The sequence below is a fragment of the Hydra vulgaris genome, chromosome 10, assembly GCF_038396675.1.
Source record: "Hydra vulgaris chromosome 10, alternate assembly HydraT2T_AEP".
NCBI lineage: Eukaryota > Metazoa > Cnidaria > Hydrozoa > Anthoathecata > Hydridae > Hydra > Hydra vulgaris.
Window position 1 is genome coordinate 23937756 of NC_088929.1, and position 60948 is coordinate 23998703.

A 60948-nucleotide genomic window follows, 5' to 3' on the forward strand; every position below is an offset into this window, starting at 1 on the left:
AACTTAGTGAAAAATAATCAAAATCTCTTGAAATTTTAAAATTGCGATTTTTGTTAGTAATACTATGTTCTGAGCGAGCCAGAAAAAAATAATTATTTTTCAATCGCGAAATGTTCACTGTCAAACTCTAAATTTCATAAAAAAGAAAAATATTTTTATGTAAGTCATATTGCTCTTTTTATAAAATTTTAAAAAGTGCTTTGCTCAGAACACTCTAAATGGAACTAGGTAACACCATAAAAAATTTCAGCTCATCGGCTTTGTCCAATCAAAAGTTATCCTTGTTGAGAGACCACAAACATCGTAAAAAATTGAAGTCAAGAAAAACCTAATCAAAAAATCAAATAAAAGAAAATAAAACATTAAAACTCAAAAAAAAGGTAACTGCCGTTACGTTATTTTCATACGAATTATACATTGAACATAACGGTAATTACCCGTTATAAAACACAAAAACTGGCGTTATGTTATCCGTTATGTTTGAAAACCTGAGATAACGGGTAATTACCCGTTATGTTATCCATTATGTTTAAGGAAATTTCAGTATTCTTAAAATATGCTTTTTTTTTTCTATAATGATCAATAAAATGATCATGCAATTCACTAAAAACAAGTCTCTCTCTTTTTATATATATATATATATATATATATATATATATATATATATATATATATATATATATATAAATATATATATATATATTGTTAGTTGTAACACAACTCGTTACAATTTTTTTATAAAACAGTTTGCTATGGAAAAGGACATTAACTGCGTTCTATACTTATGAGGAAAAAAGTTTTTTTCATTCTAAGAAACTCCAAAATGCTGGTTCCTACGGAAATATTTACTCTGCTTGATATTGAACATTTAACAGAGTAAATATTTCTTTATATATCCATACATTTTGAATGTTGTGTAAGATTTTTTTTTCTTTATAAAAATAAAATGTAATTAATGTCCAATGGCAGGTCAAATGCTTTGCAAATACTTTTATTAGTATTAGTTTGTAATCATTATAAATTATTCTATATATATCATGTAGCTTAGGATCATGGATATATTTCAAACAAACTTTACATTATTTCGAAAAGAGTTCAACAGTGCATTGCACTTTTTTGATATGAAAATAAATTGTTGAAATCCACATATCTCTTGAAAAAAACCAAGCAACTGCCCAAAATAAGATGGATATGATAAGTCCAATAAATAATACACAATAACTAAAATCACCACCATCTCACTGGTGCTGACTAATGGCTGAGTGTCCATCTCAAGACCGTGTTGACTCCTTATGCCATACTCCTTGTGATTAAAAATCACTTGGGGACCATAAGAACTTGGCAATCTTATGTATTCTCCAATAGACTCACACTAAAAAATATATATAATAGTATAATAGTAAAATAATATTGCAAAAAAATATTGTGAAAATTTTTTAAGTACACATTCCAGTTTTTCACATACATTCCAGTTTAAAATCATTTTTGTGAAAGAATTAAACTGTTACAAAAAAAAAGAGACAGAAGAAAAGTTATTTTATGGAAACATAGACATGCATGTTGTTTAATTCAAAATAAATTGAAATTTAAAACAACATTGCTTGTATCTTGACTGTAGCATCTTTGAAATCAGCATAAAAACTAATTGCTTTCTCCATCATTAGTGTAGGAGCAAAACCAATTCTCTTTGGTATCACACTGAATGTCTCATTATTAAATAGTTGTCTATTTAAAATGGACAAGGTTGGCTGTGAAGGTTTTTTTTTTTTTAATTCATTCTAAAATGAAAAGTACTAGTCGATTTAAAGTAGTCGATTTTAAACATACAAGAGCTATAAAAACTACTCTAATAAAAACCGGAATAAATTAAGAGAAAAACTATTTACAAGAATATCTAAATAATATAAATATTGCTTAAATATATAAATTATATTTTTCTTACTTCAACATCTTTTAATAGCTGCTCTTGATTAGCTACCAATTCAGTCACAACAGGTTTAAGTTTCCTATTGTTATTTGAAACAGAAACCTGTGGAAGCCTTTTCACCTTTAAGCTGTGACACTTGGTATACTGTTTGGCAACTTTTTAAAAATGAGATCCTAACATAACCAAAATATAATCTTAAAGTTTATAAAAAAAAAGTAATACCAAATTCATGAGGCTGTTTGCTAAACAAACATTCATGCATAAATTGTCAAAAAAAACTTTTAAAAAACATTAACTTTTAAAATTTACTTATTAATAATACATAATGCATAAATGATTATTTATTTAAACAAAAAAGTACATGAACTTAAAAAGAATAAAATCTTTAAATGCAAAATTAATACTATCACTTTTAGTATAAACAAATTGGACTAACAAACACATTATTAAACGTAATATTTCACTTACCCATCGTTGACCATAACAAGGATATAAGCCAAGACAAGTCGACTTTAACTTTGAAAAAAATATTTTTTGCAGAAGAATTCTATTTTCAATGATAGCATGAGTTGGGATATGGGAGAAGCAGAATGATAGCAGACAAGCCATTAATTCTCTGGCCACAATCTTATCTTCTACTACAGAGTTGCTGCTAACAAATTGTTTAATGTGTGGAGGAAAGTAATTAATGAGTTGTTGTCTAACATCACCAATAAAAGGAACTTTATCAATCTAAATCAATATGCAAGTAGATATTAATACCATAATATTAGGAGAAAGTTGTTATTAAATTTGACACGGTAAAATCTTCAAATAAAAAAATGCAAACTTATTTTTATAATAAAAAATTTAGAACAAGTTATAAACTATAACATTTAATGATCAGTGCTTCATAAGTCAAAAAATGTTTTTCATCAATATCAGGATGTAAGCCTAACAATGGCACCGCCTATATAAAACTCAATTAACCGCCTGTATAAAACTCAATTAACTTTAAAAAAAAAAAAGAAGTATGAATTCCAAATATTGAAAAAAAGCTATTTTATATATATATATATATATATATATATATATATATATATATATATATATATATATATATATATATATATATATATATATATATATATAATTTAGCAAAATAACATTTACAAACTCAGTCTAAAATAATTTGTGACAATATTATTCTTTCAGTAAACTTTATGTAAATTCTTTCAAAAAACTTATATGTACTTTATAAATGACTCCTAACTGTATTAAGCTATTTAATTACAAGTAATATATGGAAGTGCTGGGGGTACAATATAGATGTTACCAGTCTCTTTAAAGTAAAATGCAGGCCAAGGAAAAGGAATATTTTCTGTTGAAATAGGTGCTAAAGGAATATTAATATCTTCAATACCACTAAAAAATCCTCTTATCTCATCATATGCAGCAGACTGGAGCTGTGTTGTAATAAAAAACTTTTTGTCACCTCTGACTTGTATCTCCTTAATTATATAAACAAGAAATTGTGAACCACTATTGAACCACAAACATGACCCAAGACAATATTTAATACCATTAACCTGAATACGAGATATTACATTTTTCCTAAAAGTTACTTGATCTAATTCACAGAGAACTCCATTATTCAACTCACCAATAGAACTGCAAAAGATGATACAGTGTTTAAAATCATTCCCTTTAGGGCGGTATATGGCATATTTTTAAAATTAAAATGTCTGATATTTTTAATTACTTGGTGTTTTCTCTCAAATCCCATGCACATGTGGTATCGTAGAAGACCAAATTGTCTGGATTGATGTGGATAATGTATGAGAAAATGAAGCTTAGGTATAAATTTTTCTGGAATTCCATAAAAAGTGTATGATAAGCAGCTATTTTTTCCTCTGAGCAAAATAAATAAGCATCAGTTGTAATAGGAGAAAGACATAATTGAAGTATATGAAGAAGTTTAATTAGGCATGAAAAATGAAGATCAACCACAGTGGTTCTCAAAAAAATTGGCAAAACACGGCAAAGAGATAGCACCTGAGCACTTCCAAATTTGCCCTTAATAACTAAATCGACTATTACAGGTGGTTTTTCACTGTCCAGTGGATACTGAAAGCACTTTACAAAGCCATTTAAGCTATCTAGTGTAAATAAACCTTGAAAAATAGCGTTACTTAAGTAAAGTTCTATCTGTAAAGGTATTACACCTTCTAACAAATCATGCATGAGATCAAAAAGCACTTGTTTTGTGACATCAAAATTTCTAATTTCTGATAAAATGCTTGCAGAATGAACACCATACAATTTTGACGATTTTTGACAATGTTTGGGAGGTAGAAGTGGATTACCAAGTTCTTGGACTCTTATCTTATATTCTTCTATATCACGAACAATACACTGAGAATGTCTATTGTGAATAAGCATATATGAACGAGTAGAATTAAAAACTCGACAACACCTAATAACCTTCCTGTTAAAGTCTTCCTTAAAACCAGCAATTGCATTACATGCTAACGAATCACCAATGAAGTTCTTCAATTTAACTGTGAATCGCTTACCTTTAGTATCAGTTAGAGTTGAGGAATCAAATAAAGATAGCTCATTTAGAGATTGAACTAAATCAAGCAGAAGTGATTTCATGAAGATTTTATTTTTAACTGATTTAGAACCAGTTATTGATAAGGGAAACATTAAAAAAGTTTTACTGAGGCTATAATCAGCTACATTTAACAACTGAAAATACAAAACGCACAACTTATGGTTTCCTCTCGATTTACCTATTGGATTGGTAATACCTAAATCATCTGAAAACAATAAAATCAATATTTCAGAAGAATTTTCTAAACACTTATCATATTCAGCGGATATCAAAATAAACTTAAGTATTTCTTTAAATGAAATATAGCATCCCTGTAAGCCATTTTCAGAAATAGATTCAACTTTTGGTACATTGAAAGCATTTTTAAAGTACTGCTTTCTTAAATATTCTGCAGATAATTGCTGGCAAATTATAGATAGCTCTTCTTTTGGTGTGTTATCAGTTAAAATATCTTTTAAATTTGAAAAAATAATATTGACTACATTTTCAGAAAATCTATATTTTCCTCTCAGGTGTAGAGCTAATGCACCAAGCTTTCTATTCTCTGTTGGAATCTCAATGTCAATTTCTTCAATAGTGTCATCAATTTCTTCAACATCTTCAACCATAGTAATTGAAATGAGACAGTTTTTATAATGAAGTTGAAAACCTCTAACACTTTTAAATTTAATAAAACAATTATCGCATACTACTGAACCTGCCTGACCATGTAATTTAAGATGAGATATCATTATATAAGGTCTATATGTTTTAAAATCACAAATACAACAATTTAACCTTACTTTTTGGATTGCATTTGTTAGTGGATTAAATGCGAAAGCCACTTGAGCAGTATAAGATAGTTGACTGGAAATGCCTGTCAATGAAGACTGTGAAAATGCACGTTTTTGAGCTAAAGCTTCTTGAATATACACTGGTTCAGATACATCTGCTGCGCTCTCTAAATTTGATTGGTCACTAGATTGTTGGTGTGAAGTAGGTGTCTCATCATAAGTCAATAGTGGAGGATTGGATGAATGCTTCGAACAATATTCTGCTGGTGAGCATGATGACATTTGGCAGAAAGAGCTTGAATAAAGTTTAGACACTGGCAAAGACAAGACCTCAACTTCCAGATTTTGCTTATTTAAAATGGCAACAAAAGTATCTTCATCGACATTACATCCATTCCATGTGATTCCACAAATGTTCCCACTTGTACTAGCAAACTTCTTTGAAACTAAAATAAAAACATAACTTTAAATAAAAACACAACTTTGAAACTAAAATAAAAACAAAACATATTTTTTCTTCAGATTTGTCTATTTCATAAGCTCTAAGCATATTTCAAATTTATTTAAAAAGAGTTTAAAAAATAAAAAAGGTAATGTGCGGTAACTTTGACACCAGAATTTGACAACCCCACTTAAAAACAGCAACTTAAAATAAAACATAATAAAATAAAATATATATATTTATGTGTATAAATAAAGATATATTATATTAAAATGTTTCCCAGTCTGCTTTTAAAGTTACTCTATGTAAACATGATTAAGAATTAAAATGAAAATATTAAATAGCATGCATATACATTTGAAAAAATTTTACTTAGGCAGAATATTACGTAAAAATTTTATATTATTCTTAACAGCAATCTGTAAACATTATTAAATGTGTATTTCTGAAATTTTTAAAAATAAATATGCATACCATTATTTAAAAAAAAAATAATACTGCTATTATTAGCAATAACAATTTTTCGTTCGCCAAGGTACTTAACAAGAACAGCTTTGACCATTTTATCTTCTTCTTTGTTATTTCTTTTCTAGTTACAATATAAATTATGAAAGTAATGATATTTAACCATGTTTTGTATAAATATCATTTTGTGGTAATAATAAGGCACATTAACTAAATAAATTAAAAAATAAAATTAAAATAACAATAAGGCACATTAACTTATATAATAATATTATATAAGTTATATAATATATGATTTATATATAATATATTATTAATATATTATATATAAATCATATATATGATTTTATTTAGGGATTTATATATATGTATATATATATATATATATATATATATATATATATATATATATATATATATATATATATATATATATATATTCTCTTCCTGATGATCCAGCTGGATCATCCAATGGTGAAACTTAAAGCTGAAGAAAAAAGTTAGATAAGTGTCTTTTACTAATTTATATATATATATATATATATATATATATATATATATATATATATATATATATATATATATATATATATATATATATATATATATATATATATATATATATATATATATATATATATATATATCAATGCATTATGTTATATATTTCAACGATTTATAAATCATTGAATTTTGCTACAAATAATCAACCTTATCTCATTTCTTATAAAAAATCTTCGTGCAACAATTTAACAATTTTCAAAGATTCTTTTAACTCGCGCTTTTTTTACAAATACTTTTATGATGTCATATTATAAGGTGATGACATATTTCCAACCAACATAACGGTAAACATAACGGTTAATCAAACACATTACATTTATATACAAATATACAAATAACCTTGGCCAACATAACGCTTTAGACAGATTAATTACTAATATAACGGAAAACATAACGCCAAACTTTTCATTTACCGTTATGTAACCGTTATGTTAGCGTTATATTTTTTGCTGTGTGTCTATAAAATAATTTCATCCAAGAGTGACAATCAGAGGGTCACTTTTAGAAAATGAAACATTCAATTTTTTTCCAGAAGCTGATTTGTTTTGACTCAATTCATTGTTTACTATTGTTCATGTATTGGCATTTAAAGTTTTTGTAGCAAAGCCTTTCCTTTTCCGTGATCGTAATTTATTATATCTTTTTTTAGAACCCATCTCAAGTAATGATAGCTTTATTAATTAAAAATATTCTGGTTTTTTTAACTGAAGGAAAATAAGAATTAATAACACATCATTTATTTAGAAGCTCTGAATTTGGAACGGTTTTAGGGGCTTCAGGGTTTAGCTTATAGACTGAATAAAGAAAAAACGTTTAAAAAAACAAAAAGAAGCCTTAGGTGAAAACTAGATGTCTAGATCAGGTTTCAATCCTGAGATACATCAAGAATAGTCGTTGCTAAGGTGGTTGCTATGGCCATAGAACTTAAACTTTTTTTATATTATTGTTGTTATGTTGCTTGTTCATTGGAAAATAGAATTATTTGATATAATATTTTTACAAGAACACGGTAAAAAGTATTGCAATATCAAAGATTGTCAGTCCAATATTGGAAGCATGAAAAACTATTTGTTTTTTATCCATGCTTGATCTGGATGTGACACCATATCCGCAATATTTGGAAAAGGAAAAGTAAGTTTTTTTAATTTAGTGAAAAAATGCAAAAAACTTCAGGCTATTGCGAAGTCTATAAGTGATTATCAAGCAAATCAATCTAAAGTTGGTAAAAATTCAATAGATATATTTAAAGAGTTGTATGGTGGAAGCAACAATGAAACCTTAAAAAAGATTAGGTTAGCATATATTTATATTTACTTTATGACAGGGACTCAATTATGTTTTTTAAATTTGAGAAACTTTTATGAAATTGCGTTAATATTTATTAAACTTTCTATAGAAATTTATTAAACATAAATTTCGAATATACTTTTATATAGATACACAAAATACCTCGATATGGCATGTAATGGACTTTTAGTGCCTAAAAAGATTCCACAAACAAAAAGAGCAGCGTATTTCCATGGAATTCTTGTGCATTTGCAAATAATAACCTGGAAGCTACTTGATGGTAACAAGAATTTAAAACCAGAAAATGGGGCTTGACGAATAAAATTGGGATTCTTCATCTAGTCACAACTGATGAAGAAGTTGCGCCGCAAAATCTATTGTTAGTCATACGTTGTAAATGTAAAAGTTCTTCAAAGAATCAATGTGGAACAAATTTATGCACGTGTAGGAAACATGGAATTAAATGCATGGATATCTGTGGTGGTTGACGCGGAGAGGGTTGCAATAATGAAAACGTGAAAATGATTATTTAAAACAAACCTGCATATAGTATTTAATTCCTTTTGCTAAACATGATTTTAGAATTCTTATTATATCTATGACGCTTTTACTTTCTAGGGTAACAACTCGGTTGAAGTTATCAATGACAATTTTGATAGCAAGTTATTCGATGATTTAATTTAATTTAAAATTTCTCAAGCATTTTCTTTGTTTGATTCAATTTATACTGTTCTGCATAGTGCTGTACTGCATATATATTTTTTTCATAGGCTCACTATAGCATATAATACAAGCAATATAGCGAATATTTAAATGAACATTTGATGTTTTTTTCTGTTTTTTATGTATATGTTTATATAATTATAAAAAGTGTACTTTTAAAACGTAAATAACTTTTTAAATAATTGTTTTCAATTTATAGTTCTATTATAAGTATTGATCAGCATAAAAATTTCTACCAACCATATACAGTTAATAAGATTTTAGAGGTGTCAAATATTGACCTTTTTTTACCCCAAAAATTGCCCAAAAAATTGCCCCAAAAAAGATGTTCCCGTAACACAATCAACGGGGCTTTTTTTTATGCTCATCCAAAGGTTGTCTACTTTCTCTCTGCCAAAATTCAGCTTTATACTATTTTTATGTGGGTTTCCAACCCTATTTTTTGCTAATTCCCTCCAAATAATTAATTCCAAGAGCGACGAATAATTAAATAAACTTTTTGGTATAACTTGAAAGGAATAAATTTTCAAAACACGGTTTTTATACAATTATTAATCAGCATTAAGTTATCTTTCCAACGGTGTATTAAAAGTGCATTTTTAAAAAATTCGAATTTCCGCCTATGTGCCCTGTTGTTGGCCCAAATTGGTATCTTCCCGTGACCTAAACGACGGGGCTTTTTTTTTGATGACTCTAGACAAGTTTACTAAATCTTTGTTTTATTGTATTTTTTCCGGATTATTCCTTTTTTCCAGCCCTACTATTTGAATATACCTGACCGTTAGTGATGTACGAAGCGCGATGAATATTGTTTCAAATTATGAAAGCGTAGCCTGTAAGTGTTGCTGGTGCTGAAAGTAGTTTCTCAACCCAGCGAAGAATTAAATTTGACGAGCACAGGAATGAGACGGAAAACAGATTAGTCGGATTGTTCCTACTACACAAAGTAGTAGAACTTAAAGAAATTCCATTAAATGTTGAAAACGTATTTTGCTAAGATGGATAGATTTTGTGACTTTAGTTGATAAAATAATCTACAAATCTAAGTTTTAAGTATGACAAATTTAACTTTTTAAGCTTTCTTTATTAGTCTAACAACTAAACTCTCTAGTCTTTATCGGATAAGTACATTTCCTTATTTTAAAATAACTTCAAAATATATTTTACGACATATTTCTGGAATTTGTATAAAAGACTTCTTACACCAAATATAAATACCAACAAAAAATTTTTTTGTTATAATAATTAAACGGTGCGATCACTCCCATTGTCCTTAGATTATTTAAAAGTTAGAGTATTCTTTAGGAACCTGTTGTGGTCAATAGTAACAGTCAGGTTTTTAACAATACTTGTATATTCAATATAATATAATATTGAATATACAACTTGAAACTTATATACTTTAAGACGTAAAGTTAAAGACTAAAATACTTTTTAAGCTTTCTTTAAAGCTTGGTTGGATTTTAGATGGATCTTCCAAAACTACCGATAAATAGTAACAGCTAATTTTAAAAAATAGTAGCAAATCTTTATGCTTTGGTGTACAATTAAACATTCAATTTAAAAAGGTCTGGTGAAAATATTATTAAAGTCTGCTAACCCATCAATGCTTAACATTTATTAGATATAATTTATTCTATAAATACTGTATCTAATCTACTATATTATGTTTAGCATTAATGGGTGGCAGGTCATAGTTTTTTTACCACACCATTTTTAACTAAATGTTAAATCTCTATAATGTAGAGATTGTTAACAGTTGTTTACATTTAAAATCATCAGAAGTAAATATATTTAAAAATTTTATATAAAAAATGCATGTTTTTGTTTAAAGTTATATTGAGTTTCTATTATAAAAAGACAATTATTTTTAATGATTTGTTGTTGATTTAAATGTATATTTTACTTAGATTAATTACAAAAATGAGTGCAGTTAATATGAATTCACTAGCTGAACTAGAAGTGGAAATGATGTCTGATATGTATAACAGGTTATAAAGTTTTTTTTAAATAAAAACATTTGTCTGTGTTTGTGATGAGTGATTTGATGATTATAGGATAATTGCATATAAACGAAGGACAGTCATTTTTCTTACTACATTAGATTTTGTTTTTAATTTTAACCAGTAGTATTTATCAATGAAAAAATGGAAAATGTAAGCTTCCAGCTGTTTCAAAAGTTATGGTGTTTTGAATTTCTGCGAAAATGCCTAATTTTCTGCTGAGCTCTGGCACTATGGATTTTGTAGTGGTACCTTTACAAAAAATAATTTATGTTTTGGTGGAAGAAATTTGCTGAAAATTGATATCTGGTCATTTATTTAATTAAAGATAGGGATTTTAATTTTAAAGTAATCAAGACTTTTTTAGTTAATCAAGATTTTAAAATAGTCAAGACTGTTCTGTTACCATTGGTTGCACTTTCATAAAATATTTTTGCCTAAATCATAATCTTAAATTTTAAAAAAAAAGTTAACTTACTTCACCAAATCACACAAAAAGTAAAATAAAAATTTTATGTTTTACCTTCTATCTCTATAGTATTCTATTTCATGTCCAAAAAAAAATTAGACTTTCATGATTTATTTAAAAGTTATTAACATGTTGTTCTACAACAACATTGCAAAAAATGAGTATACAAACTACACAAATTTTTAAAAGTAATTTTTGGAATAAAATCATGTTAAATAGATATCAATATAAATATTAAAAAAATAAATTTTTCCATTTTAATGTTTAAAACTCTAGTTGTGGAAATTATAAAAACAATTGCGAGAGGTAACCAAGCACAAATGGACTTTTTTTACAAAAAATAAGACTATATCCAGACTTGCAATGTTTGCACCTTTGCTGTTTTTTAGAAAAGTTCTTTTCATAGCAGGTGGATCACTTTTTGGTCTGCCTTAAGGAACTTTTTTTCTTATAATAAAGAATCTGCCTATTTAGAATTCTAATAGCTAAATGATATTTTTCCTGATATATACATTTTGTTTACAATGTCTTTTATACAAAATCCAACCAATCACTATTGATATAATAATAAATTATATTCATATACCATTTTTTTGTACCTAACTTAATTCTATACAATGCCATTAACATGATACATAAGTCAACTCCACTCATGTTTATTATATTGATGTACCATTTCTGGGCAAGACACTTTCACAATAACTTTGTCTTTGCTGGACCAGTGAGTGATTAATTGATTCTTCTAATGACGGACCAATAAATGTAGACGCTAGCTATACTACTCCATTATCCATCCCACGTATAACTGTTATAAAATCAACCTGGTAATCTAATGAACCACAACCCAATTTTTCTAGTTCTTTTTCTTTAGACTACTTTTTCAGTACCATACAAGCGGTTATTATGAATGGTTCCTACAGTCCATGTTCCAAAATCCTTTAGAGTGTTGAACATTTTTATGCTGTGGTAACAAGATTATCCATGAAGTTTTTATGCCCTATGTTTTTTAGCAAAGTGTAACAATCTTAAGCACTGCTGCTCCAACTTTACGATATTCTTTAGAAATATCGGTATTTTCTTCCTTGCCAACATAGTAAAATCGTAAAGCATTCCACTGACTCCACATCATTCCCACAATTTTATGCACCATTTGTGCTGTTTCTTTGAAAGATATTGTCTGATTGGACATCTTGATTTTGTGGGAATAATTTGTCTATAGGCTGACGTTCTTCTTGTTCAACTAACCTGCACATATCAAGAACAGATTGCACAATTTATCTAACTTTGTACAAATGATTATATTCTGTTGTCCTTTTTTTTTTGGCATGTGTGTATTAGCATTTGCATGAAAATACTTTTTTAGTACTTCGAATCGTTTTAAACCCGTATAATCTGCAATTGATGCACATCTAGTGTATTGAGACCAATACATCCTATATTTTGAACATTTTAGCACTCCCAGTAATTAGTATGCCAATAAAGTGTTCAATTTTATCACAATTAGTATTAGCAAATTTTCCTGTCATTCGTACAGAATATAAGTTTGTTGGTAAGCAAATGATTTTGAATAACGCTGCATCAAAAAATTCACTGAAGTATTGTCTTGATGTTCATTCCAAATATGGAAACCTTTGAATTCTTCACCTTTGAAACTTTCTTTATGGTTATCACTTGCACCAACAATAATCATTTTTATTGCCTTTTCTACTTTTTTTTCGGTTAGGGCATTCTTTTGTTTTATTTCTTGGTTTTCTTCAAACTTATTTATTACACAATGACTACTCTCGTTATTAAAAGCTTCCGTTTCACTGATTCATTTTTAGATTCACTTGTTGATTCATTTCCTGATTCAGTTATTTCATTTTCTGATTCAATTAAAAAATTAACTTCATTGTTTGATTTACAATGCACTGTTTAAATATGTTTTCATCATAACTTTTTGATTCACTTTCAGGAAATTCACTTAATTCTGGGTCAGGAGGATAAATAACATTAACAATTCCTTGTTCGCCATTGTCAGTTTTAAATCTTTTTATATTATAAAGGTTATTAACCCTTATACAACTCATCTAAAAATAAATAAATTTGATATTTATATTATATAAATATAGGTTTTTTGTATCTATATATGTATGTGTGTATGTATATATATGTGTAAATATATCTACACTGAGGCATATTCGTTTAGACGCATCAATTTTTTTCTCTTTATCTTAATTTTTTTCTATGTATTGTCAACTGATATGCATGCAAGTTATTATCAAAATAATTGTTGTGTTGTGGGCTAATAAAAATCACAAAAAATTTTTTTCTATGTGTCTTTATTAACATGAGAGTATGTTTGATATACAAAAGCACATTTTTTAATTGGAATATATCTAAAGACGCAATCAGGTTAATAACGGTAATTATTGATTTTTAATCACTTTTACACAAATAAATTGAAAATTTTTAGTGTAATTTGATCTTTTGCTCTGCCAGTATCATTTTTATTGCATTTTACGAAATGCCTAAAGGAAAGTATTTGACAGATTCTGAAAAAATACAAATTAATTTATATCGTGGCTCAGAAATCCCACCAGCACTTTCTATACGAGAAATAGCAAGAAAAATTGGAAGATCTGACCATGTTGTATGAAACTGCATTGCAAAAGGTGACAATTACGGTGTAAAAAAAGCAACAAACGGCAACAAAGTATTAACAAATCGGCAAATTAATCGAATTCGCTTCGAAGCAACCAAAAATAAATTGAAGGCAACACTAGTAAAGGATAAATTATTATTGCCTGTCACCAATAAACATGTTGCACATATTCTATGTACAACACCAAATGTAAAGATGAAGAAACTACATAAAAAACCAATGTTAAAAAAACACCATAAAATTGCTAGATTACAGTTTGCTAAAAATCATATGCATTGGACTCATGAGTGGCAAAACGTAATATTTTCAGATGAAAAAAAGTTCAATTTAGATGGTCTGGACTCTTACAGTTGTTATTGGTATGATCTAAGAGGAATAAATGACCCACAAACAAAACGAAATTATGGAGGAGGAAGTTTAATGGTTTGGGGTGGATTTTCTTATTCAGGAAAATTGACTCTGTGTTGTGGTTTATCTAAAATGAACTCGATAAAGTATACAGAAATGTTGGATGATGTTCTCATAACTTTTATGTATGAAAACATGGGCGATAATGCCATATTTCAGCAAGATAATGCTGCAATTCACACATCTAGGCATTCTATGTAATGGTTTAAAGACCACAACATCCCGGTTCTCGAATGGCCAGCTTGTAGCCCGGACTTAAATCCAATCGAGAACGTGTGGGGAATGCTATCAAGAAAAGTTTATGACGCTAAAGGAGCCGGACACCAATTTAAAACTGTTATTGAGTTAAAGTGTAAAATCCTTTAAGCATGGTCCGAGTTGGATCAAACTACACTTCAACGACTAGTGGAGTCAATGAAAGGCAGAATTTTTGAGGTGATCCAGTGTAATGGAGGACATACGCATTACTAATTTCCATCTTTTAATGTCAAAAATATGACTGCGTCTATAGATATATTCCAATTAAAAAATGTGCTTTTGTATATCAAACATACTCTCATGTTAATAAAGACACATAGAAAAAATTTTTTTGTGATTTTTATTAGCCCACAACACAACAATTATTTTGATAATAACTTGCATGCATATCAGTTGACAATACATAGAAAAAATTTAAGATATAGTCAGAGAAAAAAGTTGATGCGTCTAAACGAATATGCCTCAGTGTATATCCAATCCTCGGAATTAAGAAAAATGAAGTCTGCAATAATTTGCCAACCTCAATCTTTTTGAGGTCGGCATCAGGTCGGCAAAAATTATTTGATACAAAGGTCTAACCATAAAGCATAGAAACGAGGTCGGCAATTTTTTGCCGATGTCAAATACTTTCAGGTTGGCATTGCCGAATGTCAACCCTAATTGCGAGGGTTGTATATCTATATATCTATCTATCTATAAATTTATATACATATATATATATATATATATATATATATATATCAACCCTCGGAATTAGGGTCGGCATTCGGCAATGCCGACCTAAAAGTGTTTGAGGTCGGCAAGATATTGCCACCCTCGTTTCTATGTTTTATGGTAAAAACTTTGTATTAATTTTTTTTTGCCGACCTGTTGCTGACCTCTAAAAGATTGAGGTCGGAAAATTATTGCCGACCTCATTTTTCCTATTTCCAAGGGTTGATATATATATATATATATATATATATATATATATATATATATATATATATATATATATATATATATATATATATATATATATATATATATATATATATATATATATATATATATATATTGTGGTATTTAGCATTTTAAGCAATAGAAATTTCAACTTTAACTTTTTTTCAAATTTATACTCATGTAAATTTTAATTTAAAAGAAGTTATTTTTGTTTATAAAATTATAATAACTAATTTATATTATTTTATTTTAAAAACACTTTCTAGACAAAAATATATATATGAAAATACAGATATAGAATTAGATATAGAAACAAATGGCCTCACTACTACACTTTTAACTCGAGTTATAAATTGCATACAAAACTAAGTCTTATCCAACAGGAAAATGGTTTAAATTTAAGGACTTATCTGTGATTAATAATTCTAAAAAATCTGTAAGTTAAATGTTGTCTTAAGTTACTAAATTTAGAACAAATATTAACTGTTTACTGCAACACTGCTAAGTAAAGGGTTAAAATGAAAGTGAAGATGTTAAAACATTTTAGTATAAAGTATGGTTTTATGTTTTTTAAAGCATAACGAAGTTATGCAAATTTTGAAATTTATACAAAAAAATCCCTCTATTCTCTATTAAAGATTTTGTGGCTGTGTTTTTTCATGAATAGTTTAAGTTCTAGTGGAAAAAAATGAAAAAAAATCTCACCATTTTTTAAGGTGCTGAATCTAAATAAAAAGAAAATTAACCCATTTAATTTGTTTGAATTTTTATTATCATCTTTTGATTTTAAAAGTTTTTTGTTTTGTTTTGGTTGTTTTTATGACAACCCAAACAAAACTGTCACTCATTTATGTAGTTGCTCAATCTTCATTTGTTAGAAATTGTTTTAAAAGAAAAAAGAAATTGTTAGGCGATCTTAATATAAACAATAGGTTAGGTCTCTCAAAGCAGCATCTAAATAAGGTATGGTTTTTGGAATAGGAACAAACTTTGTACATAGTAAATTATATTTCTTTTTTTTCTGTTATTTTGAAGTGCATATATTGATTTTTTGGATATCTCAAATAAGATCATTTTGTAAAAATGTTATGGCTTAGAACTCTTTGGTAAAAATGTTTATTGATTTTTTGGTTTTACACTGTTTTTTTACATTTTTTTTGTCACTTGTAAATGTCACTTACAAAGAAATTAACAATTGTTAATTTCTTTGTAAGTGACATTTTCATAAATTTTAAATATAATTTCTTCAATATTTAACAAAGAATTTTGATATAAATTTTAAAAGTTTTTGATCAATCAATCAAATTTATTAACAGGGTCAAGACCCAATGTAATGAAGAAATAAGCACAATATAAATAAAAAACTTTTTTTAATGGATTTAACTATTTATTTGTAAATGATTTTATAAAATATTTCAAGGAAGTGTAGATATTCTTGTTATCAAGTATAATATTGATGGATATAAGGCAAACAGGGTTTAAAAAAAACCATTTTATTTTTGGGAAAAAAAAATCAAAAACCATAGGTTTTTTTAAAAAAAAACAACAAAAAAACCATGGTTTTTTTGGTTTAAACTCTGTACCATGTTTAGTCAACTTTTTCAATTAAAAAAAAAGCATTAGTCATTTTACTTAATATTAAATTAATAAGTAAATTATATTTTATATCAACATAACAGGTGTAATTCATCAACAATACATCATTATTTAGTATACAGTATATAAAACAAGTTTCTACTCCAATCTTGTTTCTTAACTTGGAATGAAGAAGCGGAAAAGTTAAAAAAATTCTTTCAAATCCAGCACAAAAAGCTGGTGCATTTTGCACAAACCAACCTTACACACAACCTTTAATATCCATGATAATGCAACATTATTTAAGTCCAAAGACTTTCCTTTTCATAAAGATTAGATCTAAAGTATCTAGGATCTAGCATGTCTGCAAGGAAATAAGCATCACTGGCAGTCTGAAGATATATTGTTTCCAATTTTATTTATTTTCAGTTGATAAATGATAACATGTTTATCAGCTCTTTAAAAATTTCAACAATGCCATATATTTTTGTTTGATCTTTTTGCAACTTATCTAGTTTTAATATTTTAAACAAATATTCAGCATTTCGCTTAATCTATGTGTCACTTGCTTTTCTTTTGATCATTGGATTCAAGTCTCTATTTTTTCAAACATTGTCAAAATGAGGCTCCAGTTATTGACATATTTTTCAAGTAAATCACATACAGAATTCCAGCATGTTTCAGTAGTAATTTTGTTCCTCCACCTTCTCTATAATTTGCTTCAGCTTGATAATTATTTCGTATATATTTTATTATCAGTGGGACAAAATTACTATTCATTTTTTCCTCAAGATTAGGTTTTAATTTTTTTAGTTCTAAAACAAGGTCTGTTGCATTTTATTGACTTTTTTCCATAACTAATGTTATGTTAAAATTATTTAGCTGATTATGCAGAAGCCAGAAATATAACTCACCTGTTTCACTTTCAAAAAGTTGCTTGCAAAGCACATGGACAATTTTCTTGAGGAACAAAGTATGACTTCAGGGCCTCTAAGATATACAAAATTCTTTCAAAAATGGTTAACAGAGAAAGAAATCTAGTACTTCCATGCTGGATGATTTTTCTATATCTACAAAATCACAAAATTCCTTTAACTCAGTTACTTGAACTGTGTAGACATGAAAATACTTATATATTTTCACAACAAGCTTTAAGTTCAATTGGAAGACTATCCACAGCAAATTGAAGTGTATTGTGCACAATATGTACACCACAACCAATGTCAACAATATTAACACCAAGTTCTTGTTTAAGCCTGTTGTAAACATTACTTTTACCTTTTCTATGTACTCCATCAAAATTTGTGTTGCAGTTGTCAGAACAAAAAGCAGCTATTTTTATTAACTTCAAGACGCTGCAATGTTGAAATTAACTTATCAGTCAATATTTCAGATTTTTCACCATTAACAGATTCAAAATCCAGAAGTTTTACTTTGACACCTTCCAGTGGTAAAAAGGACCTAACAGCAACTGATGATAATTTTTACTTTCTTCTATTTGATGTGTCATTAGAAACACTTACAAAATATGTCTTCTGTGAGTCATCGTGTAACTCTTTTACAGATAAAGTTGCCAGAACAGTTAAAATTATTGCTTGGCATTTGGTTCTTGCAACAGTTTTCTGACAGAGTTTTTAGCAAAGAGTTGACAAAAATATTGCTGGTGCTGTGATTAAAAAGATTCCGTAACTATAGTTACTTGTTTAAAAAGTTGTCTTATCTTCTTTGTTTAATAACCATTCTTTGGTAACACAAGAACTAATTAAGAAATGATCAATTAATTGTTTATGGCAGCAGTATCGGAAAATGTTTACCTTGGTAAGCCACTCTTTATAAAATTTGTTGCAATACGACTTTAGAAAGTTATACAATAATTTTTGGAATAAAACCCCTGGATCTCGTATAGTATTTGGTTTTAAATAGTAAAATCTTTTATGAAATTTTTTTTTTAATTTTCTATAGTAATAATTTTTCCTGTTATGTTTACTAAATAAATGGTTATAAATTATAGTTTTTTTGCATACAATTGGTTACAAAATTGCAACATTAAGTTTTTTTTTAATTATTTTTATGCAAAATGTTATATGACTATAATTTCAATTATTATTTTAGATTAACTGCCGCATGTCATAAAAAATGTATTGCTACTAAATACAAAGAGCCAGAATTAACAAAAGGTGAATCTATTTGTTTAGATAGATGTGTTGCTAAATATCTTGATATTCATGAACGAATCGGCAAAAAATTAACTGCAATGTCATTACAAGATGAACAGTTAATGCAGAAAATGCAGCAACAACAATAGAAAAATGTTTAAACCGCTGGGTTTAACAAATTTGATGCAGGTTATGGATAACTTTTTTCATTGCGTGTTGTCTTTTAAAGCGTTATTTAACCCAAGTAAAAATCCTACTTTTTACCACGTCATAAACTTTTTTGACGTTATCAAAAAGATTTTTTTTTTAAATCTATGCACAAATATAATTATGGACGCTAAGTTTGAATCTGAAGAAATTTTTTTATCTTCACAATTTTATAGATTTATTTTGCGACATTAATGCCAGAAGGAAAAAAATTCTTTAATCTTAATTTATGAAGATCAATTAAAAAATCGGAAAAATCTTTTTTTCTTAAGTGATAAAACGATTTCTCGATTTATTAAAATTTTTTTTTTCAGTTTTTAAAAACTACGGTATTATAATTATTTAGGCTTTGTAGTTTTTGGCTGTTTACTTCTAATAGAACTTTTTGTTTATTTCTAATAGTAGTTTTAAAAGAAACTATTAAAAATACCATAGTCTAATAATTGCATTCTCTTGTTCAAACATTAATTTTAAATAAACGCAATTTTTCACGTGTTGCATTTTCTATTAATACGTTGCGTTCTAACCAATATATGAGTTGGAAAACAAACAAAAAAACCGAAAACATTTATCAGAGTCGAGTCGATGAATCTGATGTATCGAGTCGAGTCGATGAATCTGATAGAAATAATGAAAAGTTAATCATTAACTAAATACTTAATTATGTTGGAACAAATAAATAAAATAAAAAGATTAAAATTAATAAATTTAAGAAAATAAAAACTCCCTTTCCTATTCTTGTATTTTTTTTAAATAACAAACCCAATAGAGGAGGCTGAATAAGTGCGAATTTCATAACTGCGAATCTGCATAAGTGCGAAGCAGTTGCAAAGACTGGCATAAGTGCGAACTGGCACAAGCGCGAACTGGCATAAGTGCGCCGAAAGAATTTGCAAACATTGGCATAAGTGCGAACTGGCATATGTGCGAATCAATTGCAAAAACTGGCATAAGCGCGAACTGGCATAGGTGCGCCGAAAGAATTTGCAAACATTGGCATAAGTGCGAACTGGCATATGTGCGAATCAATTGCAAAAACTGGCATAAGTGCGAACTGGCACAAGCGCGAACTGGCATAGGTGCGCCGAAAGAATTTGCAAACATTGGCATAAGTGCGAACTGGCATAAGTGCGAACTTGCCATATCGCCACTTATGCCAATTTGCACTTGTGCCAATGTTTGCAAATTCTTTCGGCGCATTTATGCTAGTTCGCACTTATGCCAGTTTTTGCAATTGTTTCGCACATATGCCAGTTCGCACTTATGCCAATGTTTGCAAATTCTTTCGGCGCACTTATGCCAGTTCTCGCTTGTGCCAGTTCGCACTTATGCCAGTTTTTGCAATTGTTTCGCACTTAAGCCAGTTCGCACTTATTCCAGTTCGCACTTATGCCAATGTTTGCAAATTCTTTTGGCGCACTTATGCCAGTTCGCGCTTGTGCTAGTTCGCACTTATGCCAGTTTTTGCAAGTGATTCGCGCTTATGCCAGTTCGCGCTTGTGCCAGTTCGCAATTATGCAGATTCGCAGTTATGAAATTCGCACTTATTCAGTCGCCCCACCCAATATAGTTTTGTAGCGAAAAAAAAAGTCGTTGCATAAACAGCAATAAAAATATTTTATTACCCGGATTCGGCACAGGCATGAATTTTATTTAAGAAAAAAAGAATAGCTTTTAGGAAACAAAATAAGCACTCTTTCGATTGTTTAAATTAAAATCCTATAAGATATTTAATACTTTTGTTAGCTACAGGGATGATAAAAAGTGGTTAGTAAGCGGTTCTAGGGAGAAAATAAACATTTTTAATGGATAAATTGCCTGCCCAAACCAAAAATCTTCAGTCAATATAGCGGCGCTCCTTTCATGTTCTGCCTTTTTGTTAGTGAATGTTGCGGCACTCCTTGCATCTATTTGTGACCTCCTTGCACCTATTTGTCACACTCCTTGCACCTACTTGTCAGCCAATTTATGAAAAATAAAGGTTTTACTTGTAACAAAGTTGGTTGTAACATAATATGCTTGTAACATCAAGTTTGTATAAAATATTTATATTATAAACAGCTGTCTTATTGATATATCGTAATTTTTATGCACTTAAAAAAAAAAAAAATTAATAGGGGGTGGGGGAAAGGATTATTTCCTGCCACTTAGTAAATGTTTAATTTTCTTTAAAAAATCAACTAATGATCAGGAAATTGGTATTGAAAAGTAGTAACTTATGATTTTTACTGGTTATTTAGCAAAAAATAGCTTCCTTGACATATTCATGAATTGTGGAAAGATACAGTTATATGCAAAAAAAGCGTTTAAAGCTACTGATAACAACATACTGTAGAACCCCAAATAGCAATGATAAAATGATAACTATCTAAGCAGCCTGCGTTGTTGTCCGCTATTTGTCGCAATCGCACTTACTTTGTGGATAAGTGAATTGCATTTTTGTGTTATTTGATCGAATTTAAAGTTGGTCAACACATATTGTTTGAGTTGGCGCATGAGAATTGAGTAAGCTGTTCGACCTCATTTAATATATATTTTACATATCCAACTTTATTTTAGTGTTAATTTGTGCTGGCCTTTTACATTGTGACTTTAAGTTAAAGTTAAAAGATATTAATCATGTGCGAGCAACATAACCCAACCTAGTTGGAAATGCGATTACTCAATGAGCAGCAGCTCATTTGCAAATGCGACGCTAACCATAACACCTAATTGGGTTAACTTATTGGCTTAGCGTAAACAAGTTAGTAAGTTAAGTATAACTTAATACTAACTGTGGCTTTAACTTTATTCGTGTTAAGTTAACTTAACACGAATTACATGCACAATGCCAAGATTACACACAAGTGTAATTTATTCATTTAGTTATTAATTATAGATTTTAGTAAATCAAAATCGAAAGTTTTAATATCCTTTTCTTTTCAATAATTAAGGGAGCTTAATGATGATTTGTTTTCTATTTGCTTCCGTAATTACTTGTGTTTTTAAAATGTTCGTCTTTGGAAAATAACATTCTATAAATCTTTTTAATTTTAATAGTTTCATCTTAATCATGCTAGTACCTTAAAGTTAAATGCAAAACATTGTATTAATTACAGTGGCGTAGCTAGGGTTTCTGGGCAATGCTGAAAATTGGCGCCCCCTCAAACAAACATGTGAACTAAAAAAAACACTTAATGATAAAAAATGCAAATGCTAATCATAATGCAAACTCAATTTAACTCATGGTTCATCTGAATTAGTCATTGAAAGTGACAGATGGTCAATCAGATCCAATAATCAATAACTATTTATAAATTATAATTTGACCTTTCTAGCTTTAGCTGTAGCAAATTTATCTATTATGTCGTCAAAGTCTGTTGATTCTAGAGTTTCTCTTTCGACACTAAGGATTGCCAAATCAACAAGACGTTGTTGCCCCAAGATATGCTCGTAGATATGAAAGAATAAGCTTCAACTTGCTGAAGGAACGTTCGCAACTGACTATTGAAACTGCAATTGTGAGCAAGATTTGTAATGCAATGCGTAAGTTTGGAAAAACGTCATCTGCGTATGACAAAATAAATGAAAGTAAATCCAGCGGAGTTGTTGGTATTGGGCCCCCACGAAATTTAAGCAGCATCTGACAATCTGCGATTTCAGTAAATGATTCTGCTCCACTGATATCTGTATTGTAAAAGTTTCCCAGATCCAAATAATGTTGCTGCAAACTTTCTTGATATTGGCTCCTTCATCAGCAGTATTAAATTTTTCTCTATGACCACGTAAAGCCATGTTCTGAGAAACAAGAACTTTAATACAAGAAAAAATTCTTTTTAAGATATTTCGCCAGTGTTGCTTTTCAGATTTAGTTTGGGTTTCGAGTTCTGAATCTATTTCTTTTCCATAAACTATCTTCATTCAGCTTCTTTCCATATAGTAAATGATTTGCGGTGACAGGGACTCGTGATCTTTTAATCGTTCTGTGTGTCTCCAGTTAGTGAATCCACCAGCTGATTCAAAAGAAGATTGTGAATTTGAGCTGGAAGTTGGAAATAGTAAACAACGGAAACAATAAACTGCTTTGTTAACTTGTGAATATAACAACCACGAACGACCCACTTCATCACCATTAGCAAGTCGTTGTTTGAACCACGTTGAGTTCATTGAACGTCCTCCTGAGTTAGGAACAAAAGGTCCATTCTTGTTTTGAAATAAATCAGATCCGCGAGCTGTGATCTCAGTTCTAAGACTTTGCTACATGATAGGTTGCTGTGTTGTTTGGTCAAATTTTAAAAAGCCAACATCAAGAAATGACAATACAGCAGGAATAGGAAGATTCTGATTCAGTATGTTTCAGTATGCTGTCATCTTCATATTCTGATTCACATTCTGCATCATCTGTTTTCGCTTTCTTTGAATATAGAAACTTGCTCATTAATTCTTTGGACTTTAATGTCTTTCTCATCATTTTTCTGTTTTTTTTCGACGCTGAGCCCCACTTAGAGTGTGTTTTGGCATTTCTGAATTCGAAAAATAATATTGTAATATAGGATTAGTTTCTCTACTTAAATATTATAAATTATAATTTGTAGATTTTAAAATCGTTGTAAATTAAAGGCTAAATTCTCGGAGTCGAACTCGTTTACATTTATCATACATTCTTGTGGTCTTAACTGCTTAAAACATTATATATATATATATATTATTATATATATATATATATATATTATTATTATATTATATTTATATATTATATTTATGATGTTATATTGATATATTATATTTATATTGATATTATATTTATATATTATATTATTATATATTATATATATATATTATTATATATATTATATATATATACTATTATATATATATATATATATATATATATATATATATATATATATATATATATATATATATATATATATTGATAAATGTTGTATATTGCTGGAAATACAACTCTTGTCTGTTTAAGAGTGATCAATATCTTTTTGAAAAAAATAGATCAAATAATAATATTAAAATATTTTAAATGAGAAAAAACAACTTTATAATGGAACTTGAAGTTTCATGCCATTCGGCAATCATCAGCCATACTATTCAAATATAAAATAAAAACCGTTATAAAAAATACAAATTTAGCGTTGCAACGGCATCTGACGTCAAGTGTACGTGATCCGATATTTGCTAATCGCCGGTATCAAAGTTAGAAAGTAAAAATTTTTTCCTATGTCTACAAGCAGAAACCAATTCACTTTTTTTATTAAGTAGTAAACCACTATCAAAATTCATAATAAAATATTTTTCACTGATGCAAAGGTTACACCTTTTTGTAGATCGATTATAAGATAGGCATCTTTTAATTATGCTCCACTTAATTATAGGCATGTTACCTGCGTCTTTGTGTTTCCGGATCTCTTTGGAAAGTTCTGTATCATTTCTATATCTGGTTGCATTAAATGATTTAAGGTGGTTTGCAAATCTGAGCTTGAAAGCGTTTTCACTGATACCGATGTAATATTTTTCCGTAAGACTGGGATTAGGTGATGATAAAGTGGCTTTATATACAACGTTTTTTGATAGACATTCGTTATTTAACGGGCATGCGGTTTTCTTAATGCAGTTGCAATTTATATCATTAGTGGTGAGTTTGTTGCGCAAAATTTGTTGGTTGTGTGAATTAATAATAGATCGAATATTTGGCATGCAGCTGTAATTAACTTTTATTGTGTTTCTGTTGAAAATTTGCAAATTGCGATTGCTTGAAAAAAACTGAGATATTGATTAAAAGGATGCGATGGAAGGCGTTTTTCTTCATAAATCACCAGTCTAACGGTATGAATGATATTAATAGTAATAGTAATAATTATACCAAATTTAATTCTTATGGTATTAACACACCGGATTGTCCACAACTAATTAAAGATATGCGTGCGTTTGAATGCGATTTATTCAAATTAATTAGGAACATACAGTTTAGGAAGGTTCAATGCGCCTTCCAAAATAAATAAAAAAAAGACATTTCTTCTGTGCGAAAATCAATGTATACTTACACTTACGCAGATAAAACATCAAATTTGTATAAATTATCAAAAGACGAATACAATAAGTTGTTAATGAACGTTACTACATCTAACTATAGAAAAACCAACCCTATTATAAAAGATCACATTAATAATGAAGGAAAAACTATTCTAAAGAATCATGACGTTTTTAAGAAAATCAATATAAACAGTTCTTCAAATTTCTTCATTACATAAAAAGATCATAAACCTAATTTTTTAAATATTCCTACCGTTCGTCTAATTAACCTAGCTAAGAATGAAGTTGGTAGAATAAGTAAGCATATTTTATCAGATATTATCACCAACCTATGAAATATTTTGCAATTAAATCAGTGGAATAGTACACAAAATGTAATAAATTGGTTCAAAAACATCAATGACAAACATTTTTATAAATTCCTTATTTTCGACATCGTTGACTTTTACCCTTCTATAAATGAAAAGCTACTTATCGACTCCATAAACTTTGCAGAACAATACGTTTCCATTGATGCTGATCATAAATCTTTTATTCTCCACGCGCGTAAGTCTTTATTATTTACCAATGATCAAGTTTGGATTAAGAAATCAAGTGGTTTGTTTGATGTTACCATGGGTGCATTTGATGGAGCGAAAGTGTGTGAGTTAGTTGGTATTTTTCTTCTCTTCCGGATTTTGCAATTTTATAAAAAATCTGATTTTGGATTATATAGAGACGATGGCCTAGCCGTGTTTAAAAACGCAAGCGGTCCAAAAATGGAAAAAATTAAGAAGCATTTTACTCAAATATTTAAACAATACAACCTCTGTATTTCCATTCAATCTAATATGAAAGTTGTTAACTACCTTGATGTTACATTTGATCTTAATAACTGCACTTTTCAACCTTACCATAAACCTGATAGTACGCTAAATTATATCCATGCTAGTTCCAACCATCCACCAAGCATTTTAAAACAATTACCAATCTCAATTGAACATAGATTTTCATCCAATTCTTCAAACGAAAAATTTTTCCAAAAGTCTGCTCCTATTTATAAAGACGCATTACAAAAGTCTGGATTTCCCACCAATCTCCAATATCATTCAAATCTAAATCCTTCTAATACTAAAATCCTTCTAATAATAAACGAAAAAGAAATATAATATGGTTTAATCCCCCTTTCAATAAAAATGTGGTAACAAAAATTGGACACCTTTTCTTAAACTTAATTGACTTACATTTTCCATTACATCATAAGCTCCACAAAATTTTCAACAGAAACACAATAAAAGTTAATTACAGCTGCATGCCAAATATTCGATCTATTATTAATTCACACAACCAACAAATTTTGCGCAACAAACTCACCACTAATGATATAAATTGCAACTGCATTAAGAAAACTGCATGCCCGTTAAATAACGAATGTCTATCAAAAAACGTTGTATATAAAGCCACTTTATCATCACCTAATCCCAGTCTTACGGAAAAATATTACATCGGTATCAGTGAAAACGCTTTCAAGCTCAGATTTGCAAACCACCTTAAATCATTTAATGCAACCAGATATAGAAATGATACAGAACTTTCCAAAGAGATCTGGAAACACAAAGACGCAGGTAACATGCCTATAATTAAGTGGAGCATAATTAAAAGATGCCTATCTTATAATCGATCTACAAAAAGGTGTAACCTTTGCATCAGTGAAAAATATTTTATTATGAATTTTGATAGTGGTTTACTACTTAATAAAAAAAGTGAATTGGTTTCTGCTTGTAGACATAGGAAAAAATTTTTACTTTCTAACTTTGATACCGGCGATTAGCAAATATCGGATCACGTACACTTGACGTCAGATGCCGTTGCAACGCTAAATTTGTATTTTTTATAACGGTTTTTATTTTATATTTGAATAGTATGGCTGATGATTGCCGAATGGCATGAAACTTCAAGTTCCATTATAAAGTTGTATTTTCTCATTTAAAATATTCTAATATATATTTATATTTATATATATTTTTTATATACATATATATATATATATATATATATATATATATATATATATATATATATATATATATATATATATATATATATATTCTATGCATAGAAGACGCGTTCGACTTCGAGAATTCCGCCTTTAATCTTTTAGTCACGTTTATATATTTGGACGCGAACGATATTGCTGTACAACGATTTAAGTGTTGAAATTTTGTCATTTTAGAATATGCAAACTCTCAAAAATGTATAACTCAGTTTTAATACGATATTAACACTAACCTTTTGCATTGATAATTTTAGTTTAGCTGAAATGTTTATATTTCATATTGATTTATATTTAAATATTTATATTAAAAACTCATAATTTTCACCGTAATTTTAGGTTGAGTTTGTATTACTAGCACATATGCTTGCAATGCTAGTTCGAACGAGTTCGAACGTTCTAACTTTAAGCCAAAATTTCAATGTTCAGGTTCGAGCTTTTTTCTCTTAAAAGTTCGAACTTTCAGAAAAAATGCCTTTACGGTCATTTCAATAAATACAGCTGAAAATAAGTAAAAATTAGTGTTTTAAATTTTGTTACATTTTTTGAAAACAATGTTATTTCCTTTTTGATTTATTTGTAGCTATTTAAATTTTAGAAAACAGTGTCTGTCTGACCACTCTAAAAATACAAACAGAATAACGTAACGTGTAAGAACATTGCAATTCAGAATGTGTCAGTTTTTGTCTCGTTAAAAATTAAATGAACAGTAACCGTTTAACCACTGTTTATTTACGTTTTAAAAAAGTAAAAATTAAATAAAAAGTAAAAATAAAACATGGCTACTTTTAAAGACGTCAACACATTTGGAAGATCTGAGGTTTGGGATTATTTCAAATTTTCTTACGGTTGCTTGATACTGGTGGTTCGGATTCTGGCTGACTGGCTCTTGTTTTTGAACTTGCTATTTAATTCAGCCGAGTTACTGTCAATCACTGAGCAGTTGTTGGCTCTGGATCTGAGTTGTGAATTCATTTACTTTTACTATTTTTTCGCCTCTTTGGCGCCCCCACCCCAGAGTGGCGCCCCACCCGCCCCTCCCTTGCTACGCCTCTGATTAATTATTAAAATTAATGTAAAAAAATTACAAAACATAAAAATACCAATTTCTAGTATTTTCCAAAAACATAAATTTTAAAGCATTTTCCAAAAAGCAGTGATATGTTTAATATTTTTCTTTAGAGGTTTTCCTCCTTTATTTAACTAAAATCATTTTTGTTTCGATATTTTGGTTTTTATCATACAATCAATATAATCTCGTTTTTTTTAATTCGCCTCTGTTATCGGAGAGAATCCTCTTGAAGATAACTTATTATCTTTTTTGCATTCCCAAATTCTAATATCGTATTTGTATCTTCCACAACAATACATATTGGGCATCAAATGTGGTTCAAAATTGTGCAGCTGTTTATCGCAACACAATTGTCTTTCACGATCATAAACTTTTTCACCACAGCAACGTTCGCTTATCATAAGTGTTTTTTTATGTAACTAAACAAACAATAAAAGAACTAAAAAATATTTTATTCGTTAAACATTAAAAAAATTAATTCAATTTAACTTATAATAATTATATGTGATGACTTATAATTATTATATGTGATATTTAGGGTTGCCAGATGTCCGGTTTTTAAGGAGGTAAAAACAGTTAAAAAAATTTATTTTTTAAGGTTTTGGACTGTATTCTTCACCTAAAAAACAGGACATCTGGCAACCCTAGAGATATTATAAGTTAAATTATTCAATTTAACTTATTATATCACATATAATAACTTAGTATGAGTTGTTTAATTCTAAAATTTTACTTACAATACCATCGCAACAGATATGAGTTGATAAATCATAAACTTTATCAAGACAGCAACCTGATTCTTTTCCAAATGCTTTACTGAGCTTATTTAAACAACACATGTGAGTTCTTGTATCATGAACTTGAGAATAAGAACTGTTTAGTTTACAGCATCCAGTGTGCTGGTTTCCAAACAGTAAAGGTCTAATATAATTTCCACAGCAAATTTGTTTTTGTGTATCAATTGGTTTCCCGTTGCAACATTGATCCAAATTATTCACTTTAGCTTGCACCTATTAAAATATAATTAGTAAGTTTTGAGTAAGTGAGAAAAAGATGGCAAAGTGAAATAAAGTTCTTTTAGCCAGATCTTTGTCTGAAACTTCTATGGAACAAAGAGACCGTCAGGTTTAATGTCGTAGCACTCAAGTGATAATTGTCTTGAATCAAGAATAATTATCCTGTAGGCTTAGTGAGTTTAAACGTGAGTTTTTTAATTTATACAAAGCAGTTAAGGTTAAAAATGGGCAAAAAGGTATTTTTGAGGCCGATCTTCTATAGCTAGATATACATGGAAAAAGGGGCGAATTCATACCATCTAGTAAGGGTAGGGGCCATTATTAGGTTTTATTGATTCGGTGAATCCAGATTATCAGGTAGGAAGAGAGGACGATATTTTGATTTGGTAGATTCAGAACACAGTAGAGGGATGTGGACAATTTTCAGGTTCAAATCATAAAAATTTTTTAGTTAGAATTTGTAGAATATTGCAATAACCTTGTTTTAATCGGTGTAGCTATGAAATTCATAATAATAGTATCCAAACAGTCCGATTTTTTTGCCGCACACAAATTTATTAAAATTTCTTATCACTTTTAAATAGCCTCCCTAATTTACTTCCATTTTCAAACAACATACTTTGTTAAATATAAAAACTTTATTTCCAAAAACCTAAAAGGGGCAATCGCTTCATTGCCCCCCCCCTCCTCTCTCTATGGATCCGCGCTTGCACGGAATAACTTGGTTTTGCTTTGCGACAGTTGTACTCAATAGCAAGGTTGTGTCTAGATCATATCCCTCTCGCAATGATTTTGACGAGTTTAGTAATTTGCCGAACAATAAACTACTTAGGGATAAAGGTAGTGAGTGTACATATATCTACTGATATAGGGATAGGTGCAGTGGAGTGTACGTACAACCACTGATTTAGGGATAAGCACAGTAAAATGAAAACACATCGATTGAGAGTTTCGGTTTGGAAAGTCAACATTCTAGTCCACTATTTAGTTGTTCGGCAAAATACTTATACCGCAAAATCATTGCGAGTGGGATATGATCTAGACACAACCCAATAGCAATTTAGTGGTTTGAACACAAATTTTAAACATCTGGGAGCTATTTTTTACACAACAACTAAAAAATGTGTAGTTGCTAGGTTAATGTTTTTTGAAAATTTAACATATTTATCTTACAAAACGTTACCAACTATGCTTCGAAAAATTTGTGTACCATGTGTATTTTTCTCGCAATTAACACACAAAAAATTTAATCACATTTTTCTATTTTTTCATCAAATTAATTTCCACTTAACTTCTCTTCTTACAAATTCAATCAATAATTTATATCGTATTACAAACCTCAAATACTCATATTAAAAACCGTATAAACATATTTAAAATAATTACTAATTAAAATCTTTGCTAATCGCAAACTACATAGTTGTCACGAACTGTTTTAGAGTTTTCCACAATATAATTACACAATGCTGTAATTGTGGTTATGCGTTGTCAACAACGAAGGTTTTTACTCATCGATTTCCAAGTAATGAAGTAATGAATACAAAAAAGAAAATTTTAGAAAAACTTTGAAAAGAAAAGAAATAGAAACAATTTGATTGTAAATAAGTACACTGTTGTGAGTCAACTTCATTTGCGAATAGTTTGCAAGTCTTTACATATTATCATGGAAAAGAACGTCATACAGAACCACCAACTGTCATTCCTAAAATACTAGCTTGCTGTCCTAGTTTACCTCCTAAACCCAGACCAAAAAAAATTTTATCATCCAGTATAAGAAAAACAACATCAAATGAACTAGATAGTCTTAGAGAACATAATCTTTTTTGATTTGATAGCATTAAGGAGAGACTCTTGCAGAGTAATGATCTTATAATTATTATACAGCTTAAATAATAATAATGTTGTTTGTATTCAGAAAAAGATTTTGTATGTGGTACTGTAAGGTTTTTGATTATTATTAATAGAGATTTGACGTTAACTTAGTTTCATCTTCCAATATTCCCATTCTTCTATCAGATAACCTTGCCATATTTCCGATCTTCTATCAAGTAAATCAGTATTGGTCGGTTGTTAATGAGATCATACGTTACTTAAATCAGATTATAAGTAATGCATGCATTTTTTTATGAGAACGTTACATTGTTTGGAAATTCTGCTAACAAACCTGGTTTCTTTGCCAAAACCATGTCAGCTATGTAAAATATATATTTGATGGAGTTGCAAGTAAAAATGACTCCAATCAGTCATTTCAATTCTGATTTTCTTTTTAAACAATGTAAACCAATTATTGAAACAATTAACAACCAAACAAATGCTGTTATTACAGAAAACTGTTTTTAATTATTGCTGACGGAAATAGAGTAAATCAAAAGTCTTTTAAAATAATGAATAAAATTGAAGAAAAACTTTGGTGCAGATATAATAAAAACACATATTTGTTGTTTGGTTTTATTTGTCATAAAGTGTATTCGAATAATTGGTTAACTGAAAAAAACGGAAACTAGTTTTTGAGTTTGATGATAAAAAACATGTAGCAAAATGGAAAGATTATAAAAATCTTTTAAATTTTGAGTTGGAATCGGCAATCTTTTGAAGCTAGGCAAAGAAAATAAAATTTGCTTATCACCAAAACCAATTGAACGTCAGAGAGTTGGCATTTGTTTACGAGTTTTATGTAACAAAACAATTGCTACACTTATAAATCATCCATCCATTAAAAAAGAATATGTTATTTGCAAAGTTTTGAAAAACTTGTAATGTGAAAGGTGTTAAAGCAGACATTCGTTATAAAAGTTACCTTTATAACGAATGTCTGCTTCAACACCTTTCACATTGCTCATGTACCATGTACATGTAGTTATAAGATCACACACAGATTAAAGTCTGCTATTTTTTGGATGTGGCTGAAAAAGAATTAAAAAGTCAGGCCCAAAAACTTTTAAGCAGTTTACAAAAGATACTTCTGAATGTATTTTTTTTTTTATTATGTGTTTAGGAGATTACTCAAGAAGATGTTTCAATAGCTGCTAAAAGTTTTGTTTCTTGGGCTAGTGATTTGATTGAAATTGAAAATGATATTGATGTTGTTATTCAAGATTCTCTTCCAAATGCACGCGTACGTTAAAGGGAAAACAATGGATGGTGAAAATAGTAACAATAATGCAAATTATACAGCTATTGAATTACACAAATTTAATGTTCATGATTCAGCTATGGATACACTTATTTCTAAATTTGAACAACGTTTTGCTAAACATTTAGAAATACGCTCAAATTTTTCTTGTTTAGATCCTCGTCAATTTTCAAATAAATTACCAACAAATGCTCTTTTTAATATTAGTAAAGTACTTGGGTTTGAAAATTCTACGGTTTTAAAAATGAATTTGAAGGTTTTACTAAAAAATGGGATAAACTTAAATTAAAGTTACATTTGGAAGAAAATGAAATTGAACAAGAAAACTGCAAAACAAAGCTGTTTTAATTGTTTTCTTTGTTGTTTCAATGTTTTGTTTCAGTGCAGATTATTTTTTTAGTCGTACAGCCATTTATTTTTGGCCTATAAATATATCTTGACTTTGTCTTGCACCCAAGTAGGATGTGAAAAAAGTTTTTCTACCTTAAATTATATAAAAAATTGTCTATGGAATTGTTTATCACTTGACGATTTGGATGTTTGGATCTTAATGAACTTAAATAAAAACATTTTAGAAAAATTAACACATGACAACATTATTGAAGAAGTTGTAAAACATAATTCTTTACTAAAAAAATTTTTAATAATTTAGATTATTATACCTCATTAGTTATAAAGCATAATGGTTTCTTTTTTTGTATTATTTTATTATTGTGTTACAGAGTTCCCACTCTTCATTAAAAACCTTAAAGAATTAAAACCTCCTTTAAACTTATTAAATAACCTTAAGAAGATTGAAAATAATCTCCTTGAGTAGAGTTTCTCCTAAACTTTAAATTCATTTTTTTGTCATTTTTAACCAAATCTCCTTGTAAATTAAGGAAGTTTAATAAAGCCTAAAAACTAGTGAAAAGACGTTTATCAGAACTAGATCCCTTTTTTAAAGAAACTTCGGGCTGTTTCATTTTGGTGCAAGATCGTCTGTCGATACAACCACCCATTAAATGGATTATAGAAAAAACTGTCACCCATCGTTTTATTATAAATATTGAAAGATATTTAAAAAAACAAGAAGTTTAAATAGGCTGTTTCAATTTGATGAGGCCGGTCACTAATAGTTTTCCCGGTCCATGTTTTAGAGCTAGTCCAACCCTGTACACAATTCTATGATTTTTATTACCATTATTATTATTATTGTTATAAATGTTATAATTATTATTATTATCATTAATTTGTTTCGTACATAAGAAGTCCTAACCGTTTTATCGCAGAGCACCGAGGAATAATATTTCAACAGAAACTTCAGGCTCCTTCCATACCAATAATGCGTATTAGAATATAAAAAACTTTTTTTTTTTTTTAGATTAATTTTTTTGATTACTACTTGTCAAATCAATTTTTTAATTAACAATATCTGCACCAACAACTTCTTTAATTATTTCCAACATATGGAATACATTATATTGTGTTCTGTAATTCTTTGAATAATGAATTCCAAATTAGGAAATACATTATATTGTATTCTGTAATTCTTTTGGTAATAAATTCCAATTTATGGAATACATTATATCGTATTCTCTAATTCTTTTGGTAATGAATTCAAAATTATGAAATACATTATATTGTATTCTGTAATTCTTTAGGTAATTAATTCCAATTTAGAAAATACATTATAATGTACTCTGTAATTCTTTAGGTAATTAATTCCAATTTATAGAATACATTATATTGTAATCTGTAAAACTTTTGGTAATGAATTTAGTACTACTTTAGTTAATTAATTCCAATTTAAGGAATAAATTATATTGTATTCTGTAATTCTTTAGGTAATGAATTCCAAATTATGAAATACATTATATTGTATTCTGTTTTCTTTCGGTAATGATTTCCAATTTCTGGTATACATTATATTGTGATCTGTATTTGTTTAGTTAATTAATTCCAGTTTATGGAATACATAATATTGTATTCTGTAATTCTTCAGGTAATTAATTCCAATTTATGGAACACATTATATTGTATTCTGTAATTCTTTATGTAATGAATTCCATGTTATTGAATACATTATATCGTGTTCCGTAATTCTATAGGTAAGTAATTCCTTTTTATGGTATACATTATATTGTATTCTGTAATTCTTTTGGTAATGAATTCCAAATTATGGAATGCATTATATTGTATTCTGTTTTCTTTTGGTAGTAAATTCCAATTTATGGTATACATTATATTGTGATCTGTATTGGTTTAGGTAATTAATTCCAATTTATGAAATACATTATATTGTATTCTGTAATTTTTTTGGTAATAAATTCCAAATTATAGAATACATTATATTGTATTTTTTAATTCTTTTCGTAATGAATTCCAAATTATGAAATTCATTATATTGTATTCTGTAATTCTTTAGGTAATTAATTCCAAGTTATGGTATATATCATATTGTATTCTGTGATTCTTTAGGTAATTAATTCCAATTTATGGAATACATTATAGTGTATTCTGTAATTCTTTAGGTTATAAATTTCAAATTATGGAATACAATATATTGTAATCTTTTATTCTTTAGGTAATTAATTCCATTTTATGATATACATTATATTGTATTCTGTAATTCTTTAGGTAATTATTTCAAATTTATAAAAAACATTATATTGTATTGTGTAGTTCTTTAAGTAATTAATTCTAATTTATGGTACACATTATATTGTATTCTGTAATTCTTCAGGTAATTAATTCCAATTTATGGAATGCGTTATATTGTATTCTTTAATTCTTTAGGTAATGAATTCCAATTTATGGAATACATTGTATTGTATTCTGTTATTCTTTAGGTAAATAATTCCAATTTATGGAAAACATTATATTGTATTCTGTAATTCTTTAGGTAATGAATTCCAAATAATGGATTACATTATATTGTATTCTGAAATCCTTTTGGTAATTAACTCCAATTTATGGAATACATTATATTGTATTCTGTAATTCTTTTGGTAAAGAATTCCAAATTATGGAATACATTATATTGTAATCCGTAATTCTTTAGGTTATTAATTTTAATTTATGGAATACATATATTGTATTCTGTAATTCTTTTAGTACTGAATTTCAATTTGTGGAATACATTATATTGTATTCTATAATTCTAGACGTAATTAATTCCAATTTGTGGAATACATTAAATTGTATTCTATAATTCATTTGTTAATGAATTCTAATTTATGGAATACATTATATTGTATTCTGTAATTCTTTAGGTAATTAATTCTAATTTATGAAATACATTATATTATATTCTATAATTCTTTAGGCAACTATTTCTAATTTCTTGAGGTAATTATTTCTATTTTATGGAATACATTATATTGTATTCTGTAATTCCTTTGATAATGATTTACAAATTATGAAATACATTATATTGTATTCTGTAATTCTTTAATTAATTTCTTCCAATATATGGTATAAATTATATTGTATTTTGTAATTCTTATGGTAATTAATTCCAATTTATGGAATACATTATATTGTATTCTGTAATTCTTTAGTTAATGAATTCCAACTTATGGAATTCATTGTATTGTATTCTGTAATTCTTTAGGCAATTAATTCCAATTTATGGAATTCATTATATTGTATTTTGTATTTTTTTAGGTAATGAATTTCAAATTATGAAATACATTATATCGTATTTTGTTATTCTTTGGTTATTAATTCCAATTTATTGTATACGTTATATTGTATTCTGTAATTCTTTAGGTAATTAATTCCAATTTATAGAATACATTATATTGTATTCTGTAATTCTTTAGGTATTTAAATCCAGTTTTTGATATACACTATATTGTATTTTGTAATTCTTTTGGTAATGAATTGCAATTTTTGGAATTCATTATATTGTATTCTGTAATTCTTTCGGTAAATAATTGCAATTTATAGATTACATTATATTGTATTCTGTAATTCTTTAGGTAATTCCAATTTATGGAATTTATTATATTATATTCTGTAATTCTTTAGGTAATGAATTCCAAATTATGGAATACATTATATTGTATTTTGTAATTCTTTAGGTAATTAATTCCTATTTATGGAATACATTATATTGTATTCTGTAATTCTTTAGTTAATGAATTCCAATTTATGGAATTCATTATATTGTATTCTATAATTCTTTAGGTAATTAATTCCAATTTATGGAATACATTATATTGTATTCTGTAATTCTTTAGGTAATGAGTTTCAAATTTCGAAAATACGTTATATTGCATTTTTTTATTCTTTGGTTATTAATTCCAATTTATGGAATACATTATATTGTATTCTGTAATTCTTTAGGTAATGAGTTTCAAATTTTGAAATACATTATATTGTATTTTTTTATTCTTTGGTTATTAATTCCAATTTATGGTATACGTTATATTGTATTCTGTAATTCTTTAGGTAATTAATTCCAATTTATAGAATACATTATATAGTATTCTGTAATTCTTTAGGTAATTAAATCCAATTTGCGGTATACATTATATTGTATTTTGTAATTCTTTTGGTAATGAATTGCAATTTTTGGAATTCATTATATTGTATTCTGTAATTCTTTCGGTAAATAATTGCAATTTATAGAGTACATTATATTGTATTCTGTAATTCTTTAGGTAATTCCAATTTATGAAATACATTATATTGTATTCTGTAATTCTTTAGGTAATGAATTCCAAATTATAGAATTCATTATATTGTATTCTGTAATTCGTTAGGTAATTAATTACAATATATGGAATTTATTATATTATATTCTGTAATTCTTTAGGTATTGAATTCCAATTTATGGAATACATTTTATTGTATTCTGTAATTATTTAGTTAATGAATTCCAATTTATGGAGTTCATTGTATTGTATTCTGTAATTCTTTAGGTAATTAATTCCAATTTATGGAATACATTATATTGTATTCTGTAATTCTTTAGGTAATGAGTTTCAAATTATGAAATACATTATATTGTATTTTGTTATTCTTTGGTTATTAATTCTAATTTATGGTATACATTATATTGTATTCTGTAATTCTTCAGGTAATTAATTCCAATTTTTAGAATACATTATATTGTATCCTGTATTTCTTTAGGTAATTAAATCCAATTTGCGGTATACGTTATATTGTATTCTGTAATTCTTTTGGTAATGAATTGCAATTTTTGGAATTTATTATATTGTATTCTGTAATTCTTTTGGTAAATATTTGCAATTTATAGTGTACATTATATTGTATTCTGTAATTCTTTAGGTAATGAATTCTAAATTATGGAATTCATTATATTGTATTCTGTAATTCTTTAGGTAATTAATTCCAATTTATGGAATACATTATATTGTATTCTGTAATTCTTTAGTTAATGAATTCCAATTTATGGAATTCATTATATTGTATTCTATAATTCTTTAGGTAATTAATTCCAATTTATGGAATACATATTGTATTCTGTAATTCTTTAGGTAATGAGTTTCAAATTTTGAAATACATTATATTGTATTTTGTTATTCTTCGGTTATTAATTCCAATTTATGGTATACGTTATATTGAATTCTGTAATTCTTTAGGTAATTAATTCCAATTTATAGAATACATTATATAGTATTCTGTAATTCTTTAGATAATTAAATCCAATTTGCGGTATTCATTATATTGTATTTGTAATTCTTTTGGTAATGAATTTCAATTTTTGGAATTCATTATATTGTATTCTGTAATTCTTTCGGTAAATAATTGCAATTTATAGAGTATATTATATTGTATTCTGTAATTCTTTAGGTAATTCCAATTTATGAAATACATTATATTGTATTCTGTAATTCTTTAGGTAATGAATTCCAAATTATAGAATTCATTATATTGTATTCTGTAATTCTTTCGGTAAGTAATTGCTATTTATAAAGTACATTATATTGTATTCTGTAATTCTTTAGATAAATAATTTCATTTTATGGAATACATTATATTGCATTCTGTGTTTCATTTTGTAATGAATTTCAATTTAGGGAATACATTATATTGTATTCTGTAATTCTTTTGGTAATGAATTCCAATTTATGGAATACATTTTATTGTATTCTGTAATTCTTTTGGTAATTAATTCCAAATTATGGTATTCATTGTATTGTATTATGTATTTCTTTAGGTAATTCCAGTTTATGGAATACGTAGTATTGTATTCTGTAATTTTTTTGGTAATTAATTCTAATTTATGGAATACATTATATTGTATTCTGTAGTTTTTTAGGTACTTAATTCCAATTTATGGAATACATTTTATTGTATTCTGTAATTCTTTAGGTAATTAATTCCAATTTATGGAATGCATTTTGTTGTATTCTGTAGTTCTTTAGGTAATGAATTTTAAATTATAGAAAGCATTATATTGTGTTCTGTAATTCTTTAGGTAATTTATTCCAATTTATGGTATACATTATATTGTATTCTGTAATTCTTTAGGTATCTAATTCTAATTTATGGATCAAATTATATTGTATTCTCTAATTCTTTACGTAATTAATTCCAATTAATGGAATACATTATAGTGTATTTTTTAATTCTTTAGGTAATTAAATCCATTTTTCGGAATATATTATATTGTATTCTGTAATTCTTTAGGTAATGATTTCCAAAAAATGGAATACATTATATTGTATTTTGTAATTCTTTAGGTAATTAATTCTAACTTATGGAGTACATTTAAAAATTTTATTAAATACAAATTATAAATATTTTGCGCTTTAATGAAAAATGAGTTAATAGAAAACCGAACAAGGTTAATCCACTAAATTATACCTTTTTATTGCAGCAAATTTCTTTTTGAGTATCAAATGGTTGTGATCCACAACACTTAGTAAATGTTCCGTGAAGTCTCGGAGAAGATATCTCAGCACAACATATTTCATTTACAGGATTAATCAGTGTTGTTCCACAACATTCTGTTTCACTATGAGGTATACACTTAAAATTTATTTTATTAGACATTTATTAAAAGTTTTCATTTTAATAAGTGTTGCCTATTTAGCTTTTATTACATTTATTAGTGTTTAATACTAACTTGAAAGTCAGAATAGGAGTTCTAGACCCACCACAACATGCTTCATACACGGTATTAAATGGTTCGTTTCTACAGCAGCCTTCAGTTTTTAAATCAATTAGTTGTCTGCCACAACATTGCTTTTGCCCCTTTTGATAGTACTATAATAATTATTATTACATTTATTACTTAGAATATTTATTTGAATAAATAAAACAAAGTAAAATAAATAGTAATATAATAATAATAATAATAATAATAATAATAATAATAATAATAATAATAATAATAATAATATATACATATATGTATATATATATATATTGATATATATATTGATATATATATATATATATATATATATTTATGTTGATATATATATATTGATATATATATATATATATATATTGATATATATATATATATATATATATATATATATATATATATATATATATATATATATATATATTTATATATATATATATATATTGATATATGTATATATATATATATATAAAATATATATATAATATTTATATAATATATATATTATATATATATATATATATAATATATATATATATATATATATATATATATATATAATATATATATATATATATATATAATATATATATATATATATATATATATGTATATATATTTATATATATATATATTTATATATATATATATATATATATATATATATAAATATATATATAAAAGAATGATCATTCAAATAATTTTAGACGATGGTGTATTTATATATATATATATATGTATATATATATGTATATATATATATATATGTATATATATATATATATATATATATATATATATATATATATATATATATATATATTTATATATATATATATCTATATACATTATGGTGCAAAACTGAACCAGAATGCATAATATTTTTATTTTCTTATAACGAATTTAGCATTTTGAGAATTAATATTGCTGGTAGAAATTATTATTAAAAAAACAATTTTTATTAAGTATTTATTGAAGAAAAATATTTGCTTACAAAATAATAAATGAAAAACATGGTGAATCAATTTGACACCACGCGAAAAAAACTGTCAATTTTTGTCAATTTTGTCAATTTTTAATATTTTGACCATAATCCTTTCGCTTTTTTAACTGCTGCTAATCTTCTATTTGTGCTCTTTACAAGATTTTCGCAAAGGTTTAACGAAATATTTTCCCACTGTTCTTGAACTCCTTCATATAACACATTAATGGATGATGATGAGTCAGAATAGTTATTAACGAGCGCTTTTTTTAATTGTGACTACAAATTTTCTATTGGGTTCAAATCAGGACTTTGTGCTGGCCATTCTAGCACTTGAAATTCCTGTGAAGCTAACCAATTCTTAACCATTTTAGCAGTGTGCTTTGGGTCATTGTCCTTTTGAAAGATTACTTCATTTATTGGGTAAGACATATTTTCAACAGTTTCCAATAATTTGTGCTGCAAAATATCAAGATACATTTCCTTATTTATGTTTCCAACTATTCTTTGAATTGGTCCCAATCCATAAGCCGTCATACACCCCCATAGTTTAATATTGCCTCCTTCATGTTTTACTGTCTGAATAAAATCTTTTTGGGTTAATGGTTCACCTTCTTATTTCCAGCTCCATTGGCGGCCATCAGTGGTATACCGATTAATTTTAGTTTCATCTGACCAAATAACTTTCTTCCAATCATCTTCGGTAAAGTTTTCATATTTTTTTACAAAGTTTAATCTTGCTTTGATATTTTTTTTACTAAGTAATGGTTTTTTTTTCTTTTCAATTGCTCGAAATTTACTTTTTTTGAGAACTCGCTGCACTGTCCACCTGCTCACATTTTTTCCTATATCACGTTGCAAAAGTTTAGCTGCATGAGATGTCGATTTTGCTTCTCCAGTAGTCAAATATCTGATAACTCTTCTACTGTCTACCGCACTCAACTTCTTTGGTGGACCGCCAACATTTTTTTTCAGAATATGTCCACATTTTTTTCTAATTCATTTCACAGTACTTTGACAAACTTTTAATTTAGAAGCAATTTTACGATTGTATTTCCTTCTTCGATCATCTTTTTTATTAAATCACTCTTTGTCTTTGAAATTCCCATTATATAAAAAAAAACTATCAAAAACAATAAATTTAAACAATAAAGTTTATGAAAATAGAAAATTATTTTAGATATAAATATAGTCAATTGATTTGCACACAAAATTATTAAATTAATTTGAGAAAAATAATAAAGATATTGCTTTCATCAAGTATGGTGCAAAACTGAGTCAAAAGATGTTTGTCACTAGATAAAAATACTTGTGCATTGGGGTAAAAAGAGAAGGCGTAAAAAGTCGTAAAAATTAGCACTTTACTACTGTAATAATCCCGACAGCGCTAATATATCGAAAACAAAATAAACCATAGTTTTGTATTTTTTTAAAAACTCTGGATCAGTTTTGCACCATACTGTATATATATATATATATATATATATATATATATATATATATATATATATATATATATATATATATATATATATATATATATATATATATATATATATATATATATATATATATATATATATATATATATATATATATATATATATATATATATATATATATATATATATATATATATATATATATATATATTATATGTATATATATTATATGTATATATATTATATGTATATATATTATATGTATATATATTATATGTATATATATTATATGTATATATATTATATGTATATATATATATATCTAATTGTATATATATTATATGTATATATATATAAATACACTACCGTCCAAAATTATTTGAATGATCATTCTTTTTTCGATCTAAGTTATCAAAGTTTTACTTACTATTGGGTGAAAATCTGAAACAAAATCTACCTGAGTTATGTGTTATCTTCCTATTATAAAGTTTACAAACAAATTAATATAAATTCCCATTAGATTAGTTTATAATTTACTTGCTTATTAACCACCCTTAGCGACAATAACTGCATTAATTTTTATGGCTTTCTACTTAACGACTTATCCAATTTGTTAAAGTTAATTTTATGCCATTAACTAATAAGTTTTTTCCACATCTTATGCATCATAAGACATAAGTTTTTCACATGCTTTTAATTCATCCGATAAAAATCCGATAGGAGAGAGATTTTGTGATTGGGGAGTTTAAATTATTCTATTCAATACTTGATCATTCTCGAACTAAGTCAAATAACTTATTCAATGTTTTAAAGAATATGTTTTAGATTTAGGTTTTAAGTCATTTTCTTCTATAATAAATATAATTCTATAAAAATAAATGGCTTCCCATTAACTCAGCTTTCCAAAGGTATATCATAACTTTTTAATTATCCTATCAAACTACTTTTGTTATTATTCTCTCTGTTTTAACAATGTCACCAGTAGCATTCTGACCACACCCAATTCCAAATAGCCCCACACCTTACACAGTTGGCACGCATTGTCCTGGGGATGTCCGTCGGACGTCTTGCAGACGTCTAGATGTCCGTGAGACGTCTGAAGCAAGTCCATCGGACGACGCGTGCCCACTGGGTTAACACTACATCCACAATATTTTACAGTCAAAAATACACAATGTTCTATTATATATTCATCAATTTTTTTTAGACAAATAATCTTCTCTTGAAATCAAAGATTTAAAAGTTTGGCACGACGGTCAACGTTTACAATTTATTTTTTATTTTTTATTGTATTTTTTTATTTTCAATTTATTTTTGTTCCATAGTAAACATTTTCGTGATTACATAATAAAGATTCGTTAAGATTACATATAAATACATATAAATATAAAAAATCACAAACATAAATAATAAACAAACTTCTGTAATACGAACTGTAAGAAGAACACGGGAAACTTGCCGAAGACCAAAAGGTCTTATCATCAAGAACCGCTTTACATTGTCATACATATATATATATATATATGCGTATAGAAAAATAAAAATATTTACAAAATTTTTACGTTAAATTGTTACATTATAATTGTATTAAAATGTAACATAACAATTATGCAAACATATATCGTTACTTTTTCTTAATATTACCACGTTTATTGCTAACGCATTGTTTGAAATATATATTAAAGTATATTAAAAAATAAGAGTTTATATAAGAAGCTAGCAGTGAACAAATTTAGAAAAAATCAGTAAGTAAATTTTTATACTTTAAAATACTCTTTTTAATAGTTTTTTTAAAGCCATTTAAGTTTTCAAGGTTAATAATATTTTGATTAAGTAATAAAAAATTATTCCAGATATGAGGTGCACGATAAGTAAATTGCTCAAGCTTAGTTATGCATGAAGGCTCTAAAAGGGTACTATTTGTGCGCAACAGGTGTTTATACTCTGGCTTTTGTTTATAAAGACTATAGAAAATTGAAGGAGTTTTTTGCATTATACTATTATACATAAGACTTAGAACATTATATATATTTAGTTCAAACAATGTTAGTAAAGACATCTGTTCAAAAAGAGGCTTTGTGTGTTCTTTTTTATTTTTAAAATTAATTACTCGTATAGCATGCTGCTGTTTATGATAGAGAGGTTCTAGTTTGCTTTTATAGGTACTACCCCATGCTGTATTACTGTAATTTAAATAACTTTGAACAAAGCTATAGTAGATTTGTTTGAGTAGCGGCTTTTTCAATAAATGGCGTAATCGGTATATTATTCCGATACTTTTAGATATTTTACTACCTAAATAGGCGATATGTTTATTCCAATTTAGATTTTCATCAATAAAAACACCTAACAATTTAGTAACATTATTCCTACTTATTTCTCTATTTTCAATAAACAATTTTGGAAGAGAAGATTCGACTTCTTTTTTTTTATAAGATGAAATAAAGAAAACTTCGTTTTACTTGAGTTGATAGAAAGTTTATTTGCCCTAAACCATCCAGAAATTTTTTCTAATTCTTGATTCATTTCTACGCACAGTTCGTTTATAATTTTTCCGGAGATAAAAAAGTTGTAATCATCAGCAAACATTATAGTTGAAATTCTTTTTGATGTCCGATAGAGATCGTTAACATAGATTAAAAAAAGCAAAGGCCCATGTATTGAACCCTGAGGAACACCACACTTTAATATAGAAGGATTAGAGAGTTTATTATCTCCATAGTATATAGGTTGCACACGTTTATCTTTTATTTTATACGTTTATTATTATTATTACGTTTTTATTTTATACGTTTATTGCACACGACAATCATTGATGGTCCATATTTTATGAGTTTTGCCCACTTAAGCATTTTTATTATCTTATGATATTTATCAAAGCATTTCAATCAAAATACCATTATGTTTTTTAAATTATTTAATAGTGCAAAAATAAGCATAAAAAGTATTTAAATAAAAAATAACATTAAAAAAAAAAGTTAATGTCATTCAAATAATTATGAATAATTAACGGTAATGTAATATATATAACTATTGTTCTTTTAATTTTAATATTTTAGCATTATTTCTATGGTATGCGCGTCCAGGAAAAAAAGCACACATCTATATATTCAACCTTAGGACCTTACCAATTTCTTATAAAGGTATGAAGAATAAATGCATTTATTGGCCCAAAAGGCCAATTTTAAAAACTTGTGTATTCAGTTTGTACTTTTTCGAAAAAGAATGATCTCAATTTTTTTTTCCGAAAGTTTTACCTATACTTCCGTAATATGAAAAAAAACTTAAGGTGCAGTTTTCTCATTGGATTTAAACTTAGTTTAAAAATTATAAAACCCCAATAGTGACTATCCAAGTATTAAAAAGCCAAAGGTTTGTCCCACCATGACTCAGCCAAAAGTTTGTCCAACCATGACTCAGGAACAACAAATATCTAGAAAGAAAAATTTACAGGTTTCCTTCTTACCCTATCAGCGTTACTATATATATGAAATTGAGCGCAATTTAAGGATATCACTTTTAAATCAACAATACTTTTGTTTTGTTTTCTGAGAAAATGGCTCTTAAAAGCTTGACCAATATTATTAAAAATAAACTTACACATACCAATATAGCATCAATAAACAAAAACTAAGTAGATGCCCTTCTTTCGATGATAGAAACATGTTTCTAAAAGTTTATTACCCCGAGAAAAAAAAATGTTCCGAATTCCTAATTTTTTATAGTCAATATAACTTTCTTTAAAATTAGAAAACCACAATCATTCATGAATTCTCAATTTGAAAGCCAAAAATGAATCGTTGATTGTAATGTTAATTTGTGATTATCAGTATTATTGCTGGATACTTATGCAAAATAATTGATTTTTTCACATTTGATACTGTTTTAAAAGGTTTTTGCTTGTTACCGCTATCAAAAGTGATAATAAGTTTAAATTAGAGAACTTTCCAACAATCAGATTTTATTGGATACATACACTCTAAGATGAATTCAGGGAAATTATTACATGAATTATTCAGTTAATTTTTCCGCCCTTAAAATCAGGCGAAATTCCTGATTTTCAGTTGAACGATTCAGGTTATTTCGTGCTCTGATTTATTCAGGCACACAAATTAAGAAAAACGCGTTTACTCCATATTGAAATACTCAGTAGCGAAATTTCTAGCATGGTATGTACACTCAACTTTTGTTCTTAGTGTTGTAAAATGAAAGGTTTTAAAATATTATACTTATTACAGATTGAAATTACTATAATATTATTATTGTCTTAAAATACTTCATATATTGTATATGACTTCATAAATTTATAAGTTATTATTTATGATAAATAAAATTTAATTAACTGATTTCTTAAAATGAATTAGTTTTTAATTACTTGACAATTGAGAATGGCTCAATTACCCACTGAATTATTTCATGCGTTTGTCAATGAATTGTCTCTAAAGAAGTTAGAGAATAGTATGCAGGTTCTAGAAGGTATGTTAATTTTCTGTACATTAGACTTGATTAGTACTAGTTATTTTTCTCAATAATAATTTAAAGTTTTTTTTCAATAATAATTTAGAAAAATGTTAAATTTCCTTGTAGTACTGTTATACCTTTAGTACTAAATGCAAATTTAACAGTACTAATTAAATTAAATTTACATTACTCTGAATTATATTCACCTTTATATAAGAATTGAGTTTTGTTTCTATATATTTAAAATATAAACTTTGAATTAAATGCTATAATATCTACCTTATTTATAAAATAAAATAAAAAAAGTTATTTTGTTTTAAATTGATATTTTTTCAGAAAATGGTATTGATGCTGATGCGATGATGCTGGTTACCATCAAGGATTTAAAGTTGATGTTTCCGAAGCTTGGAGATTTTTTAAAGATTAAAAGTGTATTTTCTACTATATATTCTAAGGTATTTTTTAACTAAAACAATTTTCGCTGTTTACGGGTTCACTAATATAAAAAAGTAAATCAATAAAAATGCAGTTAACATGCTTTAAATGTGCACGCAATTTCCCAACAATAAAGTTTTTACTTTGCCATATGAAAGGTATACATGCGCTTGAGGAACCAAGTGAACTTGTATGTAGCCAGAAAGGATGCAAAAGATTATTTACATCTTTTCATAGTTTTCAAAAACATGTGCGTTTTCATGTTAAAAAAGAAGTTTGGAAAGTGCCTTTTGTTGCTAATCAAATACTTGATTTATCACAAGGCAATTTTGATACCCAAGATAGCTTTGCGCCATAAGATTTTGATGATGTTAATGATGCTCCTGATGCACAACCGATTCTAGATGTAGCTGAATGTTTTGACCATAGAGGAATATTTTTACCAGCTGCCAAGTTTCTTCTTAATCTAATATCTGCTGCTATACCATTAAGCAATATCAATGACATCCGTAATGGCTTGGATGAGATGTTTTCTGTTTTTGCTTGTGCTGTGCAACATAAAGTCAGTGAAGTATTTACTATGAATTGTTCAGAGAATAAAAACACAGCAGAAACTTTTCTTGCTGCTCTTGAACACCCATTCCAGAATATTGATACTATGAAAAAGCTGAGTACATATCTAGAAAGGGTTGGTGCATTAATTATCCCTACTGAAATTGTATTGGGACATCCGTGGGAAACAAAGATGGGCAAGCAAGTTCAAGTAGAAGACACTTTTATGTTTGTGCCCATCAGCAAAACCCTTAAGTATATTTTTAGACACTCTGATTGCTGGTCAGCCTGCACTTTTAGTGAAAATATAGCTGAAGGTGGAATCTTATGTGACTACCAAGATGGAAGTAATTACCAAGCACATCGAAATCGCCATCCCTTGCCTTCAGTTAATTTTATCACTCACGAACTTATTGTTCAACTCTATTATGATGATGTCGAAACAGTAAATTCTATAGGATCAAAAGCGTCCATACATAAGCTTGGAACATTTTACTTTATTCTGAAAAATTTTCCAGCTGTTTTTAGTTCCAATTTAGCAAATGTACATTTAGTTGCATTGACACATGTCAATGACATAAAAAAATATGGCATTAATGCAGTTTTAAGAGCCATTGTTGATGATTTAAAATGTATGGAGGAATGATTTCAAATTAAAGTTGATGGTGAAGCTACTTTAAGACATGTGCGATGCATTCTTGGTCAAATTACAGGGGACAATCTTGGACTTCATACTTGTTTAGGCTATGTAGAGTCTTTTGATAGTGACTTTTGTTGTGATCTTTGCACAGCTGACAAAAAAACAATGCAAAGCATTTTTACAGAAGTTCCAACGCTTCAATGAACTGTAGCACAATATGAGGAATTTGTTAACAAATTAGCTATGCTGCAAGTTTATAAAGCTGATTTGGAATAAAAGTTATAAGTATTTTAAAAGAACTTAAGTACTATCATCCGGCTAAAAATGATACTGGGGACATCATGCATGATATTTTAGAAGGTATAGCTCCTTTAGAAATCAAATTGGTTCTTTATAATTTTATTTACGTGCAACATCTTTTTGATTTAAATTTGTTAAATAATCGTCTTAGACATTTTCCTTATGGATTAACATTACAAGACAAAAAACCCAGTCTGATAACTGAAAATCGATTAAAAGATAATAGTTCTCTTCTTGGACAGAGATCTAGTCAAACAATGACTTTACTAATTGTCCTGCCTTTGTTGATTGGTGATAAAGTACCAAGTAACTCTGAACACTGGAAACTTTTGCTGCTACTGTTAAAAATTTCAAATAATGTATTTTCACCTGCAGTCCACAAATTTGACATGACATATTTAGCGGCTTTGATTTCTGACCATAACACCCTATTCAAAAATCTTTTTCCAAATAAGAATTTAATGTACAAACACCACAGGCTGAGACATTATCCAAGTCTAATCTTAAAAAATGGGCCATTAGCCAGGATGTGGTGCATGCGTTTTGAAGCCAAACACAATTTTTTTAAGAGATTAGCCCACATTGTGTGCAATTTTCGTAACATTGCCTACACTCTTGCATTTCACAAGCTGCATCAGAAGCGCCTTAGAACAGATGCAGTTGATCTAGTCAATGGACCCATGACTAGATCCTGACTAGATGGTTTTTATTTTAATTGTTTGTTTATGGATTGAACATTTGCATTAAGTATATTGCATTAAGTATATATTTAAAATATATTTATTTGGATAACTCTATAGTTGAAAAATTTGTATTCAATAATAGTATAACAATTATTGATTTACTTGTAAGTTTTATTTGTTTTTATATATATTTTTTCTTGATTTTCATTCTGATTTATTCATAGTTTTATCCTATTTATATTTAATGGTGTATTTAAGTGCTGTATTAAAATATATTTAAAGATATAGTAAAAGATTATATGTCTTTTTTTAATATTTTCAATTTTTTTCATCAGAGTATTTTACCGAAGATGAAAGGGCGCTAACCCATGAACTTATAAACGAGACACCTAACGAGGATCACATAAATATTATTATGGGATCAACCTATTCAAGTCGCAGTCTCTGGGTTAGGGAAGGAAGACCTCCAATAAAAACAATTTTTTTATCATTTCCCCCATTAAGAAATATTTACTCATCTGCGGTAAGCTTTTAATCTGCTTTCAGTAATCATTGTGTAGTTAGTTGATGAAATTATGAGCCACTAATTATGAGTCACTGTTTGTTAGTTGTTTACATTAATGATTTATCTTATAAACTAGTTAAATTATTTAGGAAGAATTCTGTAGAAGTGCACCCAACAGCAAACGGCTAGTGGAGGGACTGGGAGACTGTTTTTCCAGGACCCTTTTGTATGCCAAAGGAAAATGCAAAGGGTTGTCAACCAACCTTGCAATATTACTTGATGAAATAGCAGCTGACAACAACCTACTCGAAAATACATGTTTGTTTAATTTTATTCAAATTTAAATAGAGATCCTATCTACAAATAAGTTAAAATTAACTTATTATTAAGTTTATAAAAATTATATTATATTGTTTTAGTTACTTTTAGTATGTGTATGGAATGTTTGTACTTGGCAACATTTTTACAGAAACCAAACAAGAATACGCTCTGTTACTACCTCCGCTTATGCTGAGTGTGCCTATGTGAAATCGGCAACGTGCCTCGGTTGCTGAAGTGTGCGAGCGATTTGTTTAGCTTCATCCAGTAAGCAATAGCTACGTTTATCTTATTTTATCAATATTTTTTGTTAAATTTGTTCAAAATGTTAAAATGCATAAACTATATATTTATTAGGGTAGTCCAAAAAAGTCAAGTTTCATATATTGCAGAGGCATGTTGTTTTTTATGTTCATTTTGTTTAAAAAAGCTACTGTGCAAAATATTACATAGTTCGGACTGTATTTAGAGGTTGCTCAATGCTATAAAAGTTTCATAGTTGATGCCACAGTGTAAATACTGTGTAATTTTCATTTATTTTTATTTTCTGGCTCAGCAGTGAAAAATTACAACATAACTATAGATTAAATGAATCATATTATCAAAATAATGCAAATTGCAGGAACAAGTAAATGAATTTAAGACAAATTTAAATTTAAAAATCACTGAAAAGTTAATCAAAATATGCAAAAAAACGTGACAAAACTAGAACACAATCATTCACATTGTTCGTTAATGTCAGAAAAGTCATTTGAGGGGGTGGAGACGACATGGTGCTCCACAACTAGTAGTAGTGCTTGTTTTGTCTTTTCGTCCCTTGTCAAAGAATCATTGAAAGTGGAAATCATTGCAGCTCCCCTCTCTGCCCCATCATTTACAATTTTCAGTTTCTCAAGCTTTCTGCACTCTTCCTGAAACAATCCACCTTTAAGCCATCTCCATTTCCTGTTCAGTCTGAGAGCAACTTGCCATCCCAGTGTAATACTAAAAAGGTATCCTTCTGTTGAACTTCATTGATGAATGAATCCCTCACGGTGGCTGTTGTGATAGCCCTGCTATATATACTAGCACGTCGAACTGAGCTACTGGAGATTGATCTGTTGCTGTTGTGGCATTCAAAATGTGAACAGTGCGCCAGTCTGAAATGTTAATACGGTCCAATGCAGAAACCAACTCTGGAGTCATTTTCATTTTCTTGGAAGAAGTTGATTGCTTTGATCTTGATTACGTCTTTAAGGAGAGCCATGTTCTGATGACTCTGAGTCTGAAAAGGATAGTGTCGAGTCAAAAAGTTGCACCTTTAAGCTTCCATTTTTTTCTTCTCTTTCTCTATTCGCTCTTTTTTTTTGGCAGTTTGCAATGATTGCATGGGTCTCCATAACTGGAATATGTGCCTTTGTCCACAAGAACAGCACTTCGTCGACAACCTTTTTGTGATTCTCTTGACTGTTGGTTCCAAAGAAGAAACTACGCTTTAGAACATCTTTTTCTGTTGGAAGGAATCACTCACCAAAGTTCTCCAATGTTTGCCCAATCAAATATATTTCTGTTGCTTTTCTTGTTGGTATATTTATTGCAGCTTTAGCCATTGTTTATTTTAAATTATTTAACCTACAATAAATTATGCAAGCAAGTTCTATTAAAATGAATGAAATGTTAATTCAAAAAGTTAATTCAGTAATTAATAATTATAGTATTACCAAAAAAGGGTGTTTAAAATTGTATGTAATAATTATTCTAGAAGTATATTAAGTATAATGCTGACATCTACTGAATGAATAAGAAATTTCTACAATATTTCTACATTGATAATGAAACACAATGATTAAACACAATAAAAAATACACAGTCTGCACAAAAACTCTAGTTTTGAAAACTTTTTTTTTGCAAAACCACAAAATATTCTAGACTTTGACTCAATAGAGACCATACAGCGCGACTCAATAACTTCGTCATAGAAAACGAAGTTATTGAGTCGCGCTGTATGGTCTCTGCTGTTGACAAATGTTTCAAGCTACACTACATCGGTCAGATTGAGTATGACCAAAGTGTAAGCCATGTTTGGCAGTTTTTGCAGGTGCATTTGTATGGGATCTTGGACAATGTTCCTATCTCAGAATATGTACGGGATCTTGTTACTTTTTTAAAAACGCGTTAAATATATTTAACGCTTTTTAAATAAGCAACATCTGTTCACATTCTGAGATAGGAACATTGTCAAAAATATTATACGAATGCATACATCAACGAAATCTTTTTATTTTATTTGAGATGTATTTGTGTTTGAAATATAGTTTTTATTTTTTTCGACATGTATTTATCCACACAAGTGTACAATATAAATAGTGCTAAATGCATTGTAATGTTGGTAATTATATTAATAAATTTCTTTTAACTTTAATTATTGTAATTATCTCTACCTACAAGTAAGAACTAAATATCATGATTAATGAAATCATAATGAATTCTATCATAAATTTAAGTAATTAATAGTCGAACAATTATAAATGTGAAGTGCACGAACAACATAGTATAATATAGTTTTTGAATCCTAAGTTAAATTAGGCGTGTGCAAATACTTTACTCAATTCAGCAATGGCGAAATTCTTTCAAAATTAATTTTATCCACAATAAAAATGCCGACAATATAATAAATATTATAAAAACGGTATAAAAACCCGAGTTGGTGAAAGTTTTTTCCTGAATATACAGTAATACATTTCCTGAATTTCAGTGCAACAAAAATCCCTGATTTTCAGAAGGCTTGGTTTCCCTGATTTTCAGAAAAATATAATTCCCTGAATTTCAGGCGATAACGCCTGAAAATCAATTGTGCCTAAACGCAATGATTAGTTCAGTAAGTTATCCCTGAATTTCAGTTGCGAAATCCTGATTTTGTTTAAGAGTGTTCAATTGTATGTGGATTTACGCACCGATGCGGTTTAAAATCAAAATAGTAAACAATCTTACAAAGATTGAGAGAGATATATCTGTTATAAAATATTTACTATTTGAGCAAAGAAAGTTAAAACAGCTATTGATTCAACAAAATGAATACTTCACTTATCCTAAAAATACTCTTCTTATGTTGAACGATAAACTAAAACATACAAAAGTGTTAACAATGTATTACGCTTTGCTCTCCAAGTTGGAGTAGTATGGACACGCAGTATTGATTGTTTTGAGTTTCTAAAATATACTATCATATAGAGATTACATTAGTTTATTTAACTGACAGAATACTCCAATCGCTGAGCCACCACTTCTTACCAAAGCTAACGTCATTTAACTATATAAACATAAAATTCAAAACCTCAGTATCTGACTAACGGTGATATCTTATTCACACTTTACTAAATACCCATGTGACATGTGGGAAGTGGAGAAGTTTTTATACGTTGCGTGAAGTTCTAGTAAATCGATGAGTGATATATCCATTATTACAATATATACTATATACATTATTGTGTCCAACTATATACATTATTGTATCCAACTATATATTATTGTGTCTAGTTAAAAACATTGTTATATAAAAGTCCTAATAAACTTAATATAAAATATTGAATCGAAAACGTGTATGAATAAGTTAAGCTAATTTAACCTAATATTATTAAGCTAAATTAGCATAATTTAACTTAATAACATTAAGTTATTAAAGATATTAAGTTAAATTATTATTAGACATTAGATTAAAACTATTAATTTTAAAATATTATTTAAATTGATAGTTTTTATTTAATGCCCAATATGTTAACAATATGATGCCTAATGTCCGGTATGTTAACAATAGTAAATTGTATTTAATTATTTAATACTTTAATATATTTAATACCTGATTATAGCAGCACCCTGAATTTATGTCTGTTTTTTTAAATACCTCTCCTCCACAACAAATTTGTTTTGTAGGTGTGTAGGCCTTTGTGCCACAGCATTGAGAATATTTTTCTGGTTTGAAGACTTGCGTTTGTCCACAACACATTAAATAAGGTGAGAAACTTGAGTCACAGTTGTTGTTATTGCTTTTTACTGAACCTGGATAAATAAATATGTTGAACATTTAAAAAAAAAAATTCAGACGACGGAGTATTTAAAAAAGCATGGCAACGCATATCAAACTTAATAATGACAAATAATACCTATGCAACACGCAAGTAAAATAATTAAGAATGTATCCATTTTTTAGTTTGTTGGAAACATGAGTAAACCAGTTTTTCTTTACATAAATAAAGTTTAAGAGTAAATATTATTTTAGACTTAACTGAGATAAAAATTTGTCATCAGAAAATTTCTTTTTCCAAACATCCTTTATTTATTTATTATACAGAAAGAAAAAAAAAAACTTTAATAAAATTTAAAAAAAAAAGAATTCTAATGATAAAAAAGGTAATAACTCTAATAATAGTAACGACTCTAATAAAAAAATGATTCAACAATTCCCAGTAAGCACACAAACGTTTATTAAACGTCGAAACAACGTTTAGATTAAGGGTTTAGATTTGGTCGATTATACGTTCAGAATGAAATCCAGATTAACGTTTAGATCAAACCTCCATAAAACGTCGAGATTACAAAGTATTTTCGACGTCTATTATAGGGTTAATAAAGGCATATAAAGCGTATATTATACGTATATAAAGCGTTTAGATTTAGTTCAATTAACGTATATAAATTGTTTAGATTTAGTCTAATAAACGTCTAAAACGTGTTTAGATTTAGTCTAATAAATGTATATAAAGCGTTTAGATGTAGTCTAATTGAACGTATATTTAACGTTTAGATTTAGTCAAATAAACGTATGTATATCGTTTAGATTTAAATCTAATTAAATCCAACCTAATATATATATATATATATATATATATATATATATATATATATATATATATATATATATATATATATATATATATATATATATATATATATATATATATATATACACACACACTTTATTTGCTTTTCCCAAATATACAAATATTTTATATACTTATATATTATTTATAACTTTTTATAATTTACTACTTTTATACTATATATACCCATTATAAACTTATAAAATACGCTATAGTTTGGATTTACCTTACAAATAGCAGAGGGAAGGGGGGGGGGTCCTTAAACTATATTTGTTTGTTTCAATAACTCTAAAAAATTTATTCGCATTATCCATTATGCCTTCGCACTAGCAATATTACAGTGAAAATTTATAATATCAATTTACGTCTAAAAAAATCCATTTTGCAAGAACGCACCTAAACAAATATTTTTTGTAAATTTAATCTCATTTAGCAAAAAATAAAAGTTTACATTAGTATTAAGTTAAAGATTACTAATAAAATTATTAAACTTATAAAAATGTATTTTGGATCACTGTGTCCTCTGGTTTCTCAAAAATCTTTCTAATATACCGTCCAACGAATGTTCATCAAGCGCCGGTTCTTGTTCATCGTGCGCCAGTTCTTTGTTCATCGGCCTCGGTTCTTGGGCAACATCATCATTCATATTCGTCTCCTGATTGTCTTATTTCGTAACCTGATTTGTAACCGCAAAAAACTATTTTAATTAAAATAATTTTAATGTACATTCATAAAATAAAATTAGAATTACACAGAACAACTTTACATATAGAGGATTTTCTGAATGGAAGTTTCCAAAATTTCCTGTACCATCCATGTTTATTTTTGACAAAAATAAACATGGAAAATTTCAAAAGTCGCGTCATATCATATGCAGTGGCTTTTACCAGCTCTGTTCAACCAAATTTCTTTAGCAAATGTAACTAAATTAAGCTAATATGCATCTAAATTAAAAAAATTAAAAAATTTATTTATTAAACCTTAATTAATGCAAAGATGAATACCTACTGCTACACTATCCAACTAACGCTTACAAAATGAATTTAAACTGTTTATAAAACTTACGAAAAAAGTTCTTGCAGCAGGACTTTCATAACGAGAGACCAGCAACTCATATTTTTTAACTGTGTCAATGTTGCAATCAATAATTTCTAAAACATCTGAGTCCATTAAGTTGTTGGCATTTTGGAAGGTAGATTGTCGCGATAAGAGTTTTTAACTTTTTAGCTTCCGACACTCGTTTATTATTTATTAATCAGTCGTTTTGCTTTCAGTTGTTGCAAGGAAGTGAATCTTGTAAACGCATTTAAATTAATTATTTAGCCAATAAAAAGTAATTTTTTAATAATTTTTTTTATTTCGTTTTAATTATGCCTATTTAAACCGCGTGATATAAGCTGTTATGTGAGTCTTCTGACCAATGGCTATATTGCTATATTATAATATAATAAACGTTTATTAAACGTCGATCAAACGTTTAGAATAACAACTTATATTAGTCAATATTGTAAACGTTTGATTGACGTTTAATAAACGTATAAATTAAAAGATTTAAAGCGTAGATTTTAAATCTATAAATGTTTACGTTTAATTAAGGTCGATTAAAGGTTTACAATATTGACTAATGTAAGTCGATATTCTAAACGTTAAATCGACGTTTAGTAAACGTATATATAAAAAAGTTTGAAATATACATTTCAAATCAAGCGTCAATTTTTAGTCAATAATAGGTCGCTAAACGTTTTATCTATTTTTCGACCGATTTCGATTAAATATTGACCAATTCTAAACCATTCTGTGTTTACTGGGTTAGATGTTCGATTTCTGGACTTTTAGTCCAATTTTTATTTTAGTTTAAATGTCAATTTATTGTGCATATACTCATAGAAATAATTGCACTAATACATTTAGTTTGTTTAAAATAAATTGAACATGCTTTTCCCACATTAAAGGGGATAAATTTACCAGTAGGTTTGCTGAAATCTATTTTGTAAGTAAACAAAATTTCCTCATTCAGGTTTTAAATAATTTTCATCGAACCAAAGATGTATTTAAATTTGTTGTGACCAAGATAAAAGTCAACTATTAATTTGGTTATTTTTTTTCAAAAAATTTTGATTTTCCACCATTTCCATGTTTTTTATTTGTAGTTTTGTTTTTGTTTTAACGTTTTAACAATTTCAATAGTTGATTTGAGAACTTTACATGTATTTGAAATTATTAAATACTTGCACGATTAAGTTTCTATTTTTTTAAAGTTTCAACTTTTTTTTTCAATTTTTATAATCAAATTCAAACAAAACTTAGCACACATTAAAAACTAATTATGTATGCATCATTGTTAAAGTTGATTAAGATTTAATTGTTAAAATTGATCAGACTTTGTTGTAATCAGAACCGTTGCTAGTTTATCATCAGAAACATTGTCAGTTTTTTATCAGAACCATCGTCAGTTTTTTATCAGATCTATTTCCAGTTTTTAAAATACGTAAATCTAATTAAATATGTTTTAAGATTTAAGATGCAATGAGAGGTTTTTACAGTTTCTTTTAAGTATTTTAATAGCCCGTGTGAACAAAAGCACATCCCAATAATATTCAGCATCAACCATTGCAAATGCACATAATCTTTTTTTGCCGAATAAAACGCCGTTTATGCACTTAAAAGCTGTAAATATAATTTCTATTTTAGTTTTTATTTAGTTCTTTTAGTATTAATTTAATTTCTAATTTTAACTTGACTTATAAAATAAATCCTATTTCAGTTTAAAATCAGTTCTCTTTAAATTAATTTCAGTTCAGTTCTCATAATTTGAATAATTTTACTTCTAATTTCAGTTCAAATAATATTTTACTTCATAGCATTATATTCACATTTAGATTCTTGACTCTTGACTCAACAGCTGCATATAATTTTGGCTCTGCTCCACAAACAGTTGCTAAATACACCTTTTTTTTATGGAGTAATATGCACATTTCCCGTGTGATGATGAAGACAGCAACGGTTGAATCAATGCACATGAAGCTGACAGAAGAGGATACGTATTCAAACCCGGATAGAAGAATTGATTCAAATTTTCAACGCAGATCTTTAAGAAGATTCACTGACAAAGATTTGTTTGTAGGATGTTCTTTCAGATGTCATTCTATGTTAATTATAGATAGTAGAACCTGTAAAAAAGAATCGGCATCGGTTTGAAGAGTACTCTAGCCCCCAATGAGAAAGAGTCCCAGCACCAAACTACACACAAATGTCCGCCTGCGCTGCGCTGTAGAATAAAATAATAAAGAAAATCCAAATTAAAAAAACTCAGAACTAATCTGAGTTTCTTGATTTTTGCTTAAGCCATCGTTGTTTTTCTAAAATGAAAAGGAAATTAGTTCATATCCAAAATCTAAGCAAAATTATAAAGATCAAAGCAGATTTTTTTGTAACAGTTTTTTTAATAAATTTATGAAAAACGGTCAAACAGTTGTAAGATCCTGGCTTTGTTATTATTTATGCAAAGGAGCAGTATTTTGTTTACCATGCAAACTATTTCCCCATTCAGTAAATAGCAGTGTTGTTATCTGACGGTTGTAAAGATTGGAAAAACATAAGAAAAATTCTTTTATCCCAAGAAAGAATCTGATAACCATAAAAAAGCCACGATGATCTAACTGACACGAAAATTGAATAAGAGCACAATAGGTATAGAGTTAAAAGAACAGGCTGCTAAAACTGCAAAATATTACTGTCAATATTTTAGAACGGGTAGTAACAGCAATAAAATTTTGTTTAAGAGTTTTCCACTACGAGGTTATGATAAAAAGTGGAGCTCTCCAAACAATGGAAATTCTAAAATCTACTACTTAACCAAAACTGTATATGAAGAGATAGTGCAGCTCATGGGAAAAAATGTCTTAAAACGAATTATTGAGCAGATAAACGAAGTTGATAAAAAATATTATAGCCTTATTGTAGATTTAACGCCAGACATTGCTTATACAGATCAGCTGACAATAATATTAAGATACTGTTATAACGGAAAAATATTTGAACGATTTACTACCTTTCTATAGATCGAAAATCACACCAGCGAGACACTATTTACAAAAGTATTTTAAATAATGAGGGTAAAGTTAGCTATCAAAAAATACTTCCTAAAATATATATTTGATGAAAGTTATAAAAAATACTCCATACCCTTAAATATATATTTGATGAAAGTTATAAAAAAGCAGAATCTAAATTAGAGCCAAAAATTTTATGTGAAAGATTTGCAAAGCGGGAAACAGATGTTTTAACTGTAATATGGGAAATAATCTTGGGGCAATTTAATAACGTTAAAAAAATACTACAAACTCCTGGTTTAGATAAATGTGAAAGATACACTTTACTCCATTAACTCTAGTTATTTATAAAGTCTTTACCTGAAGATTTCGAGCCAAAATTAAAAGACTTTGAGAACAAAGCAGCCAAAATGAGTCCAGTAGTCGAAGAAATTTTAGTGATACTCATAAAAGAGTAAGAACAAAAATATATTTGGATGGAGAAAAAAGATATTTTTACTGGAAGGGATAAGTTTTGTATAGATGTATTTAATGTTTTGTTAAATATATTGTGGACTGAACTTGCAAAAAGTAGTGTTGTATATACGGATTTTGGAGATAAATTCAAATTTTTGATGAACCTGGGCAAAAGAAGTTCAGTTATTAAACTTTAATCGATGTAGTTCGTTATGTTATTATATAAAAATGATATCGGAGAAGAACTATTTATTGAATACTGTCAATTTCAGCATTATTTAGATATGGTATGCTTCAAACAAAATAAGCATCACTGCTTCCAAAATTAGTTGACACTAATTTTTGAAAAAACTTTATCGAAATTTCCGTGTTATTTAACTATAATTAAAGAATGTTCTGTCTTTTTAAAGAGTATATGTTCTTTTTTTTGATTATAATTACTTATGAACTTTAAAAAATTTAATCTTTTTTTTAATTTTATTTAAATAGGTAAGATTGCAATTTAGTGAATTTAGTAAATTCCCGGAAATAATATGTATACACTAGTAACACGAATAATATTGTACTAATTTCTGTTAGAACTTCATTCACCGGTATTTCTATTTTTAATAGTCGGTCAATCATCTAATATGTACATCTTGTTGTGCTGTTAATGATCACAGACTTCTCACATCTGTCAATGAATTTCTCAATTGCGACACTTGATTTTCTAATTTATGATACAACTGTCTTTATTTATTCTCTGAAAATGCGCTCTCAATCAGATAAATTACTGGAATATTTTCCGACAATAGTTGTGCCACACGCACAGATTTGTTGATTTTTTTATCGTAAATAAAGAATTTCGAAACAGAACTTACACGTTTCCTACTAACCAACAACCCTGATAAACTTCTTATTTTGTTATTGATTGGTTTATAACTTTTTAGAAATTTTAGATATTTAAACTACTTTTAAAAAATAGTCAAACGTAAAGTTGACGCCTATATTCAAACATAAAAGAAATTCATAACAGTTCATAACAAGGCAGAGAACAAGTGACCAGGTTTGCGTTCACGACATTGGGCACCAACAAAAAAACAAGTAAAATAAATTGCCAAAAAAAAAAAAATCATTTTTCAATAACTTTTGTTCTGCAATTATAATTTTATTTTCAAAAATATCTTTTTACAAAAATACGAAAATATTAGATACATATTTATAAAATGAAGGTTTATTGATACAAGATATCTGTTGACAAAATCCATGGTTGTGAAATTACAATGAAAGGTAAAATAGTGAATCATTGTGTTACGCTTTTTAAATTCTAAAACATTTATCATCTAGAATCAAAGATATAACGTACCCTTCTTTATTCATGTCCGGCATAGACAGCCGCTGCGGGGCCAGGACGTTAAGAGAGGCCAGCTAGCAAGGAATCAATTCTTTTTCAATTA

The 60948-nt window shown here is 27.6% G+C and overlaps 3 protein-coding genes and 1 long non-coding RNA gene across 4 annotated transcripts; 1 reads left to right on the top strand and 3 right to left on the bottom strand.

The window, feature by feature from the left end:
- Positions 1-1942: 1942 nt before the first annotated feature.
- LOC136085858 (uncharacterized) lies at positions 1943-6381 on the bottom strand. Its single transcript, XM_065807564.1, has 4 exons — positions 6237-6381; positions 5306-5742; positions 2396-2659; positions 1943-2100 (listed from the first exon to the last, which is right to left on the bottom strand). Exons 1-4 carry the CDS (start codon positions 6298-6300, stop codon positions 2050-2052), a joined length of 816 nt encoding a protein of 271 aa, XP_065663636.1. The 5' UTR covers positions 6301-6381; the 3' UTR covers positions 1943-2049.
- A 4295-nt stretch (positions 6382-10676) lies between these two features.
- Positions 10677-19928, top strand: LOC100209469 (mitochondrial import inner membrane translocase subunit Tim10). Its single transcript, XM_065807566.1, has 2 exons — positions 10677-10768; positions 19189-19928. The coding sequence occupies exons 1-2, from the start codon at positions 10701-10703 to the stop codon at positions 19379-19381; spliced, it is 261 nt and encodes an 86-aa protein (XP_065663638.1). The 5' UTR covers positions 10677-10700; the 3' UTR covers positions 19382-19928.
- Positions 19929-28592: 8664 nt separating this feature from the next.
- LOC100203548 (galaxin) lies at positions 28593-54372 on the bottom strand. Its single transcript, XM_065807567.1, has 6 exons — positions 54288-54372; positions 53984-54183; positions 39804-39943; positions 39542-39692; positions 29308-29580; positions 28593-28989 (listed from the first exon to the last, which is right to left on the bottom strand). Exons 1-6 carry the CDS (start codon positions 54325-54327, stop codon positions 28765-28767), a joined length of 1029 nt encoding a protein of 342 aa, XP_065663639.1. The 5' UTR covers positions 54328-54372; the 3' UTR covers positions 28593-28764.
- Positions 54373-55409: 1037 nt separating this feature from the next.
- On the bottom strand, positions 55410-56800 carry LOC136086534 (uncharacterized). The gene is made up of 2 exons (XR_010641399.1): positions 56070-56800; positions 55410-55948 (listed from the first exon to the last, which is right to left on the bottom strand). It is a non-coding gene; the product is annotated as an uncharacterized LOC136086534 (long non-coding RNA).
- Positions 56801-60948: the final 4148 nt, after the last annotated feature.

Bases quoted from the DNA above. Each gene is read 5' to 3' on its own strand.
- LOC100209469 (XM_065807566.1), top strand. From the start codon at position 10,701: ATGAGTGCAGTTAATATGAATTCACTAGCTGAACTAGAAGTGGAAATG. The intron at 10,769-19,188 runs GTTATAAAGTTT...TTATTATTTTAG, and splicing joins ATGTCTGATATGTATAACAG to ATTAACTGCCGCATGTCATA.
- LOC100203548 (XM_065807567.1), bottom strand. From the start codon at position 54,327: ATGGATACATTCTTAATTATTTTACTTGCGTGTTGCATAG. The intron at 39,944-53,983 runs GTATTAAATATA...TAATTATTATAG, and splicing joins CAGGGTGCTGCTATAATCAG to TACTATCAAAAGGGGCAAAA. The intron at 29,581-39,541 runs GTATAATTTAGT...ATATTTTAATAG, and splicing joins AAATTTGCTGCAATAAAAAG to GTGCAAGCTAAAGTGAATAA.
- LOC136085858 (XM_065807564.1), bottom strand. From the start codon at position 6,300: ATGGTCAAAGCTGTTCTTGTTAAGTACCTTGGCGAACGAAAAATTGTT. The intron at 2,660-5,305 runs GTAAGGTTAAAT...ATATTGATTTAG, and splicing joins TAACAAATGCAATCCAAAAA to ATTGATAAAGTTCCTTTTAT. The intron at 2,101-2,395 runs GTAAGTGAAATA...TGGTTATGTTAG, and splicing joins CTTGTTATGGTCAACGATGG to GATCTCATTTTTAAAAAGTT.